At 40.9% G+C, this 72,089-nt stretch overlaps 2 protein-coding genes across 2 annotated transcripts; both read right to left on the bottom strand.

The window, feature by feature from the left end:
* Window positions 1-28,761: 28,761 nt before the first annotated feature.
* Window positions 28,762-72,083, bottom strand: LOC124283944 (caspase-7-like). Its single transcript, XM_046719985.1, has 6 exons — window positions 72,052-72,083; window positions 31,507-31,570; window positions 31,132-31,370; window positions 30,495-30,664; window positions 30,066-30,204; window positions 28,762-29,014 (listed from the first exon to the last, which is right to left on the bottom strand). Exons 1-6 carry the CDS (start codon window positions 72,059-72,061, stop codon window positions 28,779-28,781), a joined length of 858 nt encoding a protein of 285 aa, XP_046575941.1. The 5' UTR covers window positions 72,062-72,083; the 3' UTR covers window positions 28,762-28,778.
* Window positions 66,912-68,580, bottom strand: LOC124283960 (caspase-7-like). The gene is made up of 2 exons (XM_046720008.1): window positions 68,213-68,580; window positions 66,912-67,162 (listed from the first exon to the last, which is right to left on the bottom strand). Exons 1-2 carry the CDS (start codon window positions 68,319-68,321, stop codon window positions 66,927-66,929), a joined length of 345 nt encoding a protein of 114 aa, XP_046575964.1. The 5' UTR covers window positions 68,322-68,580; the 3' UTR covers window positions 66,912-66,926.
* Window positions 72,084-72,089: the final 6 nt, after the last annotated feature.

Below are 72,089 nucleotides of genomic sequence, written 5' to 3'. Positions count from 1 at the left end.
TATCATCCATGAAGGTGTGTAGCATCCATGAAGGTAGTGTCTTGTGTATCATCCATGAAGGTAGTGTCTTGTGTATCATCCATGAAGGTGGTGTCATATGTATCATCCATGAAGGTTGTGTCATGTGTATCATCCATGAAGGTAATGTCATGTGTATCATCCATGAAGGTTGTGTCTTGTGTATCATCCATGAAGGTTGTGTCATGTGTATCATCCATGAAGGTAGTGTCTTGTGTATCATCCATGAAGGTTGTGTCATGTATCATCAATGAAGGTAGTGTCTTGTGTATCATCCATGAAGGTTGTGTCTTGTGTATCATCCATGAAGGTAGTGTCTTGTGTATCATCCATGAAGGTAGTGTCTTGTGTATCATCCATGAAGGTTGTGTCATGTGTATCATCCATGAAGGTTGTGTCTTGTGTATCATCCATGAAGGTTGTGTCATGTGTATCATCCATGAAGGTAGTGTCTTGTGTATCATCCATGAAGGTTGTGTCATGTGTATCATCCATGAAGGTTGTGTCATGTGTATCATCCATGAAGGTTGTGTCTTGTGTATCATCCATGAAGGTAGTGTCTTGTGTATCATCCATGAAGGTAGTGTCTTGTGTATCATCCATGAAGGTAGTGTCTTGTGTATCATCCATGAAGGTGGTGTCATGTGTATCATCCATGAAGGTTGTGTCTTGTGTATCATCCATGAAGGTAGTGTCAAATGTATCATCAATGAAGGTTGTTTCTTGTTTATGATCCATAAAGGTAGTGCCATGTGTATCATTCATGAAGGTGGTGTCTTCTGTATCGTCCATGAAGGTAGTGGAATGTGTATCATCCATAATGGTTGTGTCATGTGTATCATCAATGAAGGTAGTGTCATGTGTATCATCCATGAAGGTAGTGTCTTGTGTATCATCCATGAAGGTAGTGGCATGTGTATCATCCATGAAGGTTGTGTCATGTGTATCATCCATGAAGGTTGTGTCTTGTGTATCATTCATTAAGGTAGTGTCACGTGTATCATCCATGAAGGTTGTGTCTTGTGTATCATCCATGAAGGTAGTGTCTTGTGTATCATCCATGAAGGTTGTGTCATGTGTATCATCCATGAAGGTAGTGTCTTGTGTATCATCCATGAAGGTTGTGTCTTGTGTATCATCCATGAAGGTAGTGTCTTGTGTATCATCCACGAAGGTTGTGTCTTATGTATCATCCATGATGGTGGTGTCTTGTGTATCATCCATGAAGGTTGTGTCTTGTGTATCATCCATGAAGGTAGTGTCTTGTGTATCATCCATGAAGGTTGTGTCTTGTGTATCATCCATGAAGGTAGTGTCATGTGTATCATCCATGAAGGTTGTGTCTTGTGTATCATCCATGAAGGTAGTGTCTTGTGTATCATCCATGAAGGTTGTGTCTTGTGTATCATCCATGAAGGTTGTGTGTGAAGGTTGTGCGTATCATCCATGAAGGTTGTGTCTTGTGTATCATCCATGAAGGTTGTGTCATGTGTATCATCCATGAAGGTTGTGTCATCCATGAAGGTGTGTATCATCCATGAAGGTTGTGTCATGTGTATCATCCATGAAGGTATCATCCATAGTGTCTTGTGTATCATCCATGAAGGTTGTGTCATGTGTATCATCCATGAAGGTAATGTCATGTGTATCATCCATAAAGGTAGTGTCATGTGTATCATCCATGAAGGTTGTGTCTTGTGTATCATCAATGAATGTAGTGTCACGTGTATCATCCATGAAGGTTGTGTCTTGTGCATGATCCATGAAGGTGGTGTCATGTGTATCATCCATGATGGTTGTGTCATGTGTGTATCATCCATGAAAGGTGGTGTCTTGTGTATCATCCATGAAGGTTGTGTCATGTGTATCATCCATGAAGGTTGTGTCATGTGTATCATCCATGAAGGTAGTGTCATCGTGTATCATCCATGAAGGTTGTGTCTTGTGTATCATCCATGAAGGTTTTGTCTTGTGTATCATCCATGAAGGTTGTGTCTTGTGTTGTTCGTCAGTCAGATCGCTTGCTCTTGTGAGATTGGCTTGCTCCCAAGTACTGCTTCGATTCTTGTGATGTATGTCTCATTTTGTAGATAAATCTATGGGCTTGAAATGAGCACATAATTTTCAAAGGGTATATACAGTGAGCATTGTTGAATTCGCCTGAAACGAACATGGTGTGTCGACATCGTTACCTTACAAGCACTGTTCCTCGCGTTAAGAATCTATAAGTGACAGTATATACCTTGACGCCAGGTTTTTGTTTTGTTTTGTTTTTGTTTTTTTATTTTTGCATTTGCGTTGCAAGCCCCTGTGTTCAAAATAGATGAAAGAATCAATTTGTTCAGGTAATTTTCCAATGCTGCTGGTTTATTCATACCACGCCATATAAACCATAAACTACTGATGCAGTGACTGGTCAGCAGGAACTGTGCTGAGAATCGTGATATAAAACAAAACCACTAAATTGTAATGTAATATTTTTGTTAATATACCCTTGATTACATTTACCATGTCTTAAATTCCTAACTTTCTATTTCACTAAACTTATGTCACCAAATCTTACACCCCAAATGGACACCACGAGCTAACAATCTCTAGACGTGCTGCCTACTCCCAACGTATCGAATTGAACTGACTTCAATTTCAGTTCGAACTCCCCGCACGTGGCGAAAACGCATGGTTTTCATGCTCAACTAGCTTTCCGCGAAGTAAGTTGTTGTCAGGTGTCTTTTCGCGAACTGTTCATTGTGTACACAAACTGAAAACTAATAGTTCTGTGTGGACAATCCTTTGTCCAGTGACATATGTGTAGAACTTTTGTATGGCCATGAACTGTTACTGGCTACTGAGAGTACATATATCTTTGATGATATTCTGAGGTTGGTGGCTACTCACGATCCAGCAATACTGACAAAACAAACGCGTCATTGTACATTACGTGCTGGGAAAACATACTTCTTTTGTCAGCATGGACGTTATACATGGTATCTGCTTATTTCTCTTAAAGAATTCAGTTCTTTTATTTAACTCGAAGTTATAAGCCACTTTCCTGTTGACACGGATCATCATTGTCATCAGGTCGAGGAGGTTCCGAAGTTCTCCAGAACATCGAGAGCGCCTCGATGAACCATGATCCTTGATTTGCATTGCCATGCCAGGAGAAGTAGCCTGAAAAGTAACATGAACACATCAGTTTAATGCTGTAACCTTATATGCAATGCACCGTTGCATGCCTCCGTGGATAGAATGTATTGATCATGGCTTGGAGACTAATATATTATGCTGTGCATGACCGATACGCCAGTTAGAGGCGGAAGAAAGTTAACATGTGGACACAGACCCTTTTCTTACCTTCATGTAAAATGCTTTAATTTCATTAGTCAAGTTTGCTTTAACAAGTTTCCATGTCACCCTCCCGGTAACTGCAAAACTTTCTGCCGAGAGAAGTTGTATCGATAACAATTGTATGACGTCATAATATGACGCATGCAGTGCATGAAGTTTGAAAACCGTTAGATTAGCTGTTTTCTGTTTCACTATGTACACAATTATTTTACCCGACTTTCACTGCTTTTTAATACTATCTTATACATTAATTCGTTTGCACAATCAACCTAAACATAAATAACCACTTTTATTGTTGTTCTAAGCTTTTCAAAATATGTTTTGCTGATTGAAAAAATCCAGTCGAGAGGCAGGCGCCATTTTGTTTACATGTCATATAGTCGGTAGCGATCTTCAAAATAAAATAAAATGATATTTTGTACATTTAACATGGTGACGGTAAGATAAATGCGTTGTAAGCTTCTTCCCTCAGGTAATACGGTCTGATGTACGATCTTTTGGCAACAGTGTCATCCCTCGCCTACTGGCTCGGGTGACACTGCTAAAAAAATGCATCAGAATCGTATTACCCTCAAGAAACATACAACGTATATGTTACTGATGATAACTACTTTTCCACTTGCACCGAGGTTTAAGGGGGCACTTTGCCCGCTAACGTGAATGCTTAGTAAGGAGTTAGTGAGATAATAAATAACTCAGAAAAATGTATTCAGAAACCATGTCTCGTCTCTATGTGGCTGACACAATGCTGCTCCCATGTTAAATATTAACTCACTTACACACTCACAATAAAAGCTAAATATAGCCGTCCATTTACCAGACAGTCATCAAAGAGTGATCACCACCTCAAGCTTTAGGTGTTCCTCTACGATCACCTCACCTGGGACTGACAGAATATGCAATGAAGAAATCTGCCTCAACGGGGATCCTGTACGTCACTGGTATTAACTCTTCATCCTCGAAGTATCACCCGTCACGCCAATCAGATCCATCACGTCCTCAGGCTCCTCCTTGTTGCAAGCCTAAAGTGGAATAAACTTCACGCTGGTGAGGGAACATTTTGCTACTTGATCAAATTGATCTGTTGATTAACAAATGGTATTTAGTAAACGGGTATCAGGCTAATTAGCTATCTCCATCATTCTTCAACTCATTAATTTACAAAGGATTTAAAATATATGTCCGTTCTTCTAAAAAGGTTTAGGTTTAAAAGATCAATCAGAGATTACTTCAAGAACATTTCGATTCTTCATCGAAAACAACAGGAGGAAGACACCAAATGAAGAACACATTTAACATAAAGTAACTATAACCTGTATAAAAATAGCTTGGGTTTGCCAGCCAGAGACGAGGTATTTTTGAATGGATCTACAAAGTCTTCTATCTGTACAGGTTCGCCTGTTCCGTAGACCAGTCCTTCCTCGCTGATAAGACAGGATGACACACGCAGAAACAATCATAGGGAGGTGAAGTTCGACGCTGCCACTAGAGATAGATAGTTGACATGCAAAACATGGATCACATGAGATAGGACACAGAATCTTGCCTAAAGCCATATTGCTAGTCCTGGCCTCTCTTCCAGAGCCTGCTGGTACCCGGGTAAAGTGGTTTGCTCATGGTATGGTCATGTTGTACGATTGACTCTGCTTTTAGCAGAGATTTCTTATGAATGTGGAAAGGATTTTGTCGCTTCTGTGTATATGGGAAATAATAATGGCTGATTATGTGAAAACAAAATCCAAAAGATTTTGCCATACCTTCAGAAATATGATATTCTTTAATATCATCGGCACCTTTTAATGTTTTGGTGAAAACGCCATTATATCGTTTCCACATGTATTGGACCAATAAAGTCCTGTTTTTTTACTGATCAAAAGAAGTAGCTCAAGCCGTGGCATTCAGTTACATCTTACAGGAAATCTCTACTTATGAGATAAAGTAGTTTCATTATAAGTACCTTCTATCTTGTCTAGTTCATCTCAGAAACTTCCTTGTTTGGATGCATCTTTACTGGCAAAACCAAGCTCCATGAAACGTTGGTACATCTTTCCGCTTGTCTTTGTCCCAGTTCCAGGTTCTTAGTTGGCTTGTTCTTAAACTTCTTGGCATTAGAAGATAATGGCCTGGCCAGCCTTCTCACTGTTCATCCTCATGTGTTCTGTCTTGGAATTCTTCACCTGTATAAACTCCCAGGTTTGTATGCCACTGTTACAAGATGAAAAAGAAGTTTCTAATTTCCCCGTCTCTCGGGGTCCTACTCTGGAATTCATACTTGGCTTTTGAACAATGAATTAGATTAGCAGAAGGTAAGAGTGGAATTAGCAGCTCCATAAAATTAGGTTCAAATGTCTACCTGGAGTAACACAGACCTTGTTAGCTTGTACCTTCTGGTTCAGACCTCGGCGTCTTCAACTATCTTGTCCACCTAAAAGATGAAACAAATAAGTAACAGCTAGTAGCCCAATTCAACCATTGCTATATTGATGCCATCTAAGCTCTGGATCACGTTGAATCCCACTCTGGGTAGCGTGCTGTCAGTCTCAGGACCAAAACATATCATGGACTGTGCGTCGTCATTGGTGGACTGTTAAACATTATTCTCAAAAAATCGAAACTTAAAGTATATTCAGCTTTCAAATTAGTGCTAAATATAGAGATCTTGCCTTCAGCAAATATTTAAGAAAGATGAAGAGACGTTAACAAGACTCTTCAGTTGTTGCTGCCATAAACATAAGTCCGAAACTGGACGTCATACTTATACAGAAGAGAAATAAAAGACTATATATAGTATGGCAGTTTCATATTCAGCATTAAGGCTAATTTCTTTCGATAACTATTCCTACACTAATATATCATGGCGGAAAATTTTACATCTTATAAGTTTTCTAAATGAAAAACACACTGCTACACAACTCTTAAAACACGAGAGTCACTAATATTCACTGATGTAATTTCCACGTGTGATAACCTTCCACCATGTATACCAGAAGAGAGTATACTGGCCGGCCTGTGGCCGGAAACTGAAATAAAATCCTATGGCATATAGTACTGTCAACTCTGGGATACCCATGGTACTGTCTATACTGAGGACACTGAATAATAGACAAAATGTAAAAATTGAATTTCAGGAGCATCGATTGATACACTCATTATTCTTTGCCAGACCGACAAATTAAAAAATACTCGAAACTTAATAATAACGTTAGAGATATGTACGAATGCATTCTTATTTGTCATATATGGCTAGGTTGTCAAAGAATGAAAGAAAGTTTCATAATATAAGACAGTTTCAAGCATATTTTCATATGACCTTTAAATACAGTAAAATGTTCATGAAAACTTTGAGGTTTTGAAACATACTAATATTATCTATCTTTGTCGGAAACTATTCAGTTATATATATAAGTTCTATCCCTGTTTAGCTACTGGTACCTGTGACTTATCTGGCTAAAAGCAGATACCGACACGTTTGACATATCAAAACATGTAATGGAAATTGGTGTTGTCTAACTGCTGAAATATCCAAGCTATATGACTTGTGTGTTATTGATCGAACCGGACCGGATAATCCAGTGATTAACATCATAGCAAAAATCCATGCTGAGGCTAGTCAAGGTGATTATAATTTTAGGGGTCACCATTTGTTCTGGGAGGGCACCATGTACTAGAAGTCAGGGGGTGGTAAGCATTTATGCATTGAAATTTAAAATTGCTTAAAAGTATTGGGGTGGGGTCCATTGATTTTGGTACGCTGAAGCATGCAAGGGGGTCACTTTCTACTTTGTTCATAAATTTTAGAAAACCGTTGCATACATCAACAAATCACCGAGCATGCCTTGCTGCTGGGGACCTATATATATCAGGTATCCGATATCCTGATAGTTAGAGACTAATCCCAGATCAGTTGTAACTCCACAAAACGTCAATCGAGTTGTTCTATTTCAACAAGGGGCGGTGGTGTAGCGTAGATGGTTAAAGCGTTCGTTCGTCACGTCGCCAGACAGAGTCTGATTCTACATGTGGGTACAATGCTGTGAAGCTAATTTCTGGTGTCCCCCGCCGTGATATAGCTGGAATATTGCTAAAAAGTGGCGTAAAACTAAACCCACTCCTCACTAACCATTTCAATAAGCATCAAGAGGGTTTTGCTACGAATAAATAAACAAATGAATAATTGAATGAAACGAATGGTATGCCTGGCATTTCGGACATACTATTTTGCGTCGTGTTGTTATCATTAACTCTCGTGCTGCCAAAACGCCAGCATTATAGAAATCCCAGCACCACAAAACCCACAACCCCGTACCACTCACACCTACCCCCTCCGCTCCTTCCGCCTCATCAAAAAGCTGTATCCTCTTTCATATCCTCTTTCCCAATACATTATACGGTTCAATTCTGCCTCAAGATTCCACTCTGAAGAATGAATGAATGAATGAATGAATGAAGACAGAATTGGACCCAATAACATATCTTGAGTTTGCACTACCCACTTTATCGCATGTACACAGGTGTAGAAACTGTCCCACTCCCAACCGCCTGACACTTCCTGATAACCTTGTTCGATATTAATAATTATCACTCTGAACACTACATATCTATAATCTTCCCATTCAACTGCTTCGCACTCTAATAGACACACAGTCTACGCAGACCAATAACCAACACCAACACTCAACACAAACCGTCAACAGGAAGAAGTGTACTACTCGTCAGCCATGCTCAGAAATGAATAACAGAAACCGGTGTGGTGTATGTCCCCAGACTGTACTTCGCTTAAAAACAACGCTGCTTTTACTTCAATGAGAAATTATCGCTGTCTTCGAGAACGATCCCGGATAGAATGTTTGTATCACAAAATGCAGGGATTGCTCGTCAGACAATCGTATGAATAATGAAAAACGGATTGACCTGAAGCTCGCTGAACCTCCAATATGGCGTCTATCCAACTATTGCACGTCAGCGGGTATGAAATGTAAAGTGAGAGCTTTCACAAAAAAAGTGGCTCTGATATTGAGCCAAGATAAATGGTTTTACATGCACGATATTGTTTCAAAAATTCAAAGTGATGATACAATAATGAATGTGAAGACGTGAACTTGCTGTAGGTGATTACATGTAACGTGTGGGGGCTCTTCGTGTAATACATACATTTACGTAGCTACAGGGTCACTCCAGTACATTCCGCCTCTATGAATGAAAATTCTGCTTAAGGAAAATCTGAATTCTAGGTAAGTGCTATGTTTTCCAACAGTTTAAACGACCCCGTTGCATTGTGTTTTGTTGTTTGTTTGTTTGTTTATTGATTGTTATTGTTTAACGCCGCACTCCAGCAATACCCAGAAGCATATGGCCGCTGTAAATAATATAATCTGGAAAAGCAACATCATGAGTATCGATCTACGCAATTGGGATACGATGACCATGATTGTCAACCGTGCTGTCAACAAAGTCTGAGTCGCCTCTTACGACAAGGCATGGGTTGCTGAAGACCAATTCTTCAAGGGTGGTTATCCTGCAAAGATTTAAATACTATAAACCAGTTGCCGATGCTTCTTGTCAATTTAAATTTCGATTCGTATCAATGATTAGCATTGAAATTAAAGCCATCGCTGTAATGTTACACCCAGCTAAAAATTCAGCTTGTGAAACGCTCGGTCTTGGTGGCTTTTGAAAGCTTTGTCACGAGTTCATAGTGATTCCCCGAGAGACGTTCCACTCAGAATCTTAATATAGCAGCAAGGAAACACTTTGATTTGAGCTGAAACCTTGATACCTTAAAATGATCACAACATGTACGTTTGTGCTTCCTTTACTGCCTGACTTGCATGTAAGATACAACAAAGGGTGTAGCGAGAGCTTTCCCCGAAGGACACATAATATATCGAGGTTAGCCGTTTAAATTACATATTGTGTAAACACATACAATGGAAGGTGGGGTGAATTCAAGGGCGTACTGCTGTTACTTGTTTCAATTGCATACAAAGTCATCATATACGCTGCCGACTTGTACATATGAGGTTGACTGCTTGCACATAACCACCATACAATACTCTCATTAGAATAAATGCATTTTGTCATGTTGATAACATTAACTCTTTCGCCGGCAATACCTCAGCATTACCCATTTTATCGCATGCAATACGGTGTAGAAACTTCGTCCCCACCGCCTGACACTTCCGATAACCTGTGTCTGATATTAATAACTATCACTCTGCATGCATGTATGTTTGTTTGTGCGTGGCAGTGCGTGCTACTAACATGATAATCGTTATGAAACGGCGACGATACATAGTCGCAAGGAAGTATCCGTATTCCTCCATCGATAGCACCTGTTACAAGTTCATCATGCATAAAATAAGTCAATTGTTCACCTAGAGAAAACCACAGCGTTAGCTAATCAGAAACTCAAATATCTTAACTAAACGACAACAATGATTTAAAACCCGGTGTCATATGGCATGGTTCCCCGAACCTTTGTTTATTCCTGAGTGTTTACAATCAACCTTTACCTAAACTATCGAATAGGTCTACATCAATAAATGAATCAGCTATCAAATGAGAACATTTTACCTAACTGTCGGATCCGCATGACATGTGTTCAACAACACCGTGCAGCAAAACGCAGCTACTATGCTTACTTTTGACTAGACCGCTTGGGTGTAGTGGTTGGAGCGTCAGCCCGAGGGCGGAGCTGTCTCAGGTTCGATCCCCTGGCCGCGTCATTATCGTTAAATATGGCACTTTGTTGGTCACCGCCAAGCTCGACATCAATGGGTACAACAAGGACTGGTCGGTTCGAGTCAGTAGGGTATTCCTGCCTAACGGCATGGTATCTCGCAAGTTTGAACTATAAACCAGCTTAAGTCTGCTGGGTACAGGCAGCCACACGCACACATGCACGTCGTCACATGAGCGAAACATTCTTTAGTAACATCGTTAAACCCCATTTCTCCTCCTCCCTACTTTTGAATAAGATATGAATCAGCGTATGACACTTTCCAGCGGAGTTTGACACTTCAGTGAGTGATTGAAAAATACAAAAGTTATGCGAAAGGATTGTCCTCCTTAGCCATAAATGACTGTGCATATTGTGGTATATTCAAAGTGAACTGCCTTTTGTCGACCTCCCTTTGTGTACTAACACTGGTGTAAGCGTAGAAGCTTGACGCACAAAAGAGAGGTTAGTGGACGGCACGACTCAATTATCAGGTATGCAGTGGATTCAAGCATATCCTTGTTCTTCAGCGTGATTCTTGATAAATATTTATCACGTTTGGAGTGGGGGTTGTGTGTGTTTCTACGCAGGCACCTCAGCTGACAGTAACATCTACCCTAAGATCATAGCAGTCCTTGGAAGCCAAAATAATGGAAGAGAGCGGTAAGAGAGATTGTTCCGATACTCGTTCCCAGAGTTCAATATCATATGTGTATGTTAAGTGTATGTTCATTGACTGATGAACATGCATGCACGCATGCAATAATCTCCACTTTCATTCGTTAATCATTCTTCGCAGTGATACATTCTTGTCAAACCTTGCTCTTCATATATTTTGATTACTTCCAACATGTCTTTAGCGATTCTCACCGTGATTATAAAAATAACTGATAGCGAAACTGTGGCTAACGCCACAATAAGTTCTTGCTTCGGTCTCTCGCGGTAGCCTAGTTGTTGTTGCTCCGGCCTGTCACGCCGAAGACCTCGGGTTCGATTCCCAACACAGGCAATAGTGTGTGAAGCGCTTTCGGTGTCCCCCCGCTGGAATAGTGATTAACTGGAAATATTACAGAAAGTTAAAAGGGACTTTTAAATCCAAATTCCCTTACGTAAAATGGATGCTAACGAATCCACATTGGTAAATATATTTTAATTCTTAAAGTAAAAATCATTATTTCAACTATTTGTGATCCAATATCCAACATCCAACAACACCCTCGCCAAGACAGGTAGATCCAATAACGCTAGAACGCAGATATATCCAATAACACTACAACACAATGAGATCTATAACACAACAACACAGATCCGGTAAGATCACAAAACAGGTGTAGTATCCAATAACACCACAAAACATGTAGATTCAATAACACCACAAGACAGGTAGATCGAAACAACACCACGAAACTGGTAAATTCAATAACACTAACTACAACACAGATATATCCTATAACACCACAGGTAGATCGTATAACAACACCTTCCAGCAGGTAGATCCAATAACACCACAACACAGGTAGATCCAATAACACCACAAACACGGTAAATCCAATAACACCACAACACAGGTAAATCCAATAACACCACAACTCAGGTATATTATATAACACCACAACAATAGTAAACTAATAACACTCACCACAACACCACAACACTGGTAAATTCAATAACACCACAACACAGGTACATCCTCTAATACCACCACAACACTGAAAATCCAATAATTAACACAACATTGTTTACTCTTCGCCTTAAATAAATCGTAATTATCTCTTAGAAAGTATTAATATGGCATCTTAGAAAGAAATACAGTTCACATCATAGTTGCATCATTAAAACATCATCTCTTTCGCCCTAATCCATTATATCAAAGAAGCACCGGGACGCAAGCGTCCTTCGGTACTTTTAACTATAATAGTTCAGGGCGAAAAGTGTGTTTTAAGACACTATACATGGTGGTAGAGCGAACTGCATTTTAAATACATGGTGGTAGAGCGAACTGTATATCTTTACTAGTGTATCATCCATGAAGGTTGTGTCTTGTGTATCATCCATGAAGGTAGTGTCTTGTGTATCATCCATGAAGGTAGTGTCTTGTGTATCATCCATGAAGGTTGTGTCTTGTGTATCATCCATGAAGGTTGTGTCTTGTGTATCATCCATGAAGGTAGTGTCATGTGTATCATCCATGAAGGTTGTGTCTTGTGTATCATCCATGAAGGTTGTGTCTTGTGTATCATCCATGAAGGTTTGTGTCTTGTGTATCATCCATGAAGGTAGTGTCTTGTGTATCATCCATGAAGGTAGTGTCTTGTGTATCATCCATGAAGGTAGTGTCTTGTGTATCATCCATGAAGGTTGTGTCTTGTGTATCATCCATGAAGGTTGTGTCTTGTGTATCATCCATGAAGGTTGTGTCTTGTGTATCATCCATGAAGGTTGTGTCTTGTGTATCATCCATGAAGGTGGTGTCTTGTGTATCATCCATGAAGGTTGTGTCTTGTGTATCATCCATGAAGGTAGTGTCTTGTGTATCATCCATGAAGGTAGTGTCTTGTGTATCATCCATGAAGGTAGTGTCTTGTGTATCATCCATGAAGGTTGTGTCTTGTGTATCATCCATGAAGGTTGTGTCTTGTGTATCATCCATGAAGGTTAGTGTCATGTGTATCATCCATGAAGGTAGTGTCTTGTGTATCATCCATGAAGGTGGTGTGTCATGTATCATCCATGAAGGTAGTGTCTTGTGTATCATCCATGAAGGTTGTGTCTTGTGTATCATCCATGAAGGTAGTGTCTTGTGTATCATCCATGAAGGTAGTGTCTTGTGTATCATCCATGAAGGTTGTGTCTTGTGTATCATCCATGAAGGTAGTGTCATGTGTATCATCCATGAAGGTTGTGTCTTGTGTATCATCCATGAAGGTAGTGTCTTGTGTATCATCCATGAAGGTTGTGTCTTGTGTATCATCCATGAAGGTAGTGTCTTGTGTATCATCCATGAAGGTAGTGTCCTGTGTATCATCCATGAAGGTTGTGTGTCTTGTGTATCATCCATGAAGGTTGTGTCTTGTGTATCATCCATGAAGGTTGTGTCTTGTGTATCATCCATGAAGGTAGTGTCTTGTCCATAATTCCATGAAGGTAGTGTCTATGTGTATCATCCATGAAGGTGGTGTCTTGTGTATCATCCATGAAGGTTGTGTCTTGTGTATCATCCATGAAGGTTGTGTCTTGTGTATCATCCATGAAGGTAGTGTCATGTGTATCATCCATGAAGGTTGTGTCTTGTGTATCATCCATGAAGGTTGTGTCTTGTGTATCATCCATGAAGGTTGTGTCTTGTGTATCATCCATGAAGGTAGTGTCTTGTGTATCATCCATGAAGGTAGTGTCTTGTGTATCATCCATGAAGGTAGTGTGTCTTGTGTATCATCCATGAAGGTTGTGTCTTGTGTATCATCCATGAAGGTTGTGTCTTGTGTATCATCCATGAAGGTTGTGTCTTGTGTATCATCCATGAAGGTTGTGTCTTGTGTATCATCCATGAAGGTTGTGTCTTGTGTATCATCCATGAAGGTTGTGTCATGTGTATCATCCATGAAGGTAGTGTCTTGTGTATCATCCATGAAGGTTGTGTCTTGTGTATCATCCATGAAGGTTGTGTCTTGTGTATCATCCATGAAGGTGGTGTCTTGTGTATCATCCATGAAGGTTGTGTCTTGTGTATCATCCATGAAGGTAGTGTCTTGTGTATCATCCATGAAGGTTGTGTCATGTGTATCATCCATGAAGGTTGTGTCTTGTGTATCATCCATGAAGGTTGTGTCTTGTGTATCATCCATGAAGGTAGTGTCTTGTGTATCATCCATGAAGGTAGTGTCTTGTGTATCATCCATGAAGGTTGTGTCTTGTGTATCATCCATGAAGGTTGTGTCATGTGTATCATCCATGAAGGTTGTGTCTTGTGTATCATCCATGAAGGTAGTGTCTTGTGTATCATCCATGAAGGTTGTGTCTTGTGTATCATCCATGAAGGTAGTGTGTGTATCATCCATGAAGGTAGTGTCATGTGTATCATCCATGAAGGTTGTGTCTTGTGTATCATCCATGAAGGTAGTGTCTATGTGTATCATCCATGAAGGTTGTGTCTTGTGTATCATCCATGAAGGTTGTGTCTTGTGTATCATCCATGAAGGTAGTGTCTTGTGTATCATCCATGAAGGTTGTGTCTTGTGTATCATCCATGAAGGTAGTGTCATGTGTATCATCCATGAAGGTTGTGTCTTGTGTATCATCCATGAAGGTAGTGTCTTGTGTATCATCCATGAAGGTTGTGTCTTGTGTATCATCCATGAAGGTTGTGTCTTGTGTATCATCCATGAAGGTAGTGTCTTGTGTATCATCCATGAAGGTTGTGTCTTGTGTATCATCCATGAAGGTTGTGTCTGTGTCTTGTGTATCATCCATGAAGGTAGTGTCTTGTGTATCATCCATGAAGGTCTGTGTCCATTGTGTATCATCCATGAAGGTTGTGTCTTGTGTATCATCCATGAAGGTTGTGTCTTGTGTATCATCCATGAAGGTTGTGTCTTGTGTATCATCCATGAAGGTTGTGTCTTGTGTATCATCCATGAAGGTAGTGTCTTGTGTATCATCCATGAAGGTTGTGTCTTGTGTATCATCCATGAAGGTTGTGTCTTGTGTATCATCCATGAAGGTAGTGTCTTGTGTATCATCCATGAAGGTTGTGTCTTGTGTATCATCCATGAAGGTAGTGTCTTGTGTATCATCCATGAAGGTAGTGTCTTGTGTATCATCCATGAAGGTTGTGTGTCTTGTGTATCATCCATGAAGGTTGTGTCTTTGTGTCATCATCCATGTATCATCCATGAAGGTTGTGTCTTGTGTATCATCCATGAAGGTTGTGTCTTGTGTATCATCCATGAAGGTTGTGTCTTGTGTATCATCCATGAAGGTTGTGTCTTGTGTATCATCCATGAAGGTAGTGTCTTGTGTATCATCCATGAAGGTTGTGTCTTGTGTATCATCCATGAAGGTAGTGTCTGTGTGTCATCATCCATGAAGGTCCATGAAGTTGTGTCTTGTGTATCATCCATGAAGGTAGTGTCATCCATTGTGTATCATCCATGAAGGTTGTGTCTTGTGTATCATCCATGAAGGTTGTGTCTTGTGTATCATCCATGAAGGTTGTGTCTTGTGTATCATCCATGAAGGTAGTGTCATGTGTATCATCCATGAAGGTTGTGTCTTGTGTATCATCCATGAAGGTAGTGTCTTGTGTATCATCCATGAAGGTTGTGTCTTGTGTATCATCCATGAAGGTAGTGTCTTGTGTATCATCCATGAAGGTAGTGTCTTGTGTATCATCCATGAAGGTAGTGTCTTGTGTATCATCCATGAAGGTTGTGTCATGTGTATCATCCATGAAGGTAGTGTCTTGTGTATCATCCATGAAGGTTGTGTCTTGTGTATCATCCATGAAGGTTGTGTATCATTGTGTATTGTGTATCCATGAAGGTTGTGTCTTGTGTATCATCCATGAAGGTAGTGTCATGTGTATCATCCATGAAGGTTGTGTCATGTGTATCATCCATGAAGGTGTCTTGTGTCATCCATGAAGGTTGTGTCTTGTGTATCATCCATGAAGGTGTGTCTTGTGTATCATCCATGAAGGTAGTGTCTTGTGTATCATCCATGTATCATCCAAGGTAGTGTCTTGTGTATCATCCATGAAAGTTGTGTGTCATGTGTATCATCCATGAAGGTTGTGTCTTGTGTATCATCCATGAAGGTAGTGTCTTGTGTATCATCCATGAAGGTTGTGTCTTGTGTATCATCCATGAAGGTTAGTGTCTTGTGTATCATCCATGAAGGTAGTGTCTTGTGTATCATCCATGAAGGTTGTGTCTTGTGTATCATCCATGAAGGTAGTGTCTTGTGTATCATCCATGAAGGTTGTGTCTTGTGTATCATCCATGAAGGTAGTGTCTTGTGTATCATCCATGAAGGTGTGTGTCATGTGTATCATCCATGAAGGTAGTGTCTTGTGTATCATCCATGAAGGTTGTGTCTTGTGTATCATCCATGAAAGGTAGTGTCTTGTGTATCATCCATGAAGGTTGTGTCTTGTGTATCATCCATGAAGGTAGTGTCTTGTGTATCATCCATGAAGGTAGTGTCTTGTGTATCATCCATGAAGGTTGTGTCTTGTGTATCATCCATGAAGGTTGTGTCTTGTGTATCATCCATGAAGGTAGTGTCATGTGTATCATCCATGAAGGTAGTGTCTTGTGTATCATCCATGAAGGTTGTGTCTTGTGTATCATCCATGAAGGTTGTGTCTTGTGTATCATCCATGAAGGTTGTGTCTTGTGTATCATCCATGAAGGTAGTGTCATGTGTATCATCCATGAAGGTTGTGTCTTGTGTATCATCCATGAAGGTTGTGTCTTGTGTATCATCCATGAAGGTAGTGTCTTGTGTATCATCCATGAAGGTTAGTGTCTTGTGTATCATCCATGAAGGTAGTGTGTATCATCCATGTGTATCATCCATGAAGGTAGTGTCTTGTGTATCATCCATGAAGGTTGTGTCTTGTGTATCATCCATGAAGGTAGTGTCTTGTGTATCATCCATGAAGGTAGTGTCTTGTGTATCATCCATGAAGGTAGTGTCATGTGTATCATCCATGAAGGTTGTGTCTTGTGTATCATCCATGAAGGTAGTGTCTTGTGTATCATCCATGAAGGTTGTGTCTTGTGTATCATCCATGAAGGGTAGTGTCTTGTGTATCATCCATGAAGGTTGTGTCTTGTGTATCATCCATGAAGGTAGTGTCTTGTGTATCATCCATGAAGGTTGTGTCTTGTGTATCATCCATGAAGGTTGTGTCATGTGTATCATCCATGAAGGTTGTGTCTTGTGTATCATCCATGAAGGTTGTGTCTTGTGTATCATCCATGAAGGTAGTGTCTTGTGTATCATCCATGAAGGTTGTGTCTTGTGTATCATCCATGAAGGTAGTGTCATGTGTATCATCCATGAAGGTTGTGTCTTGTGTATCATCCATGAAGGTAGTGTCTTGTGTATCATCCATGAAGGTTGTGTCATGTGTATCATCCATGAAGGTAGTGTCTTGTGTATCATCCATGAAGGTTGTGTCTTGTGTATCATCCATGAAGGTAGTGTCATGTGTATGTATCAGGTTGTGTCTTGTGTATCATCCATGAAGGTAGTGTCTTGTGTATCATCCATGAAGGTAGTGTCATGTGTATCATCCATGAAGGTTGTGTCTTGTGTATCATCCATGAAGGTTGTGTCTTGTGTATCATCCATGAAGGTTGTGTCTTGTGTATCATCCATGAAGGTCCAGTGTCTTGTGTATCATCCATGAAGGTGTGTTTGTGTATCATCCATGTATCATCCATGATGTATCATCCATGAAGGTAGTGTCATGTGTATCATCCATGAAGGTTAGTGTCTTGTGTATCATCCATGAAGGTAGTGTCTTGTGTATCATCCATGAAGGTTGTTGTGTATCATCTTGTGTATCATCATCATGAATGAAGGTAGTGTCTTGTGTATCATCCATGAAGGTTGTGTCTTGTGTATCATCCATGAAGGTAGTGTCTTGTGTATCATCCATGAAGGTTGTGTCTTGTGTATCATCCATGAAGGTTGTGTCTTGTGTATCATCCATGAAGGTAGTGTCTTGTGTATCATCCATGAAGGTAGTGTCTTGTGTATCATCCATGAAGGTGTGTCATCCATGTATCATCCATGAAGGTTGTGTCTTGTGTATCATCCATGAAGGTTGTGTCTTGTGTATCATCCATGAAGGTTGTGTCATGTGTATCATCCATGAAGGTTGTGTCTTGTGTATCATCCATGAAGGTGTGTCATTGTGTATCATCCATGAAGGTTGTGTCATGTGTATCATCCATGAAGGTAGTGTTGTGTATCATCCATGAAGGTAGTGTCTTGTGTATCATCCATGAAGGTTGTGTCTTGTGTATCATCCATGAAGGTTGTGTCTTGTGTATCATCCATGAAGGTTGTGTCTTGTGTATCATCCATGAAGGTAGTGTCTTGTGTATCATCCATGAAGGTTGTGTCTTGTGTATCATCCATGAAGGTAGTGTCTTGTGTATCATCCATGAAGGTTGTGTCTTGTGTATCATCCATGAAGGTAGTGTCTTGTGTATCATCCATGAAGGTTGTGTCATGTATATCATGTGTGTATCATCCATGAAGGTAGTGTCTTGTGTATCATCCATGAAGGTTGTGTTGTGTATCATCCATGAAGGTTGTGTCTTGTGTATCATCCATGAAGGTTGTGTCTTGTGTATCATCCATGAAGGTTGTGTCTTGTGTATCATCCATGAAGGTAGTGTCATGTGTATCATCCATGAAGGTTGTCCATGAAGGTAGTGTCATGTGTATCATCCATGAAGGTAGTGTCTTGTGTATCATCCATGAAGGTTGTGTCTTGTGTATCATCCATGAAGGTAGTGTCTTGTGTATCATCCATGAAGGTTGTGTCTTGTGTATCATCCATGAAGGTTGTGTCTTGTGTATCATCCATGAAGGTAGTGTCTTGTGTATCATCCATGAAGGTTGTGTCTTGTGTATCATCCATGAAGGTAGTGTCATGTGTATCATCCATGAAGGTTGTGTCTTGTGTATCATCCATGAAGGTAGTGTCTTGTGTATCATCCATGAAGGTTGTGTCTTGTGTATCATCCATGAAGGTAGTGTCATGTGTATCATCCATGAAGGTTGTGTCTTGTGTATCATCCATGAAGGAAGGTCAGTGAAGGTTGTGTGTATCATCCATGAAGGTAGTGTCTTGTGTATCATCCATGAAGGTTGTGTCTTGTGTATCATCCATGAAGGTTGTGTCTTGTGTATCATCCATGAAGGTTGTGTCATGTGTATCATCCATGAAGGTTGTGTCTTGTGTATCATCCATGAAAGGTGTGTCTTGTGTATCATCCATGAAGGTTGTGTCTTGTGTATCATCCATGAAGGTAGTGTCTTGTGTATCATCCATGAAGGTTGTGTCTTGTGTATCATCCATGAAGGTTGTGTCTTGTGTATCATCCATGAAGGTAGTGTCTTGTGTATCATCCATGAAGGTTGTGTCTTGTGTATCATCCATGAAGGTAGTGTCTTGTGTATCATCCATGAAGGTAGTGTCTTGTGTATCATCCATGGTGGGTGGTGTGTGTCTTGTTGTATCATCCATCCATGGTAGTGAGTGTCTTGTGTATCATCCATGAAGGTTGTGTCTTGTGTATCATCCATGAAGGTAGTGTCATGTGTATCATCCATGAGGTGGTTGTGTCCATTGTGTCATGTGTATCATCCATGAAGGTTGTGTCTTGTGTATCATCCATGAAGGTTGTGTCTTGTGTATCATCCATGAAGGTTGTGTCTTTGTGTATCATCCATGAAGGTAGTGTCTTGTGTATCATCCATGAAGGTTGTGTCATGTGTATCATCCATGAAGGTAGTGTCTTGTGTATCATCCATGAAGGTTGTGTCTTGTGTATCATCCATGAAGGTTGTGTCTTGTGTATCATCCATGAAGGTAGTGTCTTGTGTATCATCCATGAAGGTAGTGTCTTGTGTATCATCCATGAAGGTAGTGTCTTGTGTATCATCCATGAAGGTTGTGTCTTGTGTATCATCCATGAAGTGTGTGTGAAGGTAGTGTGTGTATCATCCATGAAGGTTGTGTCTTGTGTATCATCCATGAAGGTAGTGTCATGTGTATCATCCATGAAGGTTGTGTCTTGTGTATCATCCATGAAGGTTGTGTCTTGTGTATCATCCATGAAGGTAGTGTCTTGTGTATCATCCATGAAGGTTGTGTCTTGTGTATCATCCATGAAGGTTGTGTCTTGTGTATCATCCATGAAGGTTGTGTCTTGTGTATCATCCATGAAGGTAGTGTCTTGTGTATCATCCATGAAGGTTGTGTCTTGTGTATCATCCATGAAGGTAGTGTCTTGTGTATCATCCATGAAGGTTGTGTCTTGTGTATCATCCATGAAGGTAGTGTCTTGTGTATCATCCATGAAGGTAGTGTCTTGTGTATCATCCATGAAGGTTGTGTCTTGTGTATCATCCATGAAGGTTGTGTCTTGTGTATCATCCATGAAGGTTGTGTCTTGTGTATCATCCATGAAGGTTGGTAGTGTCATTGTGTGTCTTGTGTATCATCCATGAAGGTTGTGTCTTGTGTATCATCCATGAAGGTGGTGTCTTGTGTATCATCCATGAAGGTTGTGTCTTGTGTATCATCCATGAAGGTAGTGTCTTGTGTATCATCCATGAAGGTTGTGTCTTGTGTATCATCCATGAAGGTAGTGTCTTGTGTATCATCCATGAAGGTTGTGTCTTGTGTATCATCCATGAAGGTAGTGTCTTGTGTATCATCCATGAAGGTTGTGTCATGTGTATCATCCATGAAGGTTGTGTCTTGTGTATCATCCATGAAGGTTGTGTCATGTGTATCATCCATGAAGGTTGTGTCTTGTGTATCATCCATGAAGGTAGTGTCATGTGTATCATCCATGAAGGTAGTGTCTTGTGTATCATCCATGAAGGTGTGTCTTGTGTGTCTTGTGTATCATCCATGAAGGTAGTGTCTTGTGTATCATCCATGAAGGTAGTGTCTTGTGTATCATCCATGAAGGTTGTGTCTTGTGTCATCCATGAAGGTTGTGTCTTGTGTATCATCCATGAAGGTTGTGTCTTGTGTATCATCCATGAAGGTAGTGTCTTGTGTATCATCCATGAAGGTAGTGTCTTGTGTATCATCCATGAAGGTAGTGTCTTGTGTATCATCCATGAAGGTAGTGTTGTGTATCATCCATGAAGGTTGTGTCTTGTGTATCATCCATGAAGGTAGTGTCTTGTGTATCATCCATGAAGGTTGTGTCTTGTGTATCATCCATGAAGGTTGTGTGTAGTGTCTTGTGTATCATCCATGAAGGTTGTGTCTTGTGTATCATCCATGAAGGTTGTGTCTTGTGTATCATCCATGAAGGTTGTGTCTTGTGTATCATCCATGAAGGTTGTGTCATGTGTATCATCCATGAAGGTTGTGTCTTGTGTATCATCCATGAAGGTTGTGTCTTGTGTATCATCCATGAAGGTTGTGTCTTGTGTATCATCCATGAAGGTAGTGTCTTGTGTATCATCCATGAAGGTTGTGTCTTGTGTATCATCCATGAAGGTAGTGTCTTGTGTATCATCCATGAAGGTTGTGTCATGTGTATCATCCATGAAGGTAGTGTCTTGTGTATCATCCATGAAGGTTGTGTCTTGTGTATCATCCATGAAGGTAGTGTCTTGTGTATCATCCATGAAGGTAGTGTCTTGTGTATCATCCATGAAGGTAGTGTCATGTGTATCATCCATGAAGGTTGTGTCTTGTGTATCATCCATGAAGGTGTGTCTTGTGTATCATCCATGAAGGTAGTGTCTTGTGTATCATCCATGAAGGTTGTGTCTTGTGTATCATCCATGAAGGTAGTGTCTTGTGTATCATCCATGAAGGTTGTGTCTTGTGTATCATCCATGAAGGTAGTGTCTTGTGTATCATCCATGAAGGTGTGTCATGTGTATCATCCATGAAGGTTGTGTCTTGTGTATCATCCATGAAGGTTGTGTCTTGTGTATCATCCATGAAGGTAGTGTCTTGTGTATCATCCATGAAGGTAGTGTCATGTGTATCATCCATGAAGGTAGTGTCTTGTGTATCATCCATGAAGGTTGTGTCTTGTGTATCATCCATGAAGGTTGTGTCTTGTGTATCATCCATGAAGGTAGTGTCTTGTGTATCATCCATGAAGGTTGTGTCATGTGTATCATCCATGAAGGTTGTGTCTTGTGTATCATCCATGAAGGTAGTGTCTTGTGTATCATCCATGAAGGTTGTGTCTTGTGTATCATCCATGAAGGTTGTGTCTTGTGTATCATCCATGAAGGTTGTGTCTTGTGTATCATCCATGAAGGTAGTGTCATGTGTATCATCCATGAAGGTAGTGTCTTGTGTATCATCCATGAAGGTTGTGTCTTGTGTATCATCCATGAAGGTTGTGTCATGTGTATCATCCATGAAGGTTGTGTCTTGTGTATCATCCATGAAGGTAGTGTCTTGTGTATCATCCATGAAGGTTGTGTCTTGTGTATCATCCATGAAGGTTGTGTCTTGTGTATCATCCATGAAGGTTGTGTCTTGTGTATCATCCATGAAGGTAGTGTCTTGTGTCATTGTGTATCATCCATGAAGGTAGTGTCTTGTGTATCATCCATGAAGGTTGTGTCTTGTGTATCATCCATGAAGGTAGTGTCTTGTGTATCATCCATGAAGGTTGTGTCTTGTGTATCATCCATGAAGGTTGTGTCTTGTGTATCATCCATGAAGGTTGTGTCATGTGTATCATCCATGAAGGTAGTGTCTTGTGTATCATCCATGAAGGTTGTGTCTTGTGTATCATCCATGAAGGTTGTATGTGTATCATCCATGAAGGTTGTGTATCATCCATGAAGGTGTGTGTCTTGTGTATCATCCATGAAGGTAGTGTCTTGTGTATCATCCATGAAAGTGTCTTGTGTATCATCCATGAAGGTTGTGTCTTGTGTATCATCCATGAAGGTTGTGTCTTGTGTATCATCCATGAAGGTTGTGTCATGTGTATCATCCATGAAGGTTGTGTCTTGTGTATCATCCATGAAGGTAGTGTCATGTGTATCATCCATGAAGGTAGTGTCTTGTGTATCATCCATGAAGGTAGTGTCTTGTGTATCATCCATGAAGGTTGTGTCTTGTGTATCATCCATGAAGGTCATGTGTGTCTTGTGTATCATCCATGAAGGTTGTGTCTTGTGTATCATCCATGAAGGTAGTGTCTTGTGTATCATCCATGAAGGTTGTGTCTTGTGTATCATCCATGAAGGTAGTGTCTTGTGTATCATCCATGAAGGTTGTGTCTTGTGTATCATCCATGAAGGTTGTGTCTTGTGTATCATCCATGAAGGTAGTGTCTTGTGTATCATCCATGAAGGTAGTGTCTTGTGTATCATCCATGAAGGTTGTGTCTTGTGTATCATCCATGAAGGTAGTGTCTTGTGTATCATCCATGAAGGTTGTGTCATGTGTATCATCCATGAAGGTTGTGTCTTGTGTATCATCCATGAAGGTTGTGTCTTGTGTATAGTGTCATGTGTATCATCCATGAAGGTAGTGTGTCTTGTGTATCATCCATGAAGGTAGTGTCTTGTGTATCATCCATGAAGGTAGTGTCTTGTGTATCATCCATGAAGGTTGTGTCTTGTTGTGTATCATCCATGAAGGTAGTGTCTTGTGTATCATCCATGTATCATCCATGAAGGTAGTGTCATGTGTATCATCCATGAAGGTTGTGTCTTGTGTATCATCCATGAAGGTTAGTGTCTTGTGTATCATCCATGAAGGTTGTGTCTTGTGTATCATCCATGAAGGTAGTGTCTTGTGTATCATCCATGAAGGTAGTGTCTTGTGTATCATCCATGAAGGTAGTGTGTTGTGTATCATCCATGAAGGTAGTGTCTTGTGTATCATCCATGAAGGTTGTGTCTTGTGTATCATCCATGAAGGTAGTGTCTTGTGTATCATCCATGAAGGTAGTGTCTTGTGTATCATCCATGAAGGTTGTGTCTTGTGTATCATCCATGAAGGTAGTGTCTTGTGTATCATCCATGAAGGTTGTGTCTTGTGTATCATCCATGAAGGTAGTGTCTTTGTGTATCATCCATGAAGGTTGTGTCTTGTGTATCATCCATATATCATCCATGAAGGTTGTGTCTTGTGTATCATCCATGAAGGTAGTGTCTTGTGTATCATCCATGAAGGTTGTGTCTTGTGTATCATCCATGAAGGTAGTGTCTTGTGTATCATCCATGAAGAAGGTTGTGTCTTGTGTATCATCCATCATCCATGAATGAAGGTTGTGTCTTGTGTATCATCCATGAAGGTAGTGTCTTGTGTATCATCCATGAAGGTTGTGTCTTGTGTATCATCCATGAAGGTAGTGTCTTGTGTATCATCCATGAAGGTAGTGTCTTGTGTATCATCCATGAAGGTAGTGTCTTGTGTATCATCCATGAAGGTAGTGTCTTGTGTATCATCCATGAAGTCTTGTGTATCATCCATGAAGGTTGTGTCATGTGTATCATCCATGAAGGTAGTGTCTTGTGTATCATCCATGAAGGTTGTGTCTTGTGTATCATCCATGAAGGTTGTGTCTTGTGTATCATCCATGAAGGTTGTGTCTTGTGTATCATCCATGAAGGTAGTGTCATGTGTATCATCCATGAAGGTTGTGTCTTGTGTATCATCCATGAAGGTTGTGTCATGTGTATCATCCATGAAGGTTGTGTCATGTGTATCATCCATGAAGGTAGTGTCATGTGTATCATCCATGAAGGTTGTGTCTTGTGTATCATCCATGAAGGTAGTGTCTTGTGTATCATCCATGAAGGTTGTGTCATGTGTATCATCCATGAAGGTTGTGTCTTGTGTATCATCCATGAAGGTTGTGTCTTGTGTATCATCCATGAAGGTTGTGTCATGTGTATCATCCATGAAGGTTGTGTCTTGTGTATCATCCATGAAGGTAGTGTCTTGTGTATCATCCATGAAGGTAGTGTCTTGTGTATCATCCATGAAGGTAGTGTCTTGTGTATCATCCATGAAGGTAGTGTCATGTGTATCATCCATGAAGGTTGTGTCTTGTGTATCATCCATGAAGGTTGTGTCTTGTGTATCATCCATGAAGGTTGTGTCTTGTGTATCATCCATGAAGGTAGTGTCATGTGTATCCATGAAGGTTGTGTCTTGTGTATCATCCATGAAGGTAGTGTCTTGTGTATCATCCATGTGTATCATCCATGTGTATCAAGGTTGTGTCTTGTGTATCATCCATGAAGGTTGTGTCTTGTGTATCATCCATGAAGGTAGTGTCTTGTGTATCATCCATGAAGGTAGTGTCTTGTGTATCATCCATGAAGGTAGTGTCTTGTGTATCATCCATGAAGGTTGTGTCTTGTGTATCATCCATGAAGGTTGTGTCTTGTGTATCATCCATGAAGGTAGTGTCTTGTGTATCATCCATGAAGGTAGTGTCTTGTGTATCATCCATGAAGGTTGTGTCTTGTGTATCATCCATGAAGGTAGTGTCTTGTGTATCATCCATGAAGGTTGTGTCTTGTGTATCATCCATGAAGGTAGTGTCTTGTGTATCATCCATGAAGGTTGTGTCTTGTGTATCATCCATGAAGGTTGTGTCTTGTGTATCATCCATGAAGGTTAGTGTCTTGTGTATCATCCATGAAGGTAGTGTCTTGTGTATCATCCATGAAGGTAGTGTCTTGTGTATCATCCATGAAGGTTGTGTCTTGTGTATCATCCATGAAGGTAGTGTCTTGTGTATCATCCATGAAGGTTGTGTCATGTGTATCATCCATGAAGGTAGTGTCTTGTGTATCATCCATGAAGGTAGTGTCTTGTGTATCATCCATGAAGGTAGTGTCATGTGTATCATCCATGAAGGTAGTGTCTTGTGTATCATCCATGAAGGTAGTGTCTTGTGTATCATCCATGAAGGAAGTGTCTTGTGTATCATCCATGAAGGTTGTGTCTTGTGTATCATCCATGAAGGTAGTGTCTTGTGTATCATCCATGAAGGTTGTGTCTTGTGTATCATCCATGAAGGTAGTGTCATGTGTATCATCCATGAAGGTAGTGTCTTGTGTATCATCCATGAAGGAGTGTGTATCATCCATGAAGGTAGTGTCTTGTGTATCATCCATGAAGGTAGTGTCTTGTGTATCATCCATGAAGGTTGTGTCTTGTGTATCATCCATGAAGGTTGTGTCTTGTGTATCATCCATGAAGGTAGTGTCTTGTGTATCATCCATGAAGGTTGTGTCTTGTGTATCATCCATGAAAGGTAGTGTCATGTGTATCATCCATGAAGGTTGTGTCATGTGTATCATCCATGAAGGTTGTGTCTTGTGTATCATCCATGAAGGTTGTGTCTTGTGTATCATCCATGAAGGTAGTGTCTTGTGTATCATCCATGAAGGTTGTGTCTTGTGTATCATCCATGAAGGTAGTGTCTTGTGTATCATCCATGAAGGTAGTGTCTTGTGTATCATCCATGAAGGTTGTGTCATGTGTATCATCCATGAAGGTAGTGTCTTGTGTATCATCCATGAAGGTTGTGTCTTGTGTATCATCCATGAAGGTAGTGTCTTGTGTATCATCCATGAAGGTTGTGTCTTGTGTATCATCCATGAAGGCAGTGTCATGAAGGTGTGTATCATCCATGAAGGTAGTGTCTTGTGTATCATCCATGAAGGTTGTGTCTTGTGTATCATCCATGAAGGTTGTGTCATGTGTATCATCCATGAAGGTTGTGTCTTGTGTATCATCCATGAAGGTAGTGTCTTGTGTATCATCCATGAAAGGTAGTGTGTATCATCCATGAAGGTTGTGTCATCATCCATGAATGAAGTGTCTTGTGTATCATCCATGAAGGTTGTGTCATGTGTATCATCCATGAAGGTTGTGTCTTGTGTATCATCCATGAAGGTTGTGTCTTGTGTATCATCCATGAAGGTTGTGTCTTGTGTATCATCCATGAAGGTTGTGTCTTGTGTATCATCCATGAAGGTTGTGTCATGTGTATCATCCATGAAGGTTGTGTCATGTGTATCATCCATGAAGGTTGTGTCATGTGTATCATCCATGAAGGTTGTGTCATGTGTATCATCCATGAAGGTTGTGTCATGTGTATCATCCATGAAGGTTGTGTCATGTGTATCATCCATGAAGGTTGTGTCTTGTGTATCATCCATGAAGGTGGTGTCTTGTGTATCATCCATGAAGGTTGTGTCTTTGTGTATCATCCATGAAGGTTGTGTCTTGTGTATCATCCATGAAGGTTGTGTCTTGTGTATCATCCATGAAGTATCATTGGTAGTGTCTTGTGTATCATCCATGAAGGTTGTGTCTTGTGTATCATCCATGAAAGTGTTGTGTATCATCCATGAAGGTAGTGTCTTGTGTATCATCCATGAAGGTTGTGTCATGTGTATCATCCATGAAGGTTGTGTCTTGTGTATCATCCATCCATGAAAGTGGTATCATCCATGTGTCATGTGTATCATCCATGAAGGTTGTGTCTTGTGTATCATCCATGAAGGTTGTGTCTTGTGTATCATCCATGAAGGTTGTGTCTTGTGTATCATCCATGAAGGTTGTGTCTTGTGTATCATCCATGAAGGTTGTGTCATGTGTATCATCCATGAAGGTTGTGTCTTGTGTATCATCCATGAAGATTGTGTCTTGTGTATCATCCATGAAGGGCTGTGTGTCATCCATGAAGGTAGTGTCTTGTGTATCATCCATGAAGGTTGTGTCTTGTGTATCATCCATGAAGGGAGTGTCTTGTGTATCATCCATGAAGGTAGTGTCTTGTGTATCATCCATGAAGGTTGTGTCTTGTGTATCATCCATGAAGGTTGTGTCTTGTGTATCATCCATGAAGGTAGTGTCATGTGTATCATCCATGAAGGTAGTGTCTTGTGTATCATCCATGAAGGTTGTGTCTTGTGTATCATCCATGAAGGTTGTGTCTTGTGTATCATCCATGAAAGTTGTGTCCATGAAGGTTGTGTGTATCATCCATGAAGGTTGTGTCATGTGTATCATCCATGAAGGTTGTGTCTTGTGTATCATCCATGAAGGTTGTGTCTTGTGTATCATCCATGAAGGTGGTCTTGTTGTGTCTTGTGTATCATCCATGAAGGTTGTGTCATGTGTATCATCCATGAAGGTTGTGTCTTGTGTATCATCCATGAAGGTTGTGTCATGTGTATCATCCATGAAGGTTGTGTCATGTGTATCATCCATGAAGGTTGTGGTATGTGTCATGAAGGTTGTATCATCCATGAAGGTAGTGTCTTGTGTATCATCCATGAAGGTTGTGTATCATGTGTATCATCCATGAAGGTTGTGTCATGTGTATCATCCATGAAGGTAATGTGTCATGTGTATCATCCATGAAGGTTGTGTCATTTTGTGTATCATCCATGAAGGTAGTGTCTTGTGTATCATCCATGAAGGTTGTTGTCTTGTGCTAAATTGTAATGTAATATTTTGTTAATATACCCTTGATTACATTTACCATGTCTTAAATTCCTAACTTTCTATTTCACTAAACTTATGTCACCAAATCTTACACCCCAAATGGACACCACGAGCTAACAATCTCTAGACGTGCTCAACGTATCGAATCGAACTGACTTCAATTTCAGTTCGAACCCCGCACGTGGCGAAAACGCATGGTTTTTTTCATGCTCAACTAGCTTTCCGCGAAGTAAGTTGTTGTCAGGTGTCTTTTCGCGAACTGTTCGTATGTACACAAACTGAAAACTAATAGTTCTGTGTGGACAATCCTTTTGTCCAGTGACATATGTGTAGAACTTTTTGTATGGCCATGAACTGTTACTGGCTACTGAGAGTACATATATCTTTGATGATATTCTGAGGTTGGTGGCTACTCACGATCCAGCAATACTGACAAAACCAACGCGACTCAACATGACATGTACATTACGTGCTTGGAAAACGTACTTCTTTTGTCAGCATGGACGTTATACATGGTATCTGCTTATTTCTCTTAAAGAATTCAGTTCTTTTATTTAACTCGAAGTTGTGAGCCACTTTCCTGTTGACACGGATCATCATTGTCATCAGGTCGAGTGAGGTTCCAAATTTCTCCAGAACATCAGAGAGCGCCTCGATGAACCATGATCCCTGATTTGCATTGCCTTGCCAGGAGAAGTAGCCTGAAAAGTAACATGAACACATCCAGTTTAATACTGTACTTATATGCAATGCACCGTTACATGCCTCCGTGGATAGAATGTTTTGATCACTTGGCAGACCAATATATTATATGTGCATGACCGATACGCCTTTTTTCGTCATTTAGAGGCGGGAAGAAAGTTAACATGTGGACATAGACCCTTACCTTACCTACATGTAAAATACTTTAATTTCATTAGTCAAGTTTGCTTTAACAAGTTTCCATGTCACCCTCCCAGTAAACTTTCTGCCGAGAAGCTGTATCGCTAACAATTGTATGACGTCATAATATGACGCATGCAGTGCATGAAGTTTGAAAACCGTTCGATTAGCTGTTTTCTGTTTCACTATGTACACAATTATTTTACCGACTTTCACTGCTTTTTAATACTATTTTATACATTGATTCGTTTGCACAATCAACCTAAACATAAATAACCACTTTTATTGTTGTTCTAAGCTTTTCAAAATATGTTTTGCTGATCGAAAAAATCCAGTCGAGAGGCAGGCGCCATTTTGTTTACATGTCATATAGTCGGTAGCGATCTTCGAAATAAAATAAAATGATATTTTGTACATTTAACATGGCGGTAAGATAAATACGTTGTATGCTTCTCCCTCGGGTAAAACGGTCTGATGTACAACCTTTTGTAGCAGTGTCATCCCTCGCCTACTGCCCGGGTGACACTGCTACAAAGAGGCGTGCATCAGACCGTATTACCCTCAAAAGAAGCACACAACGTATATTTGCTGATGATAACTACTTTTCCACTTGCACCTAGGTTTAAAGGGCACTTTTGCCCGCTCACGTGAATACTTAGTAAGGAGTTAGTGAATTAATAAATAACTCAGAAAATGTATTCAGAAACCATGTCTCGTCTCTATGTGGCTGACACAATGCTGCTCCCAAGTTAAATATTAACTCACTTACACACTCACAATAAAAACTAAATATAGCCGTCCATTAACCAGACAGTCATCAAAGAGTGATCACCACCTCAGGCTTTAGGTGTTCCTCTACGATCACCTCACCTGGGACGACAGAATATGCAATGAAGAAATCTGCCTCAACGGGGATCCTGTACGTCACTGGTATTAACTCTTCATCCTCAGTATCTCCCGTCACGTCAATCGAATCCATCACGTCCTCAGACTCCTCCTTGTTGCAAGCCTAAAGTGGAATAAACTTCACGTTGGTGAGGGAACATTTTGCTACTTGATCAAATTGATCTGTTGATTAACAAATAGGTATTTAGTAAACGGGTATCAGGCTAATTAGCTATCTCCATCATTCTTCAACTCATTAATTTACAAAGGATTTAAAATATATGTCCGTTCTTCTAAAAGGTTTAGGTTTAAAGACAATCAGAGATTACTTCAAGAACATTTCGATTCTTCATCGAAAAACAACGGAGGAAGACACTAAATGAAGAGACACATTTAACATAAAGTAACTATAACCTGTATAAAAAATAGCTTGGGTTTGCCAGCCAGAGACGGGGTCTTTTTGAATGGATCTACAAAGTCTTCTATCTGTACAGGTTCGTCTGTTCCATAGACCAGTCCTTCCTCGCCATAAGACAGGATGACACACGCGAAACAATCATAGGAGGTGAAGTCCGACGCTGCCACTAGGATAGATAGTTGACATGAAAAACATGGATCACATGAGATAGGACACAGAATCTTTAACATTAAAGCCATGTGCTGATCTGTACCTCTCTTCCAGAGCCTGCTGGTACGGGTAAAGTGGTTTACATATGCTCATGGTATGGTCATATTGTACGATTGACTCTGCTTTTAGCAGAGATTTCTTATGAATGTGGAAAGGATTTTGTCGCTTCTGTGTATATGAAATACTAATCGCTTCTGATTATGTGAAAACAAAATCCAAAAGTTTGGAACATAACAGTATGATATTTTTGAATATCAACGACACTTTTAATGTTTAGCGAAAACACTGTTATATAATCCCACATGTATTGACCAGTAGTGTCCTGTTTTTTTACTGATCAAAGAAGTAGCTCCAACAGTGGCATTCAGTTACATCTTACAGGGAACCCTTACTTATGAGATAAAGTAGTTTCAATATAAGTACCTTTCTTAATAATTGATTTCATCTCAGAAGCTTTCTTGTTTGGATGCATATTTACTGTAAAACCAAGCTCGATGAAACGTTGGTACATCTTTCCAGCATCTGTGTCAGTTCCAGTTCTAGTTGGCTTGTTCTTAAACGTTTTGTTGTCGAAGATAATGGCCAGGCCACGCTTCTCACTGTTCATCCTGTATGTTCTGTCTTGGAATTCTTCTCCTGTATAAACTGGGGTCTGTATGCCACTGTTACAAGATGAAAAAGAAGTTTCAATTTCCCCTGTCTCTCAGTCCTACTCTAGAATTCATACTTTGCTTTTGAACAATTAGATTGAAGGTAGGTAGGTGTAACTCCCAGTCCATAAAATTCAAATTATCTTACCCTGGAGTAACATGACCTGTGCTTGTACTTGGCTCTGACCCGGCGTCTTCACTATCTTGTCCACCTAAAAGATGAAACAAATATTTCAACAGCTAGTGGCTCACCCTAACCATTGCTATAATATTGATGCCATCTAAGCTCTGGATCGCATTGAGTCCCACTATAACGTACTGTCAGTCTCAGTTCAAAAACATATCATGGACTGTGGTCAACAGTGGTGGACTGTTAACATATCTCAAAAATCGAAACTTGAATCATATTCAGCTTTCAAATTAGTACTTAATATAGAATCTTGCCTTCAGCAAATATATAAGAAGATGAAGAGACGTTAACAAGACTCTGCTGCTGCTGCCATAAACTTATGATCGAAACTGGACGTCATACTTATACAGAAGAAGCCAAAAGACTATGTCCACAATGCCAAAGATTAGGTTTTAATTTCAGCGAAAATATATAATTCATATTTAGCATTAAGGCTAATTTCTTTCGATAACTATTCCTACACTAATCCATCATATGGAAAAATTGTACATCTTATGTCTTCTAAATGTAAACACACTGTTACACAACTCTCGAAATATCTTTTCCACGCTTTTAAATTACGAGAGTCACTCAATATTCACTGATGTAATTTCCACGTGTGATAACCTGTTCATGTATAATTGTATTATGTATGTTCTATGGGCCTGTGTCCTGAAACTTGGAAATAAAATTCTATGGCATATAGTACTGTCACTCTGGGATACTATTGGTACTGTCTATACCGAGGACACTGAATAATAGACAAAATGTATAAATTGAATTTCAGGAGTACTCGGATTGATACACCATTATTCTTTGCCAGACCGACAAATAAAAAGATACTGACACTTAATAACGTTAGAGATATAGTACTAATGCATTCTTTGTTTGTCATATATGGCTAGGTTGTCAAAAGAATGAAAGAAAGTTCCCTGTAATATAAGACAATTCAAGCATATTTCATATGACCGTTAAATACAGTGTACGTTCATGAAAACTTTGAGGTTTTGAAACATACTAATATTAACTATCTTTGTCGGAAACTATTCAGTTATATATAAGTTCTATCCCCTATTTAAAGCTGCTGGTACCTGCTTAAACATCTGGTCAAAGCAGATACACCGACACGTTTGACATATCAAAACATGTGTCAATTAGATTAGTTTGTTGTCTAACACTGAAATATCCAAGATATATGACTTGTGTGTGTTATTGATCGAACCTGACCGGACAATCCAGTGATTAACATCGCCAGCTATAATCCATGCTAAGGGGCTAGCGGGGTGATTATGATTTTAGGGGGTCACCCATTTTGTTCTGGGGAGGGGCACCACATGTACTAGGGGGTCAGCAATTTCGTACATTGAAAAATTTAAAAATTATGCTTAAAAAGTATTGGGGGTGGGGTCATTGATTTTGTACATGACATGCAAGGGGGGTCACTTACTTTGTTCATAAATTTTAGAAAACCGTTGCATACATCAACCAAATCACCGAGCATGCCCTGCTGCTGGGGGACCTATATAGGTCCCGGATATCCAGGATAGGTAGTTAGAGACTAGTCAGGTCAGTTGTAACTCACACAAAACGTCAATCGAGTTGTTCTATTTCACAAGGGGGCGGTGGGGTAGCGTAGTGGTTAAAGCGTTCGTTCGTCACGTCGAAGACCCGGGTTGGATTCCCCACATGGGTACAATATGTGAAGCCAATTTCTGGTGTCCCCCGCCGTGATATAGCTGGAATATTGCTAAAAGCGGCGTAAAACTAAACTCACTCACTCACTATTTCACAAGGCGTATCAAGAAGGGTTTTACATGAATAAATGAATGAATGAATAATTGAATGAATGAATGGTATATTTCGACATAACATATTTTGCGACGTGTTGTTATCATTAACTCTCGTGCTGCCAAAACGTCAGCATTATAAAGTTCAAGTTCAGTTTATTCTCAAATAACCACGTATGGTGGTACAAGAGAAAATCAAACATAATCCATTTAAATACATATAAATAAATAGAAACTGTGCACCACAAACCCACAACCCCGTACCACTCACACCCACCCACTCCGCCTCCGCCTCATCAAAAAGCTGTATCCTCTTTTATATCTCTTCCTAATACATTATACGGTTCAATTCTGCCTCAAGATTCCACTTGAAGAATGAATGAATGAATGAATGAAAGGCAAATTTTGACCCAATAACATATCTTGAGTTTGTATTTGTCATGTTGATAACATTAACTCTTTCGCCGGCACAAGTTCAGCATACCTACTTTATCGCATGTACACAGGTGTAGAAACTGTCCCGACTCCCCACCGCCTGACACTTCCTGATAACCTTGTCTGATATTAATAATTATCACTCTGAACACTACATATCTATAATCTTCCCATTTAACTGCTTCGCACTCTTAACAGACACAGTCTACGCAGACCCACACCAACACCAACACAAAACTGTCAACAGGTGTGTCCCAGACTGTACTCTGCTTAAAACAATGCTGCTTTTACTTGTACGAGAAATTATTGCTGCCTCGAAAACGATCCCGGATAGAATGTTTGTATCACAAAATGCAGGGATTGCTCGCTCGTGACAGACTGTATGAATACAAAACGGATTGACCCGAAGCTCGCTAAACCTCCAATATGGCGTCTATCCAACTATTGCATGTCGGGTATACTAGAGTGAGAGCTTTCACAAAAAAAGGTGGCCTGGATATTGGGCAAGATAAATGGTTTCATATGCACGATATTGTTTCAAAATTCAAAGTGGGGATACAATAATGAATGTGAGATTGTGTGACCACTGTGGTCATTACATGTAATGTGTGGGGGCTCTCTGTGTAATACATACATTTACGTAGCTACAGGGTCACTCAGTGCATTCGGTATTTAATGAATGAAAATTCTGTACCCTTATATTTAAGGAAAATCTGAATTCTTAGGTAAAGGTTATGTTTTCCAACAGTTTAAACGACCCCCGTTGCATTGTGTTTGTTTGTTTATTGTTTGTTTATTGTTTAACGCCGCACCCAGCAATACTCCAGCTATATGGCCGCTGTAAATAATATAATCGGGAAAAGCAAACCCAGTGATCAACATCATGAGTATCGATCTACGCAATTGGGATACGATGACATGATTGTGTCAGCCAAGTCAACAAGTCTGAGTCGCCTCTTACGACAAGCATGGGTTGCTGAAGACCAATTCTTCAAGGGTAGGTTGTCCTGCAAAGATTTAAATACTATAAACCAGTTCGTCTTCTTGTCAATTTAAATTTTCGATTCGTATCAATGATTAGCATTGAAATTAAAGCCATCGCTGTAATGTTACACCTCTAGCACTTGGGCATTTATCGTGTATAGTATCGTGTAATCCTATGATTATATAAGCAAAAATAAGGTTATCCATATGCATTATCTCTTTGACTTGATTTGACAAAGAATGATCATTCCTGCCGCACCTTGTTACACACAGTACAAATGTATATTTCAGTTCACAAAAAAACTCTATAAAATTATAAAAGAATTAGCATGTGGGAACGTTCAAGCGCCGCTTGACAGTGTCCCAGTGTTTGTCCTCATTCAGAGTAGACACATGTATGAAACCGGGCATTGAATCAAAAAGAAATGCGCACCAAAAACATGCCCTTTATCTACAACAACTCAAAAATTCAGCTTGTGAAACGCTCGGTCTTGGTGGCTTTTGAAAGCTTTGTCACGAAATTCATAGTGATTCCCCGAGAGACGTTCCCACTAGAATCTTAATATAGCAGCAAGGCAACACTTGAGCTTGAGCTGAAACCTTGACCTTTAAAATGGATCACAACATGTACGTTTGTAAGCCTTACTGCCTGACTTGCATGTAAGATAACAAAGGGTGTAGCCAGCTTTCCCCCGGAAGGACATAATATATCGAGGTTAGCCGCTTTAAATGTATATTGTGTAAATACATACAATGGAAGGTGGGGTGAATTCCAAGGGGCGTACAGCTGTTACTTGTTTCAATTGTATAGAAAGTCATCATATACGCTGCCGACTTGTACATATGAGTGTTGACTGCTTGCACATAACTACCTATACAATACTCTATTAAATAAATGCATTTGTCATGTTGATAACATTAACTCTTTCGCCGGCACAATTTCAGCATACCTACTTTATCGCATGTACACAGGTGTAGAAACTGTCCCCACCGCCTGACACTTCCTGATAACCTTGTCTGATGTTAATAATTATCACTCTGCATGCATGTATGTTTGTTTGTGCGTGCATGCGTGCGTGCTACAACATGATAATCGCTATGAAACGGCGACGATACATAGTCGCAAGGAAGTATCCGTATCTCCCTCCATCGATAACACCCGTTACAAAACACATGCAAAGCCAAGTCAATTGTTCACCTAGAGAAAACCACAGCAGCAATAATCAGAAACTCAAATATCTAACTAAGCGACAATGATTTAAAACCCGGTGTCATATTCAAAGTTTGTCCCCGAACCTTTGTTTATTCCTGAGTGTTACACCAACCTTTGACTAAACTATCGAATAGGTCTACATCAATAAATGAATCAGCTGTCAAATGAGAACATTTTTACCAACTGTCGGATCCATGAACACAGGTAAAACAACAACACCGTGCAGCAAAAACGCTACTATGTTTACTTTTGATTAGACCGCTTGGTGTAGTGGTTGGAGCGTCAGCCCGGAGGGCGGAAGGTCTCAGGTTCGGTCCCTGGCCGCGTCATACCAAAAGACGTTAAAATATGGCACTTGTTGGTCACTGCCTGGCGCTCGGCATCAATGGGTACAACAAGGACTGGTCGGCTCGGAGTCAGTATAATGTGTCTGAGTAGGGTATTCCTGCCTAACTGTGGCATGGTATCTCAGTAAGCTTGAACTATAAAACCAGCTTAAGTCTGGGCTAGTACAGGCAGCCACACGTACACACACATGCACGTCGTCATATGAGCGAAATATTCTTTAGTACGACGTTAAACCCTATTTCTCCTCCTCCCCTACTCCCCTACTTTTCATGTATGACACTTTCCAGCGGTGTTTGACACTTCAGTGAGTGATTGAAAAATACAAAGTTATACGAAAGGATTTACTCTCCTTAGCCATAAATGACTGTGCATATTGTAGGCGCATTCAAAGTGAACTGCCTTTTGTCGACCTCCCCTTGTGTACTAACACTGGTGTAAGCGTAGAAGCTTGACGCACAAAAGAGAGGTTAGTGGACGGCACGACTCACTATCAGGTATGCAGTGGATTCACATATCCTTGTTCTTTCATGTGATTTTGATAAATGTATCACGTTTGAGTGGGGTTGTGTGTGTTTATTGCAGGCACCTCAGTTGACAGTAACATCTACCCTAAGATCATAGCATTCCTTGGAAGCTGTATCAATGGAAGAGAGCGGTAAGAGATTGTTCCTAATACAGTTCCCATAGTTCAATATGTATGTGTATGTTATGTATGTTCATTAACTGATGAACATGCATGCACGCATGCATGAATCTCCACTTTTCATTCGTTAATCATTCTTCGCAGTGATACATTCTTGTCAAACCTTTTTCATATTTTGATTATTTCAAACATGTCTTAGCGATTCTCACACAGATTATGTGCCAACTGACAGCGAAACTGAGGCTAACGCCACAATGTCTTTGCTTATCTCCCGGTAGCCTAGTTGTTAAGCGTTCGCCCGTCACGCCGAAGACTCGGGTTCGATTCCCAACACAGGTACAATGTGTGAAGCGCTTTCTGGTGTCCCCCGCTGGAATAGTGATTAACTGAAATATTGTTAAAAGGGACTTTTTAAATCCAAATTCCCCTACGTAAATGGATGCTAATGAATCCACATTGGTAAATATATTTTTAATTTTTAAAAAATCATTATTTCAATTATTTGTGATCTAATATCCAATATCCAATAACACCACAAGACAGGTAGATCCAATAACGCTAGAACGCAGGTATATCCAATAACACTACAACACAATGAGATCTATAACACAACAACACAGGTAGATCCTATAACACCACAAAACACGTAGATTCAATAACACCACAAGACAGGTAGATCCAATAACACCACGAAACTGGTAAATTCAATAACACTAAAACACAGATATATCCTACAACACCACAGGTAGATCGTATAACACCACAAAACAGGTAGATCCAATAACACCACAACACAGGTAGATCCAATAACACCACAACACGGGTAAATCCAATAACACCACAACACAGGTAAATCCAATAACACCACAACTCAGGTATATTATATAACACCACAACACTAGTAAATCCAATAACACTACAGCACAGCACCACAACACTGGTAAATTCAATAACACCACAACACAGGTACATCCTATAACACCACAACACAGGTAGATCCAATAACACCACAACTCAGGTATATTATATAACACCACAACAATAGTAAATCCAATAACACTCAGCACAACACCACAACACTGGTAAATTCAATAACACCACAACACAGGTACATCCTATAACACCCCAACACTGGAAAATCCAATTACACCACAACATCGTTTGTTTTCTGCCTTAAATAAATCGTAATTATCCTTAGAAAGTATTAAATTTGGCATCTTAGAAAAGAAATACAGTTCACATCATAGTTGCATCACAGTTCACATCACACTTTCGCCCTTAACTATTATAACGTTAAAGCACTCGGACGCAAGCGTCCTCGTACTTTGACTATAATAGTTCAGGGCGAAAGTGTGTTTTATTACACTATACATGGTGGTAGAGCGAACTGTATTTCTTTTTCTAAGATGCCAAATTTAATACTTTCTAAGGATAATTACGATAATTTAATTAATTTAAAAAACAAACGACGGTGTCGGTGACCTAAATTAAGAATCCTCGCACAGGGGCTAACTGGCGCTGTTCTATTGATGTGTCTGCCCAAACCCCAACCCTCCCTTTCTTAAGACGAACGTTACCAGAAAAAAACAAATGATAACAGTTTCATGACGGTTTACGTTCGGATTAAATATCTTTTCTGAATTATTTTAATTACATCTGTCATTAACGTAAACCATATGGGGCAATATGAACGTCGCATTTCTACTACCAACGTAAGTTTAGATCAGTGCATCCAGATGAAGCTGAGTAGTCAAGCGACATTCCACGATTGCATTGTGGGAATGTAAACAGTGCGAACGTTACCGTGTCGCTGAAAACTTGTGAGTCAAATTGACACATTTTAACCGTCGTAAAACATAAACGTAATGTTTCCAACAGTGATGTTAGCTGCGTGAAGCAACTGCAAACCAAGAAACAGGATGCAACGGAGTAGTTTACTGTAGGAGGCCGGACGAGGCGATGACAACTGACATGCATCGTGACGTTGCTTACATTGTGACATAATGTAACATGGTTCGATTACGAGGGGGGCACACTAGAATAGCGCAGTGACGGGAAAACGTCATTCAATTGTTACGTCATCAAAAAACTATACCTTTATTGTCTGATAATTTTTTTTTTTTCGATTGTTCTAACCGCTACGCATCTTAGACTGCAATTTGTTCTAGGTTGAGCTATATATGAGCTAGAATGACAGGACTCATATAGATCGCTCGAAATTGAATGACTGGAACATGAGTGTATATTTTCAAACTTTGATATTAACTGATTCTAAAGTTCAGTTGGTTTGACATAAGAAAGATGTGATTTCTTTCCTGTTTACTTCCCCGTTAAATCTTTTGAACTCGGGATTTAAAAAAAAAGGTTAATATACACACAATCAAATCAACCGATCACCCAATTCCCTTCGTCGTATGGCTTAGGAAGCTAGAATAGAAATTTGATAAATGAATCATTTCCTTTTCAGAACCTAATTATCATCATCTTCGATATCCGGTGACAGAGACATCTTGGATTATAATGGCCAGAGAAGGTAAGTATATCTCCGTATCAGACCCTTTATCCTCTGATGCAGTAGGTGAAGGTATGATACCAGTGACTTCTCATTGAGGACAGATCACATGTCACGTACGACTCAAGAAGAACGTGATTCTGGCCGGTCGCCAGTTCCGGGAAATCAATGTAAACAAGCGATTACCCTAAATATCTAGAAACAATGTCCTTCAATGTCTATCCCAGGAACATAAACAAAAAGTACTATCTTTTAACATATGAGGAGGATCGAATCCCCTCTTCCCCTACAGCTCTTGGAGAAGACGCTCTACACACTGGAGCATAGAAGCGGCGTCATGGGACGGGCTTAGTCTTTCTTTAACACTGCGCTGGTATTATGCTGAATGTGTTTTGTCGTCCTCGTTTGTATAGAGTTGCCTGCCCTATACAAGTAAGGGCCTTTCCCCAGTTTGTTTTGTGATAAACGTTTTAGACGTGTTTACTCTCATTTCACATAAACCTGACACGCCATGACATGCCTGTTTGTTTGTTTGTTGCTATGCATGGGTTTGTAAGAATAATTAGAAACCGAAGTGACTGAGAGAGTTTGTGTTTATCGTAACATATTGTTCAGCAAATAAATGTAACCGGATACTTAACGAAACCCTATTATTAACGAATATTGTTGACGTCAATGGATATCTTGTTGCATAAGACCTGCTTTGCAATCGTTCAAAGACTAAATCAAGGAATACAAGAAGTAAGTGTCATTACATTGTTGGTAGATATCAGTTTTCATTGCAGTCAGTGCCAGTGGAATATTTTTGAAGCGATATCTGAATCTTTGCCTGTACGGTCATTGGATGGTGATCAGCTGACGTAACCTCTATCCTACAAATTTCTCCTTCTGACCTGGTGAAATGACTGACTGATTAACTAGCCAACTAACTAAATATCAATATAAATAATTAAATGAATACGTTAATAAGGAATCATGCATCAATATGATATCTCACTCCTTCTCGCCATCCCACTCCCTCTCGCCATCTCTCTCTCTCTCTCTCTCTCTCTCTCTCTCTCTCTCTCTCTCTCTCTCTCTCTCTCTCTCTCTCTCTCTCTCTCTCTCTCTCTCTCTCTCTCTCCCTCCCTCCCTCCTCTCTCTCTCTCTCTCTCTCTCTCTCTCTCTCTCTCTCTCTCTCTCTCTCTCTCTCTCTCTCTCTCTCTCTCTCTCTCTCTCTCTCTCTCTCTCTCTCTCTCTCCTAGCAACAAAACACCTCCAAGGTCTATCTATTACTATGTATTTGTAGAAAATATAAAATATAACCTGAGGAAAGAGCAGATGGACTGCCCGATCAACAGCTTATTAATCCAGAAGTTGATGTCGATGAGTACAAGGGGGTTAGCTGTCATCACCTGCAATGAAAACTTTGTAACAGAAAAAGATAAGAGAAGCGGAGCAGATGTCGATGTCAATAAATTGGAAGAAATCTTCAGACGTCTCGACTTCCACGTTGAAATTAAGAGAGATCTTAAAGGTGTAGAGATGGAAGAATTCCTACAAAAGGGTAAGCGGTTCATTGTGGGTTTTAGATGTATCGCAGTTTTTCATGGGGTGTCAAACTCATTTCAAGTCGTCACGGCTGTAACTTAACTCCGGGAGCCAGGCGCAAGTGAACAACGATTTGATTTGCTGTTTGGACCCGACTTCAGAAAAGCTGGTTTCTGATCAGTCGATCCTTGACTTGTGTCGTTGATCTAGGGCTCCCAGTGTGATGTCGATCATTGACGTTGTGTGCCTGCCCGAAACACTGGGGTTTTAGTAGCGTGTTTTACACCGTTATTGGGTTTGGGGGCCCTTTTCATATCTTATCTTTCTCCTGATGGCCGCTCATAACGTATTGATGTCATGATCCCTTACTTTGGTTCAGATTATCATATGCTCAGTAGTTTTTACTATATGCCTGCGTAAACGCAAATCAACGTTGTAGACTCTCCAGTACCAATCATAATTTTAGCATCGAACACTTCAAAACTTTCTGACAAATGACTTATGTATGAAAATATTCCCGCTGCAGTTGCCGCCAACGAGGTGTTTGACCACAGAAACGCTGACTGTTTCGTGTGTGCAATCATGTCCCACGGAGACGAAGGAAAAGTGTATGGTATGAAACACGATAGCATTTTGGGCAAAGACGGGAATGCAGTCCCGACAAGTCATTTCCTGGGTATCTTCAATAACGAATGCTGCCCAGAACTAGCTGGAAAACCTAAGCTTTTCTTTGTACAGGTGAGGCGAATCATTGGTTTCGCTCAGTAGCTTTCTTAGGCATTGTGGAGAAATCAATATTGTAAAAATATATGATTAAATCGTTCAAGTGTTCTCGTAACGCATCACACATGTTTGTTTGCTGTTTAATTACAATATTCAAGCTAAATGGCGGCGGTCTGTAAATAATCGAGTCTGGACCAGGCAATCCAGTGATCAACTGCATGAGTATCGATTAGCAATTCCATTCGTCGCCTCTTACGACAATCACGGATTGCTGAAGACCAATGCATCGCGCATGTGCGGTGAATGGATGAAACGTTCTCACCCTAAATGATGAATGCTGATGGATTTAGTTGCTCATTGTTCTGCAACATAATCCCTCCGACATGCACTACTGCCAGCGATATTTGAGTGTCTGGAACCAACTCGTTAATAAAGCGTATCCCTGTTGATGTAGAATCATTCTTCAAATTTGGTCATGCTCACCGCAGTTAGCCGGATTTGCTTCAAAACGACGCACATTCCCAGCAAAGATGATGAAGCTGGTTGAGAATCCTTGGTACCTAGCTTGCTGAAATCTGGCTTATTCCAAGTCCATTCTTCAAAATGATCTCAACTCTCTCACGAGAGATGCCTACTATGTTGTCCCTGTCAGTGAGTTGATCATATACTGATCATATCATGTGTTATGTTAACATTTTCTTTAGTGGTGGCAGGGTCTTCCTGACCTTGAACTCCATCATCCACATCTGAACATGGGAAGTGAATGGAGAATCATCATTCAACAGCTGGCTGTTGGATTTGGTCCTTTCAGTGAGAAACACTTGATGGCGGCCAACGTTTTTTCAACACTTAGTTACTATGATTTAAGTGACTATGTTTTCGCTCTTGATGAAAATGGACACAAATTGGTTACAAATTAGTCTGTAACGTACTTTTGGAAACATATTCTCACCCACATTGACAAAGACTGTTAGCTGTAGAAGTTGCATCAGGAACATGCGATGAGAAAATCCTTATAGTTTGCTACAGCTAAAATATCACCGAAAATTAAAATACTTATTACGGATAGCACTATTAGCTATAATATTTCTTTCACACATTTATCACGCAGGCCTGTCGAGGAACGATAATTGATTCCGGCATACCAATTGAAGTTGAGACATGGAGTCAAGTAAGGCCTGAGGATGAGGATCAAGGGGAGACGGCGAAGAAATGAGAGCGATGGAATATGGACTCTCATCTGCACAAATCTTCCAGGATTTTCTTCTCATGTATGCGACCCCTCCTGGTAAGATCTCCTCTCAATCTGACATTAGTGTGTTCTGATGTATGCCCAACATCCAGGTAATATCTCCATCCCCAATCAGTGTCTTTAGGCGTGTGCTCCATATACAGGTAAGATCGTCTCTCCATCTCAAATCAGTTTGTTCTGACGTGTGCTCCATATACAGGTAAGATCGCCTCTCCATCTCCAATCAGTTTGTTCAGACGTGTGCTCCATATACAGGTAAGATCGTCTCTCCATCCCCAATCAGTTTGTTTAGGCGTGTTCTCCATATACAGGTAAGATCGCCTCTCCATCTCCAATCAGTTTGTTCTGACGTGTGGTCCATATACAGGTAAGATCGTCTCTCCATCTCCAATCAGTTTGTTTAGGCGTGTTCTCCATATACAGGTAAGATCGCCTCTCCATCTCTGATCAGTTTCTTTAGGCGTGTGCTCCATATACAGGTAAGATCGTCTCTCCATCCCCAATCAGTTTCTTTAGATGTGTGCTCCATATACAGGTAAGATCGTCTCTCCATCCCCAATCAGTTTCTTTAGGTGTGTGGTCCATATACAGGTAAGATCGTCTCTCCATCTCCAATCAGTTTGTTCAGACATGTGCTCCATATACAGGTAGGATCGTCTCTCCATCTCCAATCAGTTTGTTCAGACGTGTGCTCCATATACAGGTAAGATCGTTTTTCTATATCCAATCAGTTTGTTCAGACGTGTGCTCCATATACAGGTAAGATCGCCTCTCCGTCTCCAATCAGTTTGTTCAAATGTGTGCTCTATATGCAGGTAAGATCGTCTCTCCAATCCGTTTGTTCAGATGTGTGCCCCATATTCAGGTAAGTCCATATCCACGTATTGTTCTTGACGGTAAGATCGTCTCTCCATCTCCAATCAGTATCAGTTCTTCATTCAAGTATATACATAAACTATCGGGCAAAAGAAAGTTATCACCCACTTCACTTGACAAAAAAATAGGAACAAAGAGATTTATGATAATTATTTTACAGACATAAATCATTTTCCAATAGTTTGACTGAAAATTCATTGTAATGCTGGTCTTGCATTTGCCGCAACTCTTTAAGAAAGAGTCATGAGGTCAAAATTAACAATTACACAAATCATTGTTCATTCAACAAGTGCATACAGTGTCACACAATGAGACAAGAGTCTCACGTCATCATTAGCGAGTGTTACATCCATATATGCCAACATACGTCTCCTCATTGACGTCGTCAGTCGACGGATGACGTGAACAGATGTTCAATGGGGTTCATGGCTGGAGAACACGCTGACCAAGGCAATACGTTGACGTTAACCTTGTGAGGTAATATCTACCGATTCTGGCGGTGTGAGTGCTTGCGTTGTTGTGCTGCAAACTGCCTCATCTTGGCTGTTGTCGAATCAAGGGCACAACAAAAAGATCACTTTTCACCTGTATCGCTGGGTACTCAAATTTCTTCGGATGATACCCATTCTTGTTTTTCTCTGGCCACAAATGCCGCCCCATACCATGACGTCTTCTCCATCGAACGGATGAATTTCTTGAACGCAGTTTGGCGCCAATGGCTCTCCTTTACGTAGAAAAACTCGAACTCTGCCGTCGTGTCTGAACCGACCTTTTCATCTGTAAAGAGCATTCTTCTCCCAGACACGTTGCTGCCACTGACGTACAGTTCGTGCCTAGTGACGAATTAGACGGCCCAAGGCCACTCCACAGAAGGGACGGCAGGCTCGTATACCAGCCATACCAAGTCGTCGAAGGACTGCTCGTCTGCTGCGTTCTCGGGCGTTTTGGGTCCGGCCTGTTTGATGGAAGCGGTTTATCAATTTGTTGATGGTAGCCTCTCTGGAGTGGAAGGTCCTTACAGCTGACTTTGTAAAGCACCCATATTGGCCATACCGATTGCCCTCTCTCGTTGCGCTTGCGTAAATCTTAGCACATTCGTGGTTGACTTTTTGGTTAGTGCATGCTTGTTCTGTCCAACAGGGGTATTTATGCCACAATATTTCACCTGCATTTGGACCAATGTCCCACGTTTTTCACGTTTTGGAAAATGCACGATTCATACGAAGTTTTTGGAGGGCTGTGTTGTTATCCAGACCATTTGCGTTTTGGCAAATATGTTCTGCTTGGGTATACACCTGTATCAGTGTTTTTGCTTTTTATACACTTACTACTGACTGACTGACTGAGTTTGGTTTTACGCCGCTTTTAGCAATATTCCAGCAACATCACGGCGGGGGACACCAGAAATGGGCTTCACACATTGTACCCATGTGTATACACTTACTAGAAAATGATGACTTTCTTTTGCCCGATAGTTCATATTATACGACACACACAACAGAGGGTTGAATATAAATGTGGGTATTTATATATGAAGAAAAATGAAGACTACTAAGTGAACAGGTTCCTAAAGGTGTTGAATTGGAGGTGTTGAATTGGGAGGGGGCGGGGTTGGGGTTGACGTTATAATAGTTCAGGGCGAAGGTGTGCTTTATTACACTATACATTTTGGTAGAGCGAACTGTATTTCTTTTCTCAGATACCAAATTGAATACTTTCTAAGGATAATTACGATTAATCTAAGGCAGAAAACAAACGACGGTGGCGTTGACGTAAATTAAGAATCCTCGCACAGGGCTAACTGGCGCATTATTCTATTGATGTGTCTGCCCCCCTATGTTAAGACGAACATTACCAGAAAAAACAATGATAAACGGTTTGATGACGGTTTACGTTCGGATTAAATATCTTCTCTAAATTATTATAATTACATCTGTGATTAACGTAAATCATATGGGGCTATATGAACGTCGCATTTCTACTACCAACGTAAGTTTAGATCAGTACATCCAGGCGAAGCTGAGCAGTCAAGCGACATTCCACGATTGCATTGTGGGAATGTAAACAGTGCGAACGTTACCGTGTCGCTGAAAAGTCGAATTGAGACATTTTAACCGTCGTAAAACATAAACGAAATGAATCCACCAGTGATGTTAGCTGCGTGAAGCAACTGCAAACCAAGAAACAGGATGCACCGGAGTAGTTTACTGTAGGAAGCTGTACGAGGCGATGACAACTGACATGCATCGTGACGTCGCTTACATTGTGACGTAATGCAAAATTGTTCGATTACGAGGGGGCAGACTAGAATGGCGGAGTGATACCAATACATTGTGACGTGAAGCAAAAAAACACATTATCGTCTGATAAAGTACTGTCGGCGCCTTTGATCTTTCACCGAAGCATCTTAGAATGTCAGGTAACATAACAACGTATGGTATGGACTTCTTTAATACTTTCAACACGACGTTTCTTGCATCCGTCGCTCACTCAATCACTCACACTATTGTCAGGTGCCTTGTTCACATCAACCATAAAAGAAAATAATCTTCAGATTTCCAGATACATTGTACTCTCTTTTTCACGAATGACAATTGCACGATGTTCTTGAGAGGCATTTAGAAGTTGGTGTTCAAGTAAAAGGCAAATATTATGGATGACAACTTCTACTTTATTGTATGTCAGAACGTTTCTGGGCTATTCCTTGCCCCTTCGTCAGGTGAATTGAAGCAAAAAAGATACAATTTCATCTTCAAATAATATTATTCTTTGGAACATCCAGGCTTTCTATGGTATCTATTTCTGTTTTTTGTGGAACAGGGCACTTTGCCATTCGGAATCCAAGGTCTGGATCGTGGATGGTGCGATGTCTTCATAAAGAGATGAAGCCCGGAGCTGTTCTTCTTCAATCACTTACACGAGTGAGCCGTGAAATGTCACGCAAGGAAGTCAATCATAAAGAAGGGAAACCTAGAAAATGCGCTCCTTGTATCATGTCAAATCTAACCAAGACTGTTAAGTTTACACCAAAACTTAATATGTCCTAATTATCATAATTTCAAGAGAAAGAAATAAGAAGTCATAAGAAGTCATCCTGCCTTTACTGGAGCATGTGTTGATGAATCACAATAGAAAAGTATTTACAACTGGTGTTCGCGAAAAAGGTGAGCGGATCCTGTACCTGTCAGAAACACGGTAGTGGTGGGGTAGCCCAGTGGTTGAAGTGTTCTCTCGTCACGCTAAAACCTATACTCACTCACTAACTCCTATTTTGATTAGTTACCTTTTTACAGACATTTAAAGGTGCACACTGGGACAGACGTCTAAGGCGTCGCATATCGGGGACGGGTGAAAACAGTGATTGGGGTTCGAATCCCGTTTCGCCCCAATTATGGTGTTAGGCTTGTCAGCACTATACCCGTGCAATTGATAAACGTCTGAGACCTGATTTCCTTCTCAAGCTGACACGGCGTCATGTAACTGGAAAACCGTTAAAAGCGGCTTAAAACCAAACTCACTCACAGGCAAGCAGTACTACTACTAACGTCATCATTCGGAATAAAGTCTTCATTAACAGAGCCATATTCCTCAATGTATCATAACTGTAATTAGAGAAAGAAATAATAAAGCAACAATTTCACTGTCATAAGTGTGTTATTAAGTTTAATCATGAAAACAAACCAGTCTACATATTACACAAATTAATGCAAGTAAACTGCAGCAACATTTTTCGATATCCCATAAAATAAATGAGCTGTGTATTGGGGTACATGATGGTGTGGAGGGGCCAAGCTGAACACGAATTATCTTCTTACTTTATTAGATCTAACAAAGTCTGCATATTTAAGGTTGTGTCAAAATCAATGACATGTTGGTCAACTTCACAGCTGCCAGGCTGAGTTTGACCATCCCTGTTCATATAAATGGTCTAACGATGATTACTTTCAAGCACACGCATCATAGTCACATCTCCCATTTGATCTGGGAAAATGAAATCTTTTGCCAACATGGAATTAATATTGTGTCTCTATAATCTCTCAATTCAGTCCTTTCATTGAACTCGAAGTCGTGAGCTACGTGTTCTTTTACATTAACATCTGTCTCACCGAGGTTAGTGTCATGACAATCTCTGTCTTGCAATTCTGACAAACCCATCGCTGCTATACACGACATGTATATTACTTGCTTGAAAAACGTATTTCTTTTGTCAGCATGGACGTTATAAATGCAATTTTCTTAAATCTGATATTAAAACTAGATTTCAATTCTAACTCGAAGTCGTGAGCCACTTGGCGGATGACGCCTTGCATCATAGTCAGCCTTCCTTTGTTCCGTACTTGTCCAAGACATCACAGAAAGCCTGAATAAACCAGGATCTGCGTTATCCCTGTCTTTCCCATGATAAGTTCCCTGAAATGTTACAAATATACACTTACAGAAAAACCTGTAATCGTGGTTTAAATGATAAGTATTTAAGATATATCAGTTTGATGTTGAAATGAAGCCCCAAGCACCAAATGAAACGAAACCCATGAGCACGGGCGAAATGCTGACGAGTCTAGGAAAACAATCAATGCGACTCAGGAATGTGAACCCACTATCAGAGTTTCCTGGACGCACCTCTACATATCACCATCACCTCACATTATGATGTGCCCTTGCCCGCGCCACATTGAGATTCCTGATTTGTATAGGTCTCTAGTATTTGGTAGGTATTAAAGCCGTAACGAGTGGTCCCGCTGCATGACATGGTCGAAGGCCTGTCAACGTAATCCGAAGGTGTGGGCCGTTGTTCACAAGATCAATCACACGAATCCCTGGCGCTTACTTAACAATTTACATTCGGACATCATATAGCTAGGATATATAGGAGAACAGCACACGGACACAACCAGACAGACAGGCAGACAAGCACACACACACACACACACACACACACACACACACACGCACGCACGCACGCACGCACGCACGCACGCACGCACGCACGCACGCACACATTGAGGAGCAGCTCACCTGGAACAGTTATGCAATAAGGAAGTCAGCTTCTCTGGGGATTATGTGCGTCTCTACTCGTCTGAACAGAACACCATTAACATACTCTGCCGCCATACCTGCACCATTCGCTGGAAATAATGTCGGCTGGAAATAATGTCACAAGCCTGAAACGGAATAAAATGTCATGCATTCATTGCTTGCTACTTTGTACAATATTCCCAAAAATAATCACCATAGTCATATATTGTTAAATATCTTAGTTATATTAAGGTAGGAGAATCGTTTATGAACTTATTTAAAATATTTTTTTAAAATTATGGATGCATAGTACCAGATGCTATCACTTATTCATTACAGGGGGATAGTTTAGTGGACAAAACTGAAAGTTACATCGTAAGACAAAAGCATTTAATTTTCATGCAAAGTGAGTGAACACTGGGTGTACACAGTAGGGTAGGCACACTTCCCATTTCACCAACATTTGTATTAGTACCAACTGTGTCACCTGATTTCCAGTGATTCATTCATATATGTTCACTGCCTTTTACGTCCAATGGAACCTGTTCCAACAGATAATCTAGACTCATAAGTAATACACTCGCTCTGGCGTGGACGTTGTATGTTTACAAAATTATCAGGAAAAAGTAAACCCGTACATTAAACTTCTGTAACTCATTATTCAAAAGTTGGAGGCCCAATGTCAGTCTCGTTGTTATGGATATGATACTACTTCAATGATTCGCATCACTCAGAATGCCAAGAAAATCGTGACCTAACTACGTACCCTGAATAGCGAGAGATAAAGTGATCCAAATACTCGAAAAACGAGAAATGTAGTGATCTAACCAATTATTCAGGATAGCGAGAGATGTAGTGATCTATCGCTGAGAATAACGACAGCTGTAGTGATCTAACCACTCACTCAGAATAACGAGAACTGCATAGTCTTTAGTGATCTAACCATTGGCAATTCCAAGAGCCATGGTATACTCACTTGTATGAAGAACAGCTTGGGTTTGCCAGCCAGAGACTTGTTCCTTTTGAATGGATCTACAAAGTCTTTGATCTGCACAGGTCCGTCTGTCCCATATACCAGTCCCTCCTCGCCATAAGACAGGATGACACACACCAAACAATCACAGGAGGAGAAATCCAACGCTGACACTGGGATAGAAAAACATACTTTGAGTAACAGGAATCTGTCAGATGACTTTTATGACTATCCGCGACTGGTTATTGTATGAGCTGCCACATCGTAATTACTTTGTAATCATCTGTATTGGTCAATACACCTGGTTATTTTTACAATAATATTGCCTGTTTTGTAGCATTTCTTTTGTGTTTGCTGTTTCAAGACCAAATTCAACAGATTTCAGGGCAAACCTTTTCTTTTAAAGAGAAATCGAGGAGTAACACTAGAAAAGAGAAACATATGCCCGATAAAACCTTGAAGGAAATGATTATCTGGAATCCACTGACGCACAATTGTCACGGAGAGAGTTGGTCTTCAGATTAAAACAATAACTATTAGGTCACCATGAAGTTACCACAATGCACGGGTTGATAAAACGTTACTACCGTCAGTTATAATCTCTTTCATCTGTTCTCTTGTCTTGTTATTGTGCCTCACCACCTCAAAACCAAGATGTTTGAAACGTGCACATACATTTGACGCATCTACGTCCGTTCCAGTTCTTGGTATTGTTCTGATGCCATATACAAACTCTTTGTTGTTGAGGATGATGGCCCTGCCACGCTTCTCGCTGTTCATCCTGTATTGGACATCATCATGTTCTTCCTTTGTGTAAGCTTGAACTGGACCAAATCCCTCGCCTCTAACACAAGAAACTTCAAATGACTGTACAAATGAATATTTTGCATGATTCTCAACCAGGCATGTTGATCAGGCTATATTCTTCAGAATCCTATGTGTACTTCACCAAATCAATAATTACCTTTTACACTGTAGTATCATTGAACATTGTAACGCAATAGGAATCACTTGCACAGACCATGAAATAGCCATGTAAAGTAGCATGTCTATACGTGCTGATTATATGACATAATGTGATTATGGGTCTGTTTGACTGAACTGTTTGATATCCAAAAGTTGTTCTTTTAAGTTATTTCTAAATGTTTCGGTTATATACCCGGATGCCAAGATTCCAACATCTTTTCTGAAAACAATATAGACTGCTTGGAAGGCGTATCTTCCATTAAGTAGATTATGGTTGCTCGGACATAATAGCTCTAACCTTTCCCTATTGTCATATTTGGCAGAGATTTGCTCTGTACAAATTTTCGATTCTTAATTATAGAAATAAAGTATTCGTGTAATGTTGTTGTTATGACGTTCGAGGAAATACGAACACGTTTTTAAGGTATGTAGGTTTGGGTCTTTTAGTGCCACGTTTCACAACCATAATTAAGTAGGGTAACATAGATAATATAGCCTTTTAAAAGCCTCTTCACAGATATAGTTTTACAACAGCACCACAGCATCACACCGCAAGCCATGCTACTGTTTCAGATTTAAATACCTGAAACATATAACGAAATGCAAAATGTCTTACCTCTCAGTAACACTAGTTTTGGGTGTACATGGTACAGACCCGACGTCTACACTATCTTGGGCCTCTAAAAGATAAAACCATAATGTTTGTAGATAATATGAAACGTGGCTGTTAAAGTGAGTGAGTGAGTGAGTTTAATTTTACGCCAACTAAGGGGATCGGGTGGTTGGGCTCGCTGACTTGGTTGACACATGTCATCGTATCCCAATTGTGTAGATCGATGCTGATGCTGCTGATCACTGGATTATCTAGTCCAGACTTGATTATTTACAGACCGCCGCCATACAGCTGGCATATTGCTGAATGCGGCGTTAAACAGCAACCAACAATCCTTTCCAATCACTGTAAAACCAAATATCCCACTGTCAAAGACTTTCCCATGTGTACTGAATATCATGTCACCGACGCGGACTTGCCACGGCATTAAGCGTATTGTTGTTGTTTTTGTTTTCGTGGAAGTTATTCAGTTTATTTCTTCATATATATACTATTTTTATTACAAAATACATACTGATACTCCAGTCTGGTAACAGTATTATCTATGTCTCAGTTGACTCTGACTGTGAATAACTTCCAACATCACTGTACAGTTATCAGCCTTCACAAGCCTCGTCTCTATTTCCTGCCGGCACACTCTTATGTATACATACACATGGTGGCACAGTCATTCTAAGAATTATTGTACTTACAGTCATCCAAGGTCAACGAAAATTGGAATAAGAGTTGCGTACTACAGCAAAATGTATGTATCACTTGGGTACGTTAGTGGGCCGTGTTCGTATGTGTAGCCGAAAAGCGTACTGCGCTTTCTATTTCTGAATAGATTTCTGGGAACGAGATTTGGGCTCCATGAAATCGACAAAATCCTTTCAATGATTGTATGTTATAAAACGTCATCGCCTGCGAACAACAGTCATCCCACGAAATAAATGCTACTAAAGGTAAACTATTGTTAAAACGCGAGTGTTGGGGAATTAGCTCGCTTGGCAAGAGGTCTGCCCATACCAACCCACACACAACACAACACCTGAGTAAATAAACAAGGAGTTTATTACACAGCAGTCACTGAACGATTTTACATAATCAGTCAATAATAGCATAGTTTACAATTAATTATTAGAACATGTTCACAATGCAATCAGATATCAAAGTACATAAACATCACATGTAGATTCGTTATACGCGACACATACTACATTAATCGCGATACATATTCCAATGTACTCAACATGCATAGTTCAATATTCTACACATCACCCCAGTGGGGGTTCATACAATCTACATTCTGCAACGGTCTGTGATTTGTGACTGTCATCCGTAATATATATCTCTTCTAGCTATCGCAAATAATCGCGTTTACAGATAAAACTTACGATAACGTTGTTATTGTGAACGTGAGATTATGTCATTTAGTTGGACCGAAGCATCGAAATTGACGGGGTTAGTGTGTGCGCGTGTGTGTGTGTGTGCGTGTGCGTGTGTGTGTGTGTGTGTGTGTGTGTGTGCGTGCGTGCATGCGTGCGTGCGTGCGTGCGTGCGTGCGTGCGTGCGTGCGTGCGTGTGTGTGTGTGTGTGTGTGTGTTGGTTTTGTCTTTTCTTTTCTCTGGAGCCCGTGAAACACGTTCTGTGCATGCTGAAAGAGCATTGTATTGAATTATTCGACGGAAGAGGACTACCAATTTTGATACTTAATTTGATAACAGATTGTATTGCCAAAAATGCTCAGCAAATTCAACAACATATTCGTTGATTTAATTACAGCATCGATGCTATTCTGAATCCTGAATACATTACGAAGATTGACTAGATAAATTTGATATGAGAGGTGAGACTTAAATAAAATATCTGTCTGTCTGTCTATGAGGAGTACAGGTTGATATTGTTGGTGCTTTCAGACAAGTTGGCGGCCATCTTGGGTTTTTTCGAACACCATAGGCGGCTTTATCCGAATATGTTCGGAATAGTAAATCTTTCATTGCATGAGCGTGCAAGGTTTGGTAATTTTAGCCAAAGGTGCCAGTTTGGGTCTCAACTGTACAACTATTTCAGTATATGACCATCTTCTTCGTATAAGGGACATTACTCTTGTTGCAAGACATAACAACCATATAACTCAATTTGGAATACATGCCGATATGTAGTCTGTCTCACAATACCTGAACCGCATTATTTTCCCTTCCGCTTATCCTTTCTGCTAAAGCCCTTGATGAAGAGAGTCTAGATTCCCTAGGGTTCTGATTCTCGCATTTCACTGGGGCTCTATATCGATTTAAATGGATATATGTGTTTCTTTCAAATTTATATATATTCTTAGAGGCTTAGTGTTAGTCTAGCCGATGTGATGTAATGTGAGAGCTAACTGGTTTGCTATGAGATGAAATGGGGATTAACGTCGTGTTCAAAATTGTTTCGTGGAGGTGGGGTAGCTTAGTGGGGTAGACTAATGTCAGTCTTCTAATGCAAGCCAATTGAGATGCTATGCCGAAGTTTAACAGCTTTAGTAGTATATAGAATGGGGATTCTGTGACAGGCCAACTAAGAGCGCCATTATATGCCAATTCTGCTTCCAGCCCCCCAGTATAAATTAACGATTTCGAGCAGAGACATCATTCAATGTACGGGTTTGTGGTTCTGTTACAGGCCAACTAAGAGCATCATTATATGCCAATTCTGCTCCCAGACCCCCGACATGCACCTCAACGATTTCGAGCAGAGACATCATTCGATGTACAGCCCAGACCTGCACCTCAACGATTTCGAGAGACATCATTCGATGTACAGCCCATGCACCTCAACGATTTCGAGCAGAGACATCATTCGATGTACAGCCCAGACCTGCACCTCAATGATTTCGAGCAGAGACATCATTTGATGTACACCCCCGACATGCACCTCAACGATTTTGAGCAGAGACATCATTCGATGTACAGCCCATGCACCTCAACGATTTCGAGAGACATCATTCGATGTACAGCCCATGCACCTTAGAAACTCCACCGGGGTTTGTGGTTCTGTTACAGGCCAACTAAGAGCGCCATTATATGCCAATTTCGTCACTCAATGTACAGCCACCTCAGAAACTCCCACTCAATGGTTTATGAGCGTGTGCCTGTACGCGTAAGTCGTGACGCCGTCGGCGGCGATCCACCGTTTGGTGTCCATGGGCGACAGCGACGTCTTGTTGCTAAGCATTTGCTAAGCATTTGCTAAGCATTGCTAGGAGTTTCCTGGGAAAGGATTGGGATTCCTTGGGAGGATTGGGATTCCTGGGAGGATTGGGATTCCTTGGGAGAGGATTGGGATTCCCATATAGGTATATAGGAAGTATTGGTATATATATGCCCAGGAAAAACAACCATGCCACCAAAAAGAGATTTGTCTTCGGATAAGATCCAAGAAATACGCTCCCTTCGAGGGGTGCTCCCAGCAAGCGAGGTCAAAAAGCGCTTCGGTATTGGGTCCACAAGACTCTACGACATATGGAAGAGATCCGATCGAGGAAACCATACCACCAATCGAAGAACCAGAAGTATCGTTGCCGGTCGACCAACCACAAAAGGTGACTCGGGATAGACCGAAAGTAGCAATACCCGGTAGTACGTTACCAACCATCCAGGACTTCTACGATCGCCTGGGGAGTCTCGAGACTCGTGTGGAGCAAACCGCGAATACGTCGTCGACTACCACGAATTTGTTGGTTGATATCCTGTCGAGGCTGGACATCGACGACGACAACGAGGAAGAACTCCACGAGGAAATAGAAGAGGAACAAGAAGAGACCCATTTTGACATACAGAAGGTAGGGCAGATGGTGGAATCGACCCAAACATGGGCCTACATTTCGCTAGCCGCTGTTGTTCTCTGGAAGGTCCTCCACAAGACCTGGAAGCACAGCAAACCAGTTTCCCCATTCCACCCACCGGCCGACAAGAAGGCAGAAACACCCAAGCCCCGAGACCCCTTCCACATGTAGTAACATTCATTTAGACATTTGACTTCGCATAAGGTATACAACATGTGGCCCGTAGGAACTCATTATTGCAAATGGGTATTGCTCGGCAAGCCCACAACCTGCGGCAAACGCTGTATGGCTGAATATTGCCACTCGCATGCCCACTGTGCGAGAAAGGGTCATGTCAATTACGCATGCAAAGTATGTGGCATAGGGGTCAAAGGACATTATGGGTTGTGCAAAGACCACAGAAGGGACGTAGTTCGAAACCAACTTATTTACGACAAGAAGAAAGACTACCTCAACGAACGTTACCAGCTGCTCAGGATGAAAGTTTAAGGGGCGCTTCATTTTTTGAAGGGTGACAGGTTTATCTGCACATTGAAAACACCCTATTAAACATTTGGCTCCGCATAAGGTATACACCATGACTACCGTCAGCGAACTCAAAGCTCTCGCCAAAAGTCGTGGACTGAGGGGTTATTCCCGCATGAGGAAACCCCAACTGCTCACCTTGCTCGATATGAAATATACCAAGCCCCCTACCGTGCGAGACCTCAAACTCCGAGCTAAAGAACAGGGATTGAAGGGTTATTCCCGCATGAGAAGAGCCGAGCTGATCACCTTGCTGGAAGACACCAGGCCAGTCGAGTTGAGATTCGTGCCGACGGAGCACGCCGTGAGTAAGTATCTCCGGGGCTGGAAAAATGACGGTTGATTCCAATATCGATCCCGATACAGTCAAACCCCCCATCGCCAGTAAACTCCGCGAAGAACTAGGCGACTTGAAAAGCATCAAGTACCAACTAACGATGAAAATGGAGCTCCAAAAACAGAATACGGACGGCAGTACTGAGTCCGTTGTACCTTATTTCAGAGGCAAACAGGAAGCCCTAACCCAACCAGAATTGATTGAATCCTCCATCGACGCATCGTTGCAGAAAATACAAGAGTCGTTGGAGAGATATACCCACATGGGCTCTGGGTGGGTGGTAGACAAAATCAACACCGTTTATCTCAACATAGCGAACTACATGCCGCTCAGAGGTGGGTCGCACATACCGGTGCCCAAGCATTTCAGGGCCAAAAAGGCCCTCGTTAACCCCAAAACCCAAGGCGACGATGTTAACGATTACTGTGCGGTGGTGGCGGTCATAGCTGCTACGCATGAACCAACGGGTAATCCAGGCAGGCGTTCCAGCTATCCATCGATCAAAGAATCCGGGTTCGACTTCATGGGTGTAGAACGCTTGACACCCATCTCCTACTGGGCGCAATTCGAAAAGCAAAAGTTTTATGTGCAAGACCCAAGAACACCAAGCCTGCGGGTTCGGGTACGTGGTCGTCCGATGTGATGGACAAACGAACGCTCCAGTCATCTACCGAGGTCCTAGCGCGGCCGAACGATTCCTGATGTGTTTGCAACAGGAAGAGAAAATCATTAGGAAAAGGCTGTACACCGCTGCCCTCCAGCTTAGAATCAAGCCTAAAACATTCAACATCCCCGTGGTCTTCCACAATATGAGAGGGTACGATGCCCACCTGATCATGCAGGCCATCTCGAAGGTCGGTGGTGATATCAAGTGCATCCCCAACAACATGGAAAAATACATCTCGTTCTCGCTCAACGGTCTGAGATTCATTGACAGCGCTCAGTTCCTCCTGTCATCGCTCGATAGTTTGGTCAAAGCCAATGACACCTTCCCCATCACTGATCGATACACCAACGCTGAGACTCGGCCCCTGATGATGAGGAAGGGTGTGTACCCATACGAGTACATGGATGATTGGTTTAAGTTCGATGAGACCCGATTACCTCCCATCGGTCGATTTTACAGCAGCCTGACCGAATCCCATATCTCCCAAGACGATTACGACCACGCGCAGAACTGGGATGTAAGAATCTGGGTGACTACCACGACCTGTACTTGAGAACGGACGTGCTCTTGCTAGCCGATGTGTTTGAGACGTTTAGGAGGACGTGTTTAAAACAGCATCAACTCGACCCTGCATGGTACTACACCAGCCCCGGTCTATCGTGGGATGTGCTCTTGAAGAAAACCGGAGTTAAGCTGGAATTGCTCACGGATTACGACATGCACCTGTTCATCGAGAAAGGATTGCGAGGAGGGATTTCCATGGCCGCCAAACGGTACGCAAGAGCCAACAATAAGTACATGGAAGGCTACGACTCTAGCAAGCCCACCAATCATCTCCTTTATCTCGACGCCAACAACCTGTACGGCTGGGCTATGAGTCAGTGTCTGTCTACTGGTGGGTTTGAGTGGTTGGACGGATTCGGGGAAGGGTTACATCCTCGAAGTGGATCTGGAGTATCCCGAGGCATTACACGCTACCCACAACAGCTACCCACTGGCCCCCGAACGGTTGATGGTCTGCCGAGACTGGATGTCCGACTATCAGCGGGACTTGTTGGGTGAGAACACCCTGGCTGGGGTTGAAAAACTCGTCCCGAACTTGATGAACAAGACTAAGTACGTCATGCACTATCGCAACCTGCACCTGTACCTATCGTTGGGTATGAAGCTGACCAAAATTCATAGGGTGCTCAAGTTCAACCAAAGTCCTTGGATGGAGCCCTACATCAGAATGAACACGTACCTGCGAAAGGTAGCCACCAGTGACTTCGAGAAGAACTTGTATAAGCTCATGAACAACTCGGTGTTTGGTAAGACGATGGAGAACCTGAGAAAACGGGTGACGGTAAAACTCGAGCGATCGCACCAGGAGGAAAAACTCAGGAAACTGATCGCTAGCCCAGCCTTCAACCGAAGCAAGCTATTCGATAACGATTTGGCGGCGCTGCACATGAACAAAAGTCACATCAAGCTCAATCGGCCCGGCTATGTGGGGATGAGCATCCTCGACCTGTCCAAACATCTCATGTATGATTTCTACTACAACCAGCTCAAGAAGCAATACGGTGACCGATGCGGGCTGCTGTACACGGACATGGATTCCTTGTTGCTGGATATACGCACTGAGGACGTGTACGAGGACATGAAGAAACACATACACCTGTACGACACCAGCGATTACCCCAAGGACCATGCCCTACACAGCACGACCAACAAAAGATGAAGGACGAATGTGTGGGCACACCCATCGCCGAATACGTCGGCTTGAGGCCTAAGATGTACTCCATCTTGAAAGCTGACAAGGGGGAGATCCGAAAGGCAAAGGGGGTCAAGAAATACGTGGTGAAACAACACATCAAGCACGTCCTCTTCAAACAAGCTCTGTTCAAGAATAAGACGTTCAAACACCGAATGAATGCGTTGAGAAGCGACAAACACAACATCTACGGCATCAACCTCAACAAGATGTCGCTGTCGCCCTTGGACACCAAACGGTGGATCACGACGACGACTTACGCGTACGGGCACACGCTCATAAACCACTGAGTGGGAGTTTCTGAGGTGGCTGTACATTGAGTGACGAAATTGGCATATAATGGCGCTCTTAGTTGGCCTGTAACAGAACCACAAACCCCGGTGGAGTTTCTAAGGTGCATGGGCTGTACATCGAATGATGTCTCTCGAAATCGTTGAGGTGCATGGGCTGTACATCGAATGATGTCTCTGCTCAAAATCGTTGAGGTGCATGTCGGGGGTGTACATCAAATGATGTCTCTGCTCGAAATCATTGAGGTGCAGGTCTGGGCTGTACATCGAATGATGTCTCTGCTCGAAATCGTTGAGGTGCATGGGCTGTACATCGAATGATGTCTCTCGAAATCGTTGAGGTGCATGTCAGGGGTCTGGGAGCAGAATTGGCATATAATGATGCTCTTAGTTGGCCTGTAACAGAACCACAAACCCCCCTTGGGGGTTTGTGAGGTGCATGTCGGGGGTCTGGGATGTACATTGAATGATGTCCCTGCTCGAAATCGTTAATTTATACTGGGGGGCTGGAAGCAGAATTGGCATATAATGGCGCTCTTAGTTGGCCTGTCACAGAATCCCCATTCTATATACTACTGCTTTCGCCACTCACACGGTGCCCTTGATACCGCGCGCCACAGAGGGTAACAAAACGGACGATCTTTTGTCATAATGTTGTTTGATACAGCATAGGATCGAACCACCCGCCTTCCCTTTTAAGGTCAGATGCTAAATCCACTGGTGTCTCGTGTGTCTTTTTTGAAGGTGGTGTCTTGTGTGTCATCCATGACGGTGGTGTCGTGTGTGTCATCCATGAAGTTGGTGTCTTGTGTGTCATCCATGAAGGTGGTGTGTTGTGTGTAATTCATGAAGATGGTGACTTGAGTGTCATCCATGAAGGTGGTGTCCTGTGTGTGATCCATGAAGGTCGTGTCTTGTGTGTCATCCATGTTGGTGGTGTCTGGTGTGTCATACGTGAAGGTGGTATCCTGTGTATCATCCATGAAGGTAGTGTCATATGTATCATCCATGAAGGTGGTGTCTTGTGTATCATCCATGAAGATAGTGTCTTGTGTATCATCTATTCAGGTGGTGTCTTGTGTATCATCCATGAAGGTTGTGTCTTGTGTATCATCAATGAAGGTTGTGTCATGTGTATCATCCATGAAGGTTGTGTCTTGTGTATCATCCATTAAGGTTCTGTCATGTGTATCATTCATGAAGGTAGTATCTTGTGTATCATCCATTAAGGTTGTGTGATGTGTATCATCCATAAAGGTTGCGTCTTGTGTATCATCCATGAAGGTAGTGTCATGTGTATCATCCATGAAGGTAGTGTCTCATGTGTATCATCCATGACGGTAGTGTCTTGTGTATCATCCATGAAGGTTGTCTCTTGTGTATCATCCATGAAGGTTGTGTCATGTGTATCATCCATGAAAGTTGTCTTGTGTATCATCCATGAAGGTTGTGTCATGTGTATCATCCATGAAGGTTGTGTCATGTGTATCATCCATGTATCATCCATGAAGGTTAATGTCTTGTGTATCATCCATGAAGGTTGTGTCTTGTGTATCATCCATGAAGGTGGTGTCTTGTGTATCATCCATGAATGTTGTGTCATGTGTATCATCCATGAAGGTTGTGTCTTGTGTATCATCCATGAAGGTTGTGTCGTATGTATCATCCATGAAAGGTTGTAATCATGTGTATCATCCATGAAGGTTAGTGTCTTGTGTATCATCCATGAAGGTTGTGTCTTGTGTATCATCCATGAAGGTTGTGTCTTTTTGTATCATCCATGAAGGTTGTGTCTTGTGTATCATCCATGAAGGTTGTGTCATGTGTATCATCCATGAAGGTTGTGTCATGTGTATCATCCATGAAGTTGTGTCGTAGTAATGTCTGTGTGTCATCCATGAAGGCTGTGTGTGTATCATCCATCAAGGTTGTGTCTTGTGTATCATCCATGAAGGTCTTGTGTATCATCCATGATAGCTGGTGGTGTCTTGTGTATCATCCATGAAGGTTGTGTCTTGTGTATCATCCATGAAGGTGTCATGTGTATCATCCATGAAGGTTGTGTCATGTGTATCATCCATGAAGGTTGGTGTCTTGTGTATCATCCATGAAGGTTGGTGTCTTGTGTATCATCCATGAAGGTTGTGTCTTGTGTATCATCCATGAAGGTTGTGTCTTGTGTATCATCCATGAAGGTTGTGTGTATCATCCATTGAAGGTTGTGTCATGTGTATCATCCATGAAGGTTGTGTCATGTGTATCATCCATGAAGGTTTGTGTCATGTGTATCATCCATGAAGGTTGTGTCATGTGTATCATCCATGAAGGTTAGTGTCTTATGTGTATCATCCATGAAGGTTGTGTAATGTGTATCATCCATGAAGGTTGTGTCTTGTGTATCATCCATGAAGGTAGTGTCTTGTGTATCATCCATGAAGGCAGTGTCTCGTGTATCATCCATGAAGGTTTTGTCTTGTGTATCATCCATGAAGGTTGTGTCTTGTGTATCATCCATGATGGTGGTGTCTTGTGTATCATCCATGAAGGTTGTGTCTTGTGTATCATCCATGAAGGTAGTGTCATGTGTATCATCCATGAAGGTTGTGTCTTGTGTATCATCCATGATGGTAGTGTCTTGTGTATCATCCATGAAGGTAATCTTGTGTGTCATCCATGAAGGCTGTGTCTCGTGTATCATCCATGAAGGTAGTGTCTTGTGTATCATCCATCATGGTGGTGTCTTGTGTATCATTCATGATGGTGGTGTCTTGTGTATCATCCATGAAGGTTGTGTCATGTGTATCATCCATGAAGGTTGTGTCATGTGTATCATCCATGAAGTTGTGTCTTGTGTATCATCCTTGAAGGTAGTGTCATGTGTATCATCCATGAAGGTTGTGTCATGTGTAGCATCCATGAAGGTTGTGTCTTGTGTATCATCCATGAAGGTAGTGTCTTGTGTATCATCCATGAAGGTAGTGTCATGTGTATCATCCATGAAGGTAGTGTCTTGTGTATCATCCATGAAGGTAGTGTCATGTGTATCATCCATGAAGGTTGTGTCTTGTGTATCATCCATGAAGGTTGTGTCTTGTGTATCATCCATGAAGGTTGTGTCATGTGTATCATCCATGAAGGTTGTGTCTTCTGTATCATCCATGAAGGTTGTGTCTTGTATCATCCATGAAGGTTGTGTGTTGTGTATCATCCATGATGGTGTGTGTCTTGTGTATCATCGATGAAGGTTGTGTGTCGTGTATCATCCATGAAGGTTGTGTCTTGTGTATCATCCATGAAGGTTAGTGTCACATGTATCATCCATGAAGGTTGTGTCTTGTGTATCATCCATGATGGTGGTGTCATGTGTATCATCCATGAAGGTTGTGTGATTGTGTATCATCCATGAAGGTTGTGTCTTGTGTATCATCCATGAAGGTAGTGTCTTGTGTATCATCCATGAAGGTTGTGTCTTGTGTATCATCCATGAAGGCTGTGTCTTGTGTATCATCCATGAAGGTAGTGTCATGTGTATCATCCATGAAGGTGGTGTCTTGTGTATCATCCATGAAGGTGGTGGTGTCTTGTGTATCATCCATGAAGGTGGTGTCTTGTGTATCATCCATGAAGGTAGTGTCTTGTGTATCATCCATGAAGGTGGTGTCTTGTGTATCATCCATGAAGGTTGTGTCTTGTGTATCATCCATGAAGGTTGTGTCATGTGTATCATCCATGAAGGTTGTGTCTTGTGTATCATCCATTAAGGTTCTGTCATGTGTATCATTCATGAAGGTAGTATCTTGTGTATCATCCATTAAGGTTGTGTGATGTGTATCATCCATAAAGGATTGCGTCTTGTGTATCATCCATGAAGGTTGTGTCATGTGTAACTTCCATGAAGGTTGTGTCATGTGTATCATCCATGAAGGTAGTGTCTTGTGTATCATCCATGAAGGTAGTGTCTTGTGTATCATCCATGAAGGTAGGGTCATGTGTATCATCCATTAAGGTTGTGTCATGTGTATCATCCATGAAGGTTGTGTCATGTGTATCATCAATGAAGGTTGTCTTGTGTATCATCCATGTGTGGTGTATGTGTATCATCCATGAAGGTTATTCTTTTTGTGTATCATCAATTAAGGTTGTGTCTTGTGTATCATCCATGAAGGTTGTGTCTTGTGTATCATCCATGAAGGTGGTGTCTTGTGTATCATCCATGAATGTTGTGTCATGTGTATCATCCATGAAGGTTGTGTCTTGTGTATCATCCATGAAGGTTGTGTCATGTGTAACATCCATGAAGGTTGTGTCATGTGTATCATCCATGAAGGTAGTGTCATATGTGTGTATCATCCATGAAGGTAGTGTCTTGTATCATCCATGAAGGTAGTGTCTTTTGTATCATCCATGAAGGTTGTGTGATGTGTATCATCCATGAAGGTTGTGTCTTGTGTATCATCCATGAAGGTTGTGTCATGTGTATCATCCATGAACGTTGTGTCATGTGTATCATCCATGAAGGTTGTGTCTTGTGTATCATCCATCAAAGGTTGTGTCTTGTGTATCATCCATGAAGGTTGTGTCTTGTGTATCATCCATGAAGGTAGTGTCTTGTGTATCATCCATGAAGGTTGTGTCTTGTGTATCATCCATGAAGGTTGTGTCTTGTGTATCATCCATGAAGTTTGTGTCTTGTGTATCATCCATGAAGGTTGTGTCTTGTGTATCATCCATGAAGGTTGTGTCTTGTGTATCATCCATGAAGGTAGTGTCTTGTGTATCATCCATGAATGTTGTGTCATGTGTATCATCCATGAAGGTTGTGTCTTGTGTATCATCCATGAAGGTTGTGTCATGTGTATCATCCATGAAGGTTGTGTCATGTGTATCATCCATGAAGGTTGTGTCATGTGTATCATTCATGAAGGTTGTGTCATGTGTATCATCCATGAAGGTTGTGTCTTGTGTATCATCCATGAAGGTTGTGTAACGTGGTTCATCCATTAAGGTTGTGTCTTGTGTATCATCAATGAATGTAGTGTCATGTGTATCATCCATGAAGGCAGTGTCTCATGTGTATCATCGATGAAGGTTTTGTCTTGTGTATCATCGATGAAGGGTTTGTCTTGTGTATCATCCGTGATGGTGGTGTCTTGTGTATCATCCATGAAGGTTGTGTCACGTGTATCATCCATGAAGATAGTGTCATGTGTATCATCCATGAAGGTTGTGTCTTGTGTATCATCCATGATGGTAGTGTCTTGTATCATGTATCATCCATGAAGGTTGTGTCTTGTGTATTGTCATCCATGAAGGCTGTGTCTCGTGTATCATCCATGAAGGTAGTGTCATGTGTATCATCCATGAATGGTGGTGTCTTGTGTATCATTCATGATGGTGGTGTCTTGTGTATCATCCATGAAGGTTGTGTCATGTGTATCATCCATGAAGGTTGTGTCATGTGTATCATCCATGAAGTTGTGTCTTGTGTATCATCCATGAAGGTGTAGTGTCCATGTATCATCCATGAAGGTTGTGTCATGTGTAGCATCCATGAAGGTAGTGTCTTGTGTATCATCCATGAAGGTAGTGTCTTGTGTATCATCCATGAAGGTAGTGTCATGTGTATCATCCATGAAGGTAGTGTCTTGTGTATCATCCATGAAGGTAGTGTCATGTGTATCATCCATGAAGGTTGTGTCTTGTGTATCATCCATGAAGGTTGTGTCTTGTGTATCATCAATGAAGGTTGTGTCATGTGTATCATCCATGAAGGTTGTGTCTTCTGTATCATCCATGAAGGTTGTGTCTTGTGTATCATCCATGAAGGTTGTGTCTTGTGTATCATCCATGATGGTGGTGTCTTGTGTATCATCCATGAAGGTTGTGTCACGTGTATCATCCATGAAGGTTGTGCCTTGTGTATCATCCATGAAGGTAGTGTCTTGTGTATCATCCATGAAGGTTGTGCCTTGTGTATCATCCATGATGGTGGTGTCATGTGTATCATCCATGAAGGTTGTGTCATGTGTATCATCCATGAAGGTTGTGTCTTGTGTATCATCCATGAAGGTAGTGTCATGTGTATCATCCATGAAGGTTGTGTCTTGTGTATCATCCATGAAGGTTGTGTCTTGTGTATCATCCATGAAGGTAGTGTCATGTGTATCATCCATGAAGGTTGTGTCTTGTGTATCATCCATGATGGTGGTGTCTTGTGTATCATCCATGAAGGTGGTGTCTTGTGTATCATCCATGAAGGTGGTGTCATGTGTATCATCCATGAAGGTTGTGTCTTGTGTATCATCCATGAAGGTGGTGTCTTGTGTATCATCCATGAAAGTAGTGTCATGTGTATCATCCATGAAGGTGGTGTCTTGTGTATCATCCATGATGGTGGTGTCTTGTGGATCATCCATGAAGGTGGTGTCTTGTGTATCATCCATGAAGGTAGTGTCATGTGTATCATCCATGAAGGTTGTGTCTTGTGTATCATCCATGAAGGTTGTGTCATGTGTATCATCCATGAAGGTTGTGTCATGTGTATCATCCATGAAGGTAGTGTCTTGTGTATCATCCATGAAGGTAGTGTCTTGTGTAGCATCCATGAAGGTAGTGTCTTGTGTATCATCCATGAAGGTAGTGTCTTGTGTATCATCCATGAAGGTTGTGTCATGTGTATCATCCATGAAGGTTGTGTCATGTGTATCATCCATGAAGGTTGTGTCTTGTGTATCATCCATGAAGGTAGTGTCATGTGTATCATCCATGAAGGTAGTGTCTTGTGTATCATCCATGAAGGTAGTGTCTTGTGTATCATCCATGAAGGTTGTCTCTTGTGTATCATCCATGAAGGTTGTGTCATGTGTATCATCCATGAAAGTTGTCTTGTGTATCATCCATGAAGGTTGTGTCATGTGTATCATCCATGAAGGTTATGTCTTATGTATCATCCATGAAGGTAATGTCACTTGTATCATCCATTAAGGTTGTGTCTTGTGTATCATCCATGAAGGTGGTGTCTTGGGTATCATCCATGAAGGTTGTGTCATGTGTATCATCCATCAAGGTTGTGTCTTGTGTTGTACACACCTTGCCAAGCAGCCTCAATCATTTGACTTTAGCTCAAAAGTTGTTTGATGAAAACATGTTGAAAAAAACGAATCTTTCAACTATATTTACTGAGTTAGACCATTAGAGTTAGACAAGAATGAAATCTACACAATCGTTCACTGTCACATTTGCTCGTAATGATGTGAGATATTTTATTTATCGTCAATCAGATCGCTTGCTCTTGTGAGATTGGCTTGCTCCCAAAGTACTGCTTCGATTCTTGTGATGTATGTCTCATTTTGTAGATAAATCTATGGGCTTGAAATTAGCACATAATTTTCAAAGGGTATATACAGTGAGCATTGTTGAATTCGCCTGAAACGAACATGGTGTGTCGACATCGTTACCTTACAAGCACTTTTCCTCGCGTTAAGAATCTATAAGTGACAGTATATACCTTGATTCCAGGGTTTTGTTTTGTTTTGTTTTTGTTTTTTTATTTTTGCATTTGCGTTGCAAGCCCTGTGTTCAAAATAGATGAAAGAATCAATTTGTTCAGGTAATTTTCCAATGCTGCTGGTTTATTCATACCACGCCATATAAACCATAAACTACTGATGCAGTGACTGGTCAGCAGGAACTGTGCTAGTCGTGATATAAAACAAAACCACTAAATTGTAATGTAATATTTTTTGTTAATATACCCTTGATTACATTTACCATGTCTTAAATTCCTAACTTTCTATTTCACTAAACTTATGTCACCAAATCTTACACCCCAAATGGACACCACGAGCTAACAATCTCTAGACGTGCTGCCTACTCAACGTATCGAATCGAACTGACTTCAATTTCAGTTCGAAAGCCGCACGTGGCAGGTGTCTTTTCGCGAACTGTTTGTATGTACACAAACTGAAACATAATAGTTCTGTGTGGACAATCCTTTTGTCCAGTGACATATGTGTAGAACTTTTTGTATGGCCATGAACTGTTACGGGCTACTGAGAGTACATCATCTTTGATGATATTCTGAGGTTGGTGGCTACTCACGATCCAGCAATACTGACAAAACCAACGCGACTCAACATGACGTGTACATTACGTGCTGGGAAAACGTACTTCTTTTGTCAGCATGGACGTTATACATGGTATCTGCTTATTCCTCTTAAAGAATTCAGTTCTTCTATTTAACTCGAAGTTATAAGCCACTTTCCTGTTGACACGGATCATCATTGTCATCAGGTCGAGGGAGGTTCCGAATTTCTCCAAAACATCAGAGAGCGCCTCGATGAACCATGACCCTTGATTTGCATTGCCTTGCCAGGAGAAGTAGCCTGAAAAGTAACATGAACACATCCAGTTTAATACTGTACTTATATGCAATGCACCGTTACATGCCTCCGTGGATAGAATGTTTTGATCACTTGGCAGACCAATATATTATATGTGCATGACCGATACGCCTTTTTTCGTCATTTAGAGGCGGGAAGAAAGTTAACATGTGGACATAGACCCTTACCTTACCTACATGTAAAATACTTTAATTTCATTAGTCAAGTTTGCTTTAACAAGTTTCCATGGCACCCTCCCAGTAAACTTTCTCCCGAGAAGCTGTATCGCTAACAATTGTATGACGTCATAATATGACGCATGCAGTGCATGAAGTTTGAAAACCGTTCGATTAGCTGTTTTCTGTTTCACTATGTACACAATTATTTTACCGACTTTCACTGCTTTTTAATACTATTTTATACATTGATTCGTTTGCACAATCAACCTAAACATAAATAACCACTTTTATTGTTGTTCTAAGCTTTTCAAAATATGTTTTGCTGATCGAAAAAATCCAGTCGAGAGGCAGGCGCCATTTTGTTTACATGTCATATAGTCGGTAGCGATCTTCAAAATAAAATAAAATGATATTTTGTACATTTAACATGGCGGTATGATAAATACGTTGTATGCTTCTCCCTCGGGTAAAACGGTCTGATGTACAACCTTTTGTAGCAGTGTCATCCCTCGCCTACTGCCCGGGTGACACTGCTACAAAGAGGCGTGCATCAGACCGTATTACCCTCAAAAGAAGCACACAACGTATATTTGCTGATGATAACTACTTTTCCACTTGCACCTAGGTTTAAAGGGCACTTTTGCCCGCTCACGTGAATACTTAGTAAGGAGTTAGTGAATTAATAAATAACTCAGAAAATGTATTCAGAAACCATGTCTCGTCTCTATGTGGCTGACACAATGCTGCTCCCAAGTTAAATATTAACTCACTTACACACTCACAATAAAGCTAAATATAGCCGTCCATTAACCAGACAGTCATCAAAGAGTGATCACCACCTCAAGCTTTAGGTGTTCCTCTACGATCACCTCACCTGGGACGACAGAATATGCAATGAAGAAATCTGCCTCAACGGGGATCCTGTACGTCACTGGTATTAACTCTTCATCCTCAGTATCTCCCGTCACGTCAATCGAATCCATCACGTCCTCAGACTCCTCCTTGTTGCAAGCCTAAAGTGGAATAAACTTCACGTTGGTGAGGGAACATTTTGCTACTTGATCAAATTGATCTGTTGATTAACAAATAGGTATTTAGTAAACGGGTATCAGGCTAATTAGCTATCTCCATCATTCTTCAACTCATTAATTTACAAAGGATTTAAAATATATGTCCGTTCTTCTAAAAGGTTTAGGTTTAAAGACAATCAGAGATTACTTCAAGAACATTTCGATTCTTCATCGAAAACAACGGAGGAAGACACTAAATGAAGAGACACATTTAACATAAAGTAACTATAACCTGTATAAAAATAGCTTGGGTTTGCCAGCCAGAGACGGGGTCTTTTGAATGGATCTACAAAGTCTTCTATCTGTACAGGTTCGTCTGTTCCATAGACCAGTCCTTCCTCGCCATAAGACAGGATGACACACGCGAAACAATCATAGGAGGTGAAGTCCGACGCTGCCACTAGGATAGATAGTTGACATGAAAACATGGATCACATGAGATAGGACACAGAATCTTTTAACATTAAAGCCATGTGCTGATCTGTACCTCTCTTCCAGAGCCTGCTGGTACGGGTAAAGTGGTTTACATATGCTCATGGTATGGTCATATTGTAATGATTGACTCTGCTTTTAGCAGAGATTTCTTATGAATGTGGAAAGGATTTTGTCGCTTCTGTGTATATGAAATAATAATCGCTTCTGATTATGTGAAAACAAAATCCAAAAGATTTGTAAAATAACAGTATGATATTTTTGAATATCAACGACACCTTTAATGTTTAGCGAAAACACTGTTATATAATCCCACATGTATTGACCAGTAGTGTCCTGTTTTTTTACTGATCAAAGAAGTAGCTCCAACCGTGGCATTCAGTTACATCTTACAGGGAACCCTTACTTATGAGATAAAGTAGTTTCAATATAAGTACCTTTCTTAATAATTGATTTCATCTCAGAAGCTTTCTTGTTTGGATGCATATTTACTGTAAAACCAAGCTCCATGAAACGTTGGTACATCTTTCCAGCATCTTTGTCAGTTCCAGTTCTAGTTGGCTTGTTCTTAAACTTTTTGTTGTCGAAGATAATGGCCAGGCCACGCTTCTCACTGTTCATCCTGTATGTTCTGTCTTGGAATTCTTCTCCTGTATAAACTGGGGTCTGTATGCCACTGTTACAAGATGAAAAAGAAGTTTCAATTTCCCCTGTCTCTCAGTCCTACTCTAGAATTCATACTTTGCTTTTGAAAAATTAGATTGAAGGTAGGTAGGAGTAACTCCCAGTCCATAAAATTCAAAATATCTTACCCTGGAGTAACATGACCTGTGCTTGTACTCTTCTTGGCTCAGACCCGGCGTCTTCACTATCTTGTCCACCTAAAAGATGAAACAAATATTTTAACAGCTAGTGGCTCAGTCCCTAACCATTGCTATAATATTGATGCCATCTAAGCTCTGGATCGCATTGAGTCCCACTATAACGTACTGTCAGTCTCAGTTCAAAAACATATCATGGACTGTGGTCAACAGTGGTGGACTGTTAACATATCTCAAAAATCGAAACTTGAATCATATTCAGCTTTCAAATTAAGTACTTAATATAGAATCTTGCCTTCAGCAAATATATAAGAAGATGAAGAGACGTTAACAAGATCTGCTGCTGCTGCCATAAACTTATGATCGAAACTGGACGTCATACTTATAGCCAAAAAGAAGAATGCCAAAGATTAGGTTTTAATTTTTGGCGAAAATATATAATTCATATTCAGCATTAAGGCTAATTTCTTTCGATAACTATTCCTACACTAATCCATCATATGGAAAAATTGTACATCTTATGTCTTCTAAATGTAAAACACACTGTTACACAACTCTCGAAATATCTTTTCCACGCTTTTAAATTACGAGAGTCACTCAATATTCACTGATGTAATTTCCACGTGTGATAACCTGTTCATGTATAATTGTATTATGTATGTTCTATGGGCCTGTGTCCTGAAACTTGGAAATAAAATTCTATGGCATATAGTACTGTCACTCTGGGATACCATTGGTACTGTCTATACCGAGGACACTGAATAATGAGACAAAATGTATAAATTGAATTTCAGGAGTTACTGGTATTGATACACCATTATTCTTTGCCAGACCGACAAATTAAAAAATACTGAAACTTAATAACGTTAGAGATATAGTACGAATGCATTCTTTGTTTGTCATATATGGCTAGGTTGTCAAAGAATGAAAGAAAGTTTCCTGTAATATAAGACAATTCAAGCATATTTCATATGAACGTTAAATACAGTGTACGTTCATGAAAACTTTGAGGTTTTGAAACATACTAATATTATCTCTATCTTTGTCGGAAACTATTCAGTTATATATAAAGTTCTATCCCCTATTTAAAGCTGCTGGTACCTGCTTAAACATCCTGGTCAAAGCAGATACACCGACACGTTTGACATATCAAAACATGTGTCAATTAGATTAGTTTGTTGTCTAACACTGAAAGAATATCCAAGCTATATGACTTGTGTGTGTTATTGATCGAACCGGACCGGACAATCCAGTGATTAACATCGCCAGCTATAATCCATGCTGAGGGGCTAGCGGGGTGATTATGATTTTAGGGGGTCACCCATTTTGTTCTGGGGAGGGGCACCACATGCTACTAGGGGTCAGCAATTTCATTACTTTGAAAATTTAAAAATTATGCATAAAAAGTATTGGGGGTGGGGTCATTGATTTTGTACATGACATGCAAGGGGGGTCACTTACTTTGTTCATAAATTTTAGAAAACCGTTGCATACATCAACCAAATCACCGAGCATGCCCTGCTGCTGGGGGACCTATATAGGTCCCGGATATCCTGGATAGGTAGTTAGAGACTAGTCAGGTCAGTTGTAACTAACACAAAAACGTCAATCAGGTTGTTCTATTTCACAAGGGGGCGGTGGGGTAGCGTAGTGGTTAAAGCGTTCGTTCGTCACGCCGAAGACCCGGGTTCGATTCCCCACATGGGTACAATATGTGAAGCCAATTTCTGGTGTCCCCCGCCGTGATATAGCTGGAATATTGCTAAAAGTGGCGTAAAACTAAACTCACTCACTCACTATTTCACAAGGCGTATCAAGAGGGTTTTACATGAATAAATGAATGAATGAATAATTGAATGAATGAATGGTATGCCAGGTATTTCGACATAACATATTTTGCGTCGTGTTGTTATCATTAACTCTCGTGCTGCCAAAACGCCAGCATTATAGAGCTTAAATGCACCACAAACCCACAACCCCGTACCACTCACACCCACCCCTCCGTCTCCGCCTCATCAAAAGCTGTATCCTCTTTCATATCCTCTTCCTAATACATTATACGGTTCAATTCTGCCTCAAGATTCCACTTGAAGAATGAATAGAATGAATGAATGAAAGGCAAATTTTGACCCAATAACATATCTTGAGTTTGCATACCCGCTTTATCGCATGTCAGCACGACTTAGTGTAGAAACTGTCCCGACTCCCCAACCGCCTGACACTTCCTGATAACCTTGTCTGATATTAATAATTATCACTCCTGAAACCATATAGCTACATATCTATAATCTTCCCATTCAACTGCTTCGCACTCTTAACGACACAGTCTACGCAGACCCACACCAACACCAACACCAACACAAAACTGTCAACAGGAAATGTGTACTTACTGTCAGCCATGCTCGAAATGAATAACCGAAACCAGGAG

Source organism: Haliotis rubra, unplaced genomic scaffold, assembly GCF_003918875.1.
Source record: "Haliotis rubra isolate DU_JTF1 unplaced genomic scaffold, ASM391887v1 Scf1099, whole genome shotgun sequence".
NCBI lineage: Eukaryota > Metazoa > Mollusca > Gastropoda > Lepetellida > Haliotidae > Haliotis > Haliotis rubra.
Note: the sequence above shows the minus strand (reverse complement) of the source record. Positions and strands in the feature narration are given on the sequence as shown.

What these genes read in the sequence shown, in the direction of transcription:
- LOC124283960 (XM_046720008.1), bottom strand. Translation starts at nt 68,321, where the DNA reads ATGGATTCGATTGACGTGACGGGAGATACTGAGGATGAAGAGTTAATA. An exon ending in TGCATATTCTGTCGTCCCAG is followed by an intron (nt 67,163 to 68,212) that starts GTGAGGTGATCG and finishes GTTACTTTTCAG; the next exon opens with GCTACTTCTCCTGGCAAGGC.
- LOC124283944 (XM_046719985.1), bottom strand. An exon ending in ACAGGTCATGTTACTCCAGG is followed by an intron (nt 31,371 to 31,506) that starts GTAAGATAATTT and finishes ATCTTGTAACAG; the next exon opens with TGGCATACAGACCCCAGTTT. An exon ending in TGCATATTCTGTCGTCCCAG is followed by an intron (nt 29,015 to 30,065) that starts GTGAGGTGATCG and finishes GTTACTTTTCAG; the next exon opens with GCTACTTCTCCTGGCAAGGC.